The following is a 68,604-nucleotide window of genomic DNA, read 5'->3' on the forward strand; positions in this document are numbered from 1 at the left end:
TGTAGCGTGAAATGGCCACGCCGAAGGCAGCTAATGCCATGATTTAACATTTGTTGGCAACAAAACAAGCGACACACACACACGCGCACACTCTTTCTCTCTCACACACACACACTCACACGCACACGCTTGTGCTTAAATCCCGGATCAATTGTTTGTTTATTGCGCAACATTTTCAACAGGATTTTGCTTTTAATGCACAAACGTCGACATTTGTGCCAAGTTTTATTGTGCTGCCAGGCGCTGTTAACTTGGCTCTAACACATCTTTGGCCCCGCCCATGCGGCATGTGGCAGGCGCCCCTCGAAGCATGCCATCCAAGTTATTTTTTTTTTTTTTTGGTTTTGTTTTATCAAAAATCGATTGCAAGCTGCATTAAATAAATGATATACGCAATTTATAACTCATTTCGCAAATGCAATGTCGATTATTTCATCTGCCGCACACAAATATCTGTGACTCTCATTTCATTTGTGTCAAATAATTGGAAAGGTCTGGTCAATTGCATTAAATGCATTTTCCCGTTGACTTCGCTATCGACAGCGGCTCATCTGACAGCTGCGGCAAATGTCGGCTCTCGGTCTATATATAAATAATATAAATGTAAAGGTATCTGCTTCCATTCAGGCAGAAATCGTCATATTTAATTGCGGACGTTGGCTGACAGGTTGGTTTGCCAGCTTGGTCGATGCAGCAGGGAACTTTTAAAGAATGTTCAAGTTTTCTTGCTTATAATTCTCAAGTGGTTAAAGCTGAGCGTAAAGCATGAGTTGGTAGCAGAGTCCGCTGTTGATAGAAGCGGAAGTTTCTTGAATTAGCTTCACAGAAACCCACTCACTCTTAATGCTTACACCCTATTGTTTTTAGTCGTTAAAAGCAACACTTTCTTAGTAATTGTCAAATTCAAATGTAGCTCGATCAGTTATAATCAAAAAGGTGAGCACTCGCTTCTATCATAAACAGATACAGATTGAGAGATACAGATGAGTTTCTTACTTTGTCGATGGGGCCTTTGCGGGGTTAGAACTCGATGTGAACAGTTTGGGTAATATCTCAGTAAACACGTCAATTTATGTATTTAGCACAATTTTATTTAATTTAGTTAAATATCCTTGCATTTGTCTGAAGCTGGCGTCAATTACTCAATCCTTCACTTGCACTCTAGGTATGCTTCAACGTACCATTGTAATGCCGGGCAATTTCCTCTAGTTTCTACCAAAACCAATATGCTTACTAATGAAATTAGTAAATTCCTGTGACTTGCTGCTAGTTGTTGATTTAAGCAAAATTGATTTGCAAGTTCCTTGCTTCATTTTTAATGAAAATCCATTTTGCACTCACAATTTCTGCTTACATTTTTGCACAAGTTCCATTAGCAAAGTTTACATTTTATTCAATTTCTGAAGAGTGAAACAAATTGCAAATTAAATGATTTGGTATCTATAAAAAAATGGCAAATATTTAGCAAACGTTATTACTATGAGCAATTTGTTGAATTTATTTTCCAATTGTAATTTCAACAGATTTCGAATATTTTTTTAATGTATGTCTGAAAACAAACAACAACAAAAGTATTTCATCAGCATTGCGAGTAAATAAAACAATATTTACTCAGTGTATGCTCGGAGATATATTTCTTTTGCGCCTAATGAAATAAATGTTCAGCTGCAAACGCATTTTCAATTTGCATCTGAAATTGTGAGGCATAAATCTGGCGGCTGTCCTCAATAAAAATAAACAATTTTTTTTTTTCACACAATTTTCAACTGGGCAACTGGGCGATATATGTTCATTCTCTGACAGCGTGGCACGAACTAAACATATCACAAAATAAAAGAAGACAAAAAATAAAACGAGACTCTCGCCACATTTCATTTGGAAAATGAGAAAGAAAAGCGTAATTTAGTTTTTGCATACAATCAAAATAAAATTGAAATAATAGAAAAAGTGTCGCAAAAAAAAAAAACGATTGGAAAAGTGCGCGCAATTGAATTATTGATAAAGCCAATTAAATTATAAGTTAATTAAGTCGTCTATTATAAAAAATTAATATAAATAAAATAAAAGGCGAAAACATGTTTGGCTGCATTTATCAGCTATGGGACTGGTAAGTTGTTAAATCCTGAAAATGTATTAAAAACAAAACTAAATGCGCGGAAAGTGCAGAATTTCGAAAAATAAGATTTCGCAGATATGTTAGGGATATTTAAGAGCTGAGATATTTTGATATTTTGACAAACAGAACAACAAACACGGAAATCATAATTTTTGGTGATAGCTTTTTTCACACGGAACTAAATTTTGTAGAGGTCCGTTATAGATATGATTTTCCCACTCGAATCCCAATTATGCCGCGTTTGGTTAAGATAAAGATATCTTGAACAACCTTAAAGTTTATCAGGACAGAACCTACTGTTCGTCGAGTTTTTTTTCTATAGCAGCTATATGATATAGCTATCCGATCAGTTCGATTCCCACACTTTCATCTCCTGCAGCAGAATGACAAAACTGAGCAATGTTTTTGATGATATTAGCTTTAAAACTGGGAGACTATAAAATACAGTTTTCTATGATTATAATGACTGTGCTGTGATGTATATATACAGATGTTGATCAGGAATATATATTTATATAGCTCACTTCCATTGTGTTGGTTTTGCTCTAAGAAAATTGTGTATTCTAATAAGGTGCACAGCATTTAATTCCAATTAATTATCTTTATGTATTAAATAAAAAAAAAAATAAAATACGCTTCATAGAGTCCACTCTCCTTCTTTTTATGTGCAACATGCACTTGCATAAAAATCAATGTACATTTTTTTTTAACCCACATTCAATGGGCTCAGTCGGAGCCGAAGCCGAGGCTGGGCTGCCTTTAGTGGGGCACAGCAACTGCACTCAATCAATTACCAGCAATTACGCGCTGAGCTCGCGTCGCACAGTTCCGGCCGCTGGCGCGGATTTGGCGCGGCTCTCTGGTTCATTTGGGGCGAAAGCCACGTTGAAGCGTCGAGCTTAAGCTGCTGTCCACGCAATTGAATTAATGCCGGCGACCTTTGCTAATTGCTGCATCACGTAATTTACAATCTGTGTCTGATCTTTACCCCTCTCTCTCTCTCTCTCTCTCTCTCTCTCTCTCTCTTTCGTTTGCAGGCTGGAGGCGCCACCGCTCTTCACGGCCGGCACCATGGACGCCAAGAAGCTGCAACAGTTGCAGGCGGCAACGGCGGCCCAGCAGCAGAAGAAACTGCCGCTGGCCTATCAAACAAATCTGATTGATTATCGCACGGCAACACATTCGCCTGCCGGCTATCATCTGGCGCCGCAGGCGCTCTATCAGCAATCCCCGACGGCCACCTCGTCCAGCGGCGGCGGCGGCCCGCTCTCGCCCATCGAGATGCAGCCGCAGTCGAAGCACGGCCTGCTCAAGCATACGCACGGTGGCAACTCGAGCAGCTCGCACAGCTCACCCTATCATCAGTCGTACTCGAGCGGCGGAGGAGGAGGCGGTGGGGAGCAGCTGTATCAGTCGCCCACGGAGCGCACATATCTGGCAGCTGCTGGACGACTGCAGGCAAGCAATGCGACCGCGGGTCAACATCCCATTTCGGCGCTGCAGGCGCAATACCAACAGCTGCAGCAGGCCAAGATGCAGGCACAGCTGGCCACGCAGAGCGAGGCGGCGCAGCAGCAGCAGCGCACATTCGCCATGCGCCAGGCCATGAATCCGCCCACGGGCCACTACCACATGAGCCAATCCTCCAGCATGGTCTCCAACCTGACCCTCCAACAGCAGCAGCAGCAGCAGCGGGCGCCACCTTCCACGCTGAATCTGGCCAATCAATATCAGGCTGCCTCGGGCCCTTTGAAGCTGCAGCAGCAGCAGCAGCAGCTGCCCAAGCACTACCAGGAGCAGCTCTATGCCCAGCAGCAGCAACAGTTGCAGCTGCAGCTGCAACAGAAACAACAGCTGCAGCAACAATTGCATCAGCAGCAGCAACAGCAACGTCACAAGCCGGAGCAGCAGACGCCTGGCAGCGAGCACGGGCCCGTCTATATACAACAGAATCATCCTGGGCATGTGGTGAATCAGGCCTGTCAGACACAAATCTCGAGCGTGACCAGGCCGAAGCCGACGCCCAGCTCAGAGGAGTCCTCATCGGCGTCGACGCGCAGTCCCACGCATGCGCCGCTCGATCGCAAGAAGAGCATCGGCTCGATGCAGGCCCTCAAGTCGCCCATTACGAAGCGTCCACCCACGACGCCCGTCACGCTCTCCGGCTGGCTGCACAAGCAGGGCTCCGATGGTCTGAAGGTGTGGCGCAAGCGTTGGTTCGTCCTGGCCGAATATTGTCTCTACTATTACAAGGGCCCGGAGGAGGAGAAGCTGCTGGGCTCGGTGCTGTTGCCGTCGTATCGCGTCGCCGCCTGCCTGCCGGAGGACAAGATCTATCGCAAGTTCGCCTTCAAGTGCGAGCATCAGAATATGCGCACCTATTGGCTGGCCGCTGACAGCGCCGACGCCATGATGCAGTGGGTCCGCGCTTTGGCAGCGGCCAGTCTGATGCAGGCGCCCAGCAGCGGCGAATCGGAGCCGAGCGTCAACTCCTCGCTGAATCACAGCGGCGAGAACTCCGACTCGGGCATACACACGCTCCAATCGCAGCCGGGCAAGGGGCAGGTCACCCCCGCCTCCGATAATCCAGGAGCGGGCGGAGGTGCTCAGCCTTTGTATGCCAATGCGCCGCCCAAGCCGCGACGCATCAACGACGGCGGCTACTCCTCGCCCTCGCCCGAGCATAACGAGCAGCAGCCATTGCCACCTAGTCGCCGCATCCACTCGCCCGGCACACAGCAGCAGCAGCAGCTCTATCAGCAAAGATCTCAGCAGCCGCAGCCGCAGGCGCAGCAGCATCATGCCATCTATGATACGCGCACGGGCCATGTGTCGACGGCGCTGCAGCTGCAGCAGGCGCAGCAGCAGTACTCGCTGGATCATCTGGAGGCTCAGTTCCAGCAGCAGCATCTGGACATGGAGGAGCAGATCGCCCGCCTGCAGCAGCAGCGCGCGGTCGAGGAGATCTACGGCGAGCGGGATCTCTACATGGCCAAGCTCATGCAGCGTCCCTATCCGACCCAGCAGCAGCATCAGCAGCAGCAGCTCCAGCTGCAGGCGGAGCGACGCACGCCGGACGCCTACGGCCGATCCAAGCAGCAGCGCATGTTTGCCGCTGCCGCCGCCGCCGCTGCTGCCGCGGACTACGAGGACATCTACAATATGTCACAGCTGGCGGGCGCCGGCGGCGGCGCACTCAGCGCCCACGAAGCTCTGCTCCAGGAGGCGGCCAGCTATAGGCGGCCCCTCAGTCCGCCCAGCTATGATGGCAGCAAGCATGTGCCCGCCATGCCTCAACGCTATACGCCCAACCACTTGGAGGTAGGTACCCCCTGAATCGCACTGCGTCCAGCTTGAGCTGGGCCAACTTTGCCCAATAGAAGCCAAAAAGTTGCACCTTGGCCAAATGTGGACCACACTCCTGGTTAGGGTCGAGGGTTTGGCCTACTTTAAAGTTTAACTCAACGCGCAGACAGGCTTTTACTTTGCCGACACTTGCGGCCAATAGAAGAGCACAATGCATTTAACAGCAAGTTCTTTGTTGAATAGAAATTGTCAGATTTCACTTTCTCTTTAACTAGGACCTAGGCGGCAAATCGTTTTCATATCGAACCTAGCTCGGAACTCCAAATTCATTTCTTACAATTAGAACCTCTCAATTTTATTTCCTTTAACAAGTAATTGTGTGTCAGTTGGGTGTGCCCGACTTGAGCCGATTCGAGTATCTCAGAATAGGCAGGAGATATTTAAAAAGTGAAATATTCCTTCCATCTGTATTCTATCCAAGACCCTACATACCAAAGTGTCTCTAGCTCTTATAATCTTCGAGTTATGCTTCAAAACCCAAGTCTCAAAATCGATATTTATCGATCTTATGAAAATGGGAGGAGATATCGAAATCGATATCGTAAAAATAACATTTTTTAAGCAAAGTGGAATCAGACTATAATTCAACGCTGCACTCTAAGCAGAGTATGTCGCAGTCGATAACAGCCGAGTTACTTAGTTTTCATTTCCCAGCGATTAATTTTTTTCATCATTTTAAATGCCACGTCACATCTTAAATTCTTCTTTAACCTGGTTAGCATCTTGCATTTGGCTTCCGTATATCTATTTTATTACCCGTCCTCCCTTGGCTATCATCAATTCCACCTTATGTTAAATGGAAAAAGTTTTTGACTTGCGATAACTTTCGACAAAATGATTGATAGACAGCGTAAAGCATTTGACACACACACACACACACACGATTTAATCGATTGCATTAGCGATTTCTAGAGATGAAAATAATTTTTTTGTAGGTTGGCTTACCTAACATGTTGTTAAGTTAGGTTAGGTTTGCTAAAGTTGGGTTAACTTCGATTTGAGGTTAGATTAGGCTCGGATTGTTGTCTTACATAGACTTTTATTCAGACAGATCTTAAGGAAGCAGAGATAAATCCAGCAAACATTTGGAAAGAATTAATACTTTCTCCTCATTGTCTTTGTTAAGTTTGCTAAAGTTGGGTTAAGGTCGATTAGTTTGAGGTTAGGTTACGTTAGACTCGGATTGCTGTCTTACATAGACTCTCTCTCTTAAGGAAGCAGAGATTAACTCAGCATAGAAATACTCTAGAAAACACTGCGCTTAAAAAGTTTTTACCGCACCTTATGTAGACTAACATGTATCAAGTGTGTTGGCGGAAACTAATTAAGGTTTGTCAAATAATTTCCACCACTTGAATCTTTACGAAAAGCAAAAACTTCTATGAAAACTTGCATATATGAGTAGTGAATACTTTCAGTAGTTGCGTTCCGTCTTGTTTGAACTTCTGATGGAATTAAAAATTATAATTTGCTTTATAAATTTATGAGATTTGACAAACAAGGTAAAGTTGCTCGCGTGCAGCTTGTTGGCTTATAGAATACGCTGTAAAAGGGTCTCGAAAGATAAATGTTTGTGATGAACAGGGGCGGGTATTTTCAGGCCTAAGATATTATCAAAAGTACTTTCAACGAACTCAGGAACTATGAGAGTTAGAGAAATAAAACAGTTAAGCCAAAAAAACAAAAATAACTAGAACTCTATGTAGGAATTATATTATTATCTCGGGGCCTAAAACAGTTAGAGATATGGGATTTGGTATCTGCAGTTAACTTTCATCGAATATGAATCATAACTAACTTCACGCCTTAGTTGAACCAAGAAACGAGTTACAACTATGTGTAGAAACAATAGTATTATCTCGAGGACTATAGGAGTTACAGTTATGAAACTTGGAATGTGGGTTCTGTCATAACAAATGCAGCTAATTTTCATTAAATATGAATCATAACTAGCTTCGCGCCTCAGTTAAATGGAGAAACTGAATTACAAATGCATGTAGAAATATTATTTTATGGCTTCTTTTTTGCGAGAACATAAGGACTCCGGCTGTGCCTTGAGTTGAGGGGCAGCGCCTGCAGCTTGTCTGAACTCAGTTGCAGTTCCCAAAGAGTTGGTGGTAAGTGCGCGAAGCCCGTTTTGGCGCGCCCACTAATTAGAGCTTAGTATGTCAGTGGGTAGCTAAATTGCAGACGTTTTGTGCGGCAATTGCCACAGCTGCCACACGTTGCACGCCCAAAGTGCAACTTTATGGGCTGCTCGCCCTTTTGGACGCGGCTGCAGCTGCTTTTGTGGGTCAGCCAGGAAACGAGTCGCGTGCATGATTTATGCCAGAGGCTCTCGTTTCGCATGCAAAATCCACTTTATATACGAAACCAAACTAACTGCCATTTGAACTCCCTCTCTCCTCCTCATCCCTTCGCAGCCCGCGGCCGCCGATCAGCTAATCAATAACATGGACTTGCGTGCACGGTCCGCGGCGGCGATTGTGCGTCCGCATTCTGCCGACTTTCTGGAGTACGAGGCGCGTGCCGAGGCAGCGGCCGCTGCCGCCGCCGCAGCCGTGGCGCACAGCAAACAGGAGGCGGGCGGACGTGCACCGCGACCCAAATCCAGTTTGGACATTAATCGCACGCCGGACAGTTTCTACTACTCGGAGGCGAGTTATGCGGAGAAGATGCGCAAGAGCGCGTTGTATCTGCAGAGCGGAGGCGCACAGCCGCAGCAGGCGGGCAGCTATCGCATTGCTGAATTTGGCAGCGGCATGCACACGATTGGCTATGAGAATCCCTATGAGCGCGCCCATCAGCGCCAGGAGCTGCTCGCCGAGGCGCAGGCGGCGCAGGGCAGCGCCGCGTGCAGCATGCCGCGGATGAGTCGCTCGGCCAGCCAGGGAGCCGGCGGCGGTGCCGCGGCACGTTCCGTCTCCTCGCATGCACAGCAACAACAGCAGGATGTGGACTTGCCGCCACTTAATGTGCATCCGGGCTCCATATTCCCGCCCTCGATGTCCACGCAGGAGATCATCAGCAAGAACGAGCAGTTCCTGCGCTCGGCCAGCGCCCGGCTGCCCAAGCGCAACGGCGGCCTGGACGACGATTATTCGACGGCCAACAATTCGCTGGCCACATCGCCGACGGCGGGCGCCGGGCCATCGCCGCCAAATCCGCTTGATGGCGAACGCAAGCGCGAGGAGTCCATGAAGCGTCTGCTCGAATGGAAACAGCGCATGCTGCAGTCTCCGTTGACGCGCAAAGGCGTCCAGCAGGGCGCCAACAATATGTCGGCCATGTCCAAGCTGGGCAGCAATCCGAACATCCTGCTCGCCTCCACGGCCGTGGCCAGCGGTGCACGCTATGCCCCGCATGCGGGCAAAACCGGGCTAGTCGGCAATTCTGGAGCAGCCACAAATTCCAATCCTGCCGCAGCCGGCGGCGGCGCCTCAGCGGGCATTCAGCGCTCCAGATCGGAAACGCATGCGAATATGGGTCCCGGCGGTGTCTACAACAGCTACTCCTCGGATGATGAGGGTGAGTACAAGATTTGCTTTTCCTTTTTATTATGCACAATTTTACCCGCCCCCCATTTTTTGCTTTGCTTTAAGTCTATCTATACTCTGAATCTATCTCTGTCTCGCGCTCTCTCTCGCCCTCTCTCTCTGTATCTCTCTTTCTCTTGTTGCAAGTTTGCCTTTGTTCTGGCGTAGTTTCTACTTTTACTTTTGTTAGCTCTTTGGCTTTGCTCTCCTGTTGCAATTGAAGTGCCTTCCAGCTACCTTTTAGCTACACTCAAAAAAATTAGGTGCATACAATAATTTTAATAAAATTAGTACAATTTTTATAAATAAATTCAATTGCATACAAATTTAAAATAAAACGCTTGCAAATATTCCAAAAAAGTTTGTTCAAAATTCTTTAAAAAAAATATATATATATATATGTATATACAATTATATTGCATACAAAAATTACATTTATTTTTTTATCTCACAAAAAAGTATGCGCAAAAAAAATGTAAATATTAGAAACTTCTTCAATTATTCTAAAGTGATCCAAACGGAGTACATTTTTTTGATCTTTTCTTAAAAAACTAAGCATCGGCACGAGGAGCACTAAGTTTAGGGTTTAGGATTATTTTGTTAATTTTTGCTTTTCTTTACCCCTTTACTCGATATCTTTCGCCATTTAAATGGAATACTGGAAATTGTATGGTTCTTTTCTTTGAGTGTAGCTTCTGCAGCTGCCTTTGGCCTAAGCTGGTCGTGCTTATAGCTTTGTTTTGTATTTCCCCATACACCTGCTGCCCCCCCTCGCTCAGTGCTCTCTCGTAGCGCCTGCAGCCTTGTAAATATCTATGATTAAGCTGGCAACTGCTTTGTAGAGTAGTTTTGAGCTTTGTAACTTTAATAGTTATGCTATGCTATCTAGAAACTAAGTAGCTGCTGTTCTAGGTTTAAGCGTAACACTTTAAGCTATATGCGAACTCTTAACAACTCATCCCCCTAACAAATGCATGCCAATTAAAATCGATGCCAAACTAAACAAACAATACTGTAGTGTATTTATTTTTTAATTTTGTTGGCTGCATTTTTTTATGTTTTAATTAATTTGTGTTATGCAAAGGCAACCGAAAAACAAAGGGCAAAATGTGTAAACAATTGAAAAATAATTAAAACAAAATACCTTCCTGCCACACACACACACACACATATTTATTTATGGCCAATTAATTGAAACAAATATTGAATAAATCTGTTCCCTGAGCCCAAGCTTAAAAGCAGGCAACCTTTTTTTTTTTTTTGTTAAATTAATCAAAACGCCGCCGAGTTCTTTTTTGGCATTCTCTTTAGTTTGTTTAAACTTTCAATGTTGTTGTCAGACTGCAGTTGATTTCCTTGAGTAGTTTGGTTTTTTTTTTAAAACATTTTCATCAATCATGGCAATCATGGGTGCTTGGTGTTTCGTCTACTAAAAAGCCGCTGTAAATTTCGCACTAAAACCCAACTCAAAATAAAATAAATAAAAAACTCAAATCATGGGCTCAAAACTGAAACACAAAAAAAAAAACAAAAAATATTAAAAAAAAAATTTTATTTTATATAACTTTCTTTTCCATTTTTGTGGTTATTGAAAATTTGTTGTAAATGTTGTAAATGCTTGAACAAAAAAAAAACAAAGATAAAGAAAACGCACAAAGCGCAGCTGGGCCGGGGCTGGATGATAACATAAGTGTGACGGCAGGAAGGTCGACAGCAACAACAACAACAACAACAACAACTAGCACACAAAACACAACAACAACAACAACAACAACGACAGCTGCAACAATGACAACAATAACAATAGCACAGACAACAGCAACAACAACAACAATTAGTCTTAGCTCAAATTTAACAACAGCAGCAGCAGGAGGAGGAGGGAATGTGGGCAGCCCGAGCTTCCAGCTGAAGCCCATCTTGAAGGTGCACGAGGCCAGCCGCACGCCCATTATTCAGGTGCAGCCCAGCGTGGGGCAGCAGCCGCCTCTGCGACCCAAGCTGAAACTGCAGCTGCAGCCGGTGCCCATTTTGCCTAAAAAGCAGGCACCGAAATCCCCGCAGAATGTGAACTATGTGCCCGTGTACAGCAACAAGCTGGCCATAAACGATGCCGAGGAGACGCCCATGTTGATGCAACTGAAGCTGTACAAGGAGCAGCAAGAGCAGCAGCAGCAGCAGCAACAGTCGGAGGAGGACCTGACGCCCACAGCGGAGGCAAAGCCAGCACCAGGTGAGGCGACAGCACCTGAACAGGAGAAGGAGGAGGAACAGGAGCAGAAGGAGGAACAGGAGCAGGAGGAGGAACAGGAGCAGGAAGAGGAGGAGGATGAGAGCACCGCCTGCGAGGAGTACACAGACGATGACATAGATGAGGCGCTAGCACAGGACGACGACGACGACAACGAGGAGGAGGCGGATGTGAAGGAAACGCCTCTTCCTGCGCCTGTAGAAGTCAATTTGTATGAAAATAAAACCGTGTCGGTGACAGATCAGGCAATGGACGAGAGTCATTATCTGCCCATGACGCCCAAGAAGGTGGAGCTGGGCCAGCCGGGCACGCTCAGTCTGGTCGCCATGCACGCCGAGGAGGAGGAGGCAGCTACGCAGCAGCAGAAGGAGGAGGAGGAGAATCATTACGTTGAGATGACCAAGAATCTTCACGACGACGACAACAGAAGCAACTACGAGATCATGTGCATAGCCAGCCAGGTGACGAGCACGAGCCAGAGCAGCAGCAGAGTCCACACGGAACCCGTCTACATGGAGCTGGCTGGCGCAGTCGCAGCCGCTGCAACCGCTGGCGAGGAGGCGCACTGCTCCTCGGGCCGTTCCACGCTGAAGAAGAAGAGCAAAAAGTGTACGAAAAAACGCGCGGGCAAAGACATGCCGGACATACTGAAGCCCACGAAGAGCAGCCTGGCGGCCAGCGACAGCTCCGATGCGGACGACGAGAGCAGCAAACAGCAGCTGGAGGCGAAGAGATTGCGCTCCCGCACACGTTTCAGCTTGTCAGACACGTTCCGGCCGGCGTCGTATTATCTGGGCGCCTCGACGCCGCTGAACAACTATGCGGAGAGCTCAGACAGCGAGATATTGCCGCCGCCGCCCATACCCGACTCGCCGCCGCCCATGGAACAGCTAAAAACGGAGGAAATCTTCTCCTCGGAGCACTACGATACGGTGCGCCGGCGCGACAGATCCTATGAGCAGCTGCCCAAGATGCATGCCAGCAACAGCTCGCTGAATTTGCCCAAAACCGAGCCGAGCACCGCGCTCAAGAGCAGCCGCCTCTCGCTGCCGGATCACTTTGCCAAGGTGCGCGGCACACCTGAACAGTTGCAGCAGCAGCAGCGTCGGGCTACGGCTCTGGTGCTGCTCCAGCAGCAACAGCAGCACGCGCGCACCCTCTCCGACTCCAACTACAGCTGGCCAACGGAAAAAAGCTGCTCCTCACGCACCTCCTCCGACCTGGAGCTCTATCGCAAGCTCCAGGTGCAGCCGAGCAGCGACTCGAGCGAATCGGTGGAGTTTCGCCAGCGCTCCGATTCGGAGCTGGAGCGTCAGCGTTCGCGTCGTCCGCTCTCGCAGGAGTCTATTAGCGAAATCGAGTCGATGAGCGAACACTTCGAGGAGACGCTCAGCAGCCATGAGCTGGACACGTATCTCAGTCATTTGCAGGGCAGCGATCTGTTGCCCAGCCGTGCAGCTGGCGCCGATCTACTGATCAAGCCGCCAAAGATCTTTCGCAATGCCGAGGGCGATGAGCAGCATTTCTATGGCAACATACACTTTCTATCCTCCACGGACTCCATACAGCAGCTGGTCAGCAGCAGCAGCGGCGTCGTCCCCGGCGCCTGCCTCACCCCGCTGCACAGTCGCAACAATAGCAATATATCGACGCAATCGGCGCCGTATTATTACTCGGAGCTGCCAGCACCGGCGGCGGCGGCGCAGCTGAACAATCAACGGGAGATACACGCACCTGGGCTGAATATAGCGCACATACATAATCCCATCGACAGGCGGCAGTTTGTGGATGTCGTCGATGCGCTGGTCGACAAGGATCAGGCGATCGATAGCAAGAATCTGTACAGCATGAAGGCGAACGTGGAGAAGCTCAGCTACAGCTGCAACAAGAATCTGAAGGCGGGCCAACAGCTCAAGCTGAACAACAACAACATGCAGCTGGTGGAGCAAGTGTCTCCAGATGGTCATGGTTCATTAAACCCAACTCATTCACATTTTACAAATACTAAAAACACAAATGTCGCTCCTAAACTGACTGGTGGTAGCCTGTATGAGGCCGAGTCCGAGGCGGAGGCGGATTCGGAGTCGGTTCTGGTTGTGGGCGTAGCTGAGCTTGAGCTGGAGCTGGAGCTAGAGCTAGAGAAGAGCAGCACCACGAATAACGCGAATCAACTCTCAGTTCTAGGTGGCGAGCTGCTCTGGGAGGAGGATGCACTGTGGCGCGAGAGCCTGCGTCGCGTCTCGCAGCGACACGCTCGTTCTCTGGACGATCTGGATCGCATTGCGGCAGCCGCGCCCATACCGACGCCAGCGCCCATGACCACGCCCAGCTGTCAGGCGCACAAAACAAAGCTCAGCCGCGAAGTGACCTACGTGAACGATAACCACAAGCCGCCGGCGCACCGTCTGCTGCAGGCAGCAACGCTCCATCCGGCCGATGAGCACGATGTCTATGTGCAGCTGCTGGCGCAGGGCTCGTCGACTGATGCGGATCTGTACGAGGTGCTGCGCGAGGAGACGGGCTCCAATTTATCGCACAAGTCCAACGAGCTGGATCGCGAGACCATACGCCAATGGGACGCCATGTCCAGCGGCCTGCTCAAGAGCAGCAATAATCCCGAGACCATGCCGACCAGAACAGCGCCAACCTCCAGTGGGCCAATGCTGCCGCTGACCAGCAATGTGCGCTCCATAATCCAGCAGCTAAATGGAGGCAGTGAAGCCAGCAACGATGCCAATGGGAATGCCATTGTGAATGCGGCTGCACAGAAGCACAATTGAGAATATTACGCATACGCAACGTGCGACACTTAGAATTAAATGATATGAGGCAATTATTGGCCAGGTTAGAGGCATAAGCCAGAGAGAGGCACAGAGATAGATACATATAGAGAGAGTAAGAGTTACTGAGAGAGGAAGAGAAGGAGAGAGAGAGCGAGAGAGAGAGAGAAAGAAAGAACGAGAGAAAGCGGAAGCTGGCAGTTAAAAGTCTTAAAAGCCGCAAAAGAGGCCTTTTTGTTTATTTATTTTCAATGGTTTTTTCATAGTTTGTTGCTTGTTTTTGTTTTACACTATTTTTTTCATTGTTATTTGTTATTGTTGTTGTCATAATTGTTGTGTTGTTTTGTTACATTAACAAAATGGTAAGCAATATTCTTTATAAACATTTATATATATATATATATATATGAACCAAAAGACACTTGAATCCCACATCTATGTAATTATTAATGCGCTTGTAAATATTCACAATCACACACATATTCATTCCTTATCACACACAAACACACACACACACTCGCATATGTACACACGCTGTATAGTCGAAACATGAACAAAAAACTGTAGCATACTTTTGCGCGCAGCCAAAAATTTTCAGCGAAAAGCTGCCCGTTGAACAGCTCCTGTAGACGCCTTCACTTTCTGACAACTAATACAATTAAGAAGAAGGAAAGAAAACAATAAAATGTATTTAGCTGAGCCGCTGTTTAACCCTGATTTAATGCTTTTCTCTAATTATTTCGCGCACGCATTATAATTACAAGTCCGCCTGCCAAGTCCTGCTCCAAATGCAATTAAATAATTGTCCAACTCATTTTACAGCCTCGATATCGGTGCGCAATGTCAACAACTTGCCCAAGGTCAATCTGACGGTCAAGCCAGAACCCTCGGATGCACTGCAGCAGCAGCAGCAGGACTCGGCATTCGCCCACTATGATCCCTACTATGGCAACGGAACGGAAACCAAATATGCCAAGGCCACACAGCTGACAGATCGCGCTCCATACGGACGCACAGTGGGCATGGCCACATCGACGCCACAACAACAACAGCAACAACAATTGCCGTTTGCCATGCGACGTGCCGGCAGTCGAGCTGAAATTGATATGCTCGAGCGTGAGACGAGCTCACAGATAAGGGTAAGTGTGGGCGGTCAGGGGGCATGTGATTGGGGGCTGCGGTTGACGAGGCATAAATGCAGGAGGCAATGTCCATAAATGAGAGTGTGTTTCTTTTTTTAAAAATCCCCAATTGACAGCTCAAGCCATGCGAGCGTGGAAGTTTAATTTATCACAGACATTAAAAGAAGAGTTATTTTTTGGGTCATTCCAGAGACAAGCGTGAAAAATGGGCGGTCAACTTTATAATGTCATTGTTATTTTTGCTTAAAGTTTTATTCGATTGTTTTTCAACTCGTTTTTAAGGTGGTTTTTTTCAATCAGCAAATCTGCCAGCGTTTGTATACGGAATATGGGTGAAACCCCGATTTTGTTGTGCTCATTTTTATTAATTTTTCATTTATATAACTTAAGCGATGAGCCCGCAGAATGGGAAATTCCAACCCTAGATGAGTCTGTGTTCTGGGCAAGTTTCGACTACATTTCACTTTTCACTCAAGGGACAATAAGAAAATCTATTTGATCTATCCACTCACATGGGTGGAAAACAAGTGGAAATCTAGAAAAGTGACTATAGGCTAGTGTGTTATAAGCTTAAATATATCTTGATTGATTTAAATATTAACCCTCTGCACTCAGCAAACATTAAGACAATCAATTTTATCGGTGACCCAAAATCCACTCGCATGCGTGGAAAACAAGTGAAAATCTAATAGATTGACTTTTATCTGGACACAGTCGGGCTAATGTGTTATAGGCTTACATATATATTGATTGATTGATTGATTTAAATACTAAACAAGAAGACAATTCATTTTATCAGTGACCAAAAATCCACTCGCATGGGTGGAAAACAAGTGAAAATCTAGATAAGTGACTATAGGCTAGTGTGTTATAGGCTTAAATATATCTTGATTGATTGATTGATTTAAATACAGAACCTGGATGTTTCGGCTGGCGATTTATTGAGTCGCACTCACGAGGAGCTGGTCCTGTTGCTAATCCAATTGCGCCGCCAGAGCAGCCAAACGGCACGGGCCATCGAGCAATGCTGCAGCGATATACACAATGTGCAGGTGGTTAACTATTTGTGAGCTCTACAAAATTGGGTGCTGGTTGTGGTGTTGGTTTCTGTGACTAAAAATCGATCTGTCTAACCGAAAAATGCTATCAATTCAAACTTTAACTCATGCAATGCAATTTAAATTTTATGCAGAATCGACTACGCGGCGCCGAGGGCCTCACCCGGGCGGAGAGCATTCAGCGCTTGGATTATCTGAAGCAGCATTTGCTGGACCTGGAGCGCCAGTATGAGAAGAGCAAGCCGCTGGTCAATCTGGTGGACAACATGGTGAAGCTGGGCTCGCTCTATCGCAACGATGCCAATGGCCGAGCCCAGCCGGCGACCCTGGATCGCCTCGAGTTCAATCAGCGCATGCAGGAGCGCCAAATGCTGCAGGAGGAGCAGAAGCAATGGGAACGCCTCAGTCCCAATCAGGCCGAGTTGCAGGTAACATATATCCTCAGCCGGATATCACAGCTCACAGTTAATTCTCATATACATTCGCTTTCAGGCCAAGGTGCGTGAGCTCTATCAGCTGGATCAGCTGCTGCAGGAGGAGTCGGGCATCTTGCAGAGCCTGCAGCGTGACAAGGAGGATTTGGAGCGTGCTTTGGGTGGTCTACGTGCGCGCATACATGACAACAATGCCACGCCTATGGCTTTGGAGGCGGCCAAGAAGCAACAGCACATACTGGAACGGGAGCTGTCCCGCGTGCATCAGCTGCTGGCCGAGAACTCAAAGGTAGCCCAGGTGCCTAGTAGAAGTTTTTTGCATTATATGTGTCAGATATTCATATACTATATATAAATATCTAGTCTTTGTCTGCTTGAGCTTCGCATGTCGCTTATGTAACTAATGAGAAAAATCACAAAAAAAAAAAACAATAATATTTAACTAACTGCTTTGTTTCGATATGCAAATCGATTCCCCTCAAGAGTTCAGCGATCATTTTACGGAAATCCTTATAAATCCGAAAAGCTCAAAAATATTTGAATAGATTTGGTGACTTAAATCCAATTCCAACATTTAGAAATTATTTGTCGAAACCAAAAAACAAAAAGGTTTATAAAAATATGGTTTGGCTTAGAACTTATTCAAGGTTCGTTTGAATGCGTTTCATTGTAGAACATAAAAATTCATTCATTCTGGCTCAAACTGAATTTCAGCCTTGATTTGGCTCTATGAAAAAATCAAAACTTAAGGTTCGTTCTAGGTAAAAAAGTTATATAGGATTCTGATTCGAACCGGTTCAGATCAGCTTTCGCTCAGTTTTAAGTAAAAAATAATAAACTTTTGGGTTCAAATAATATCATTCATGGTAAAGAAATTGGAGTCTCTAGTTTAAACCGGTTCAGTTTGAGAAGTCTAAATTTCGGAGTCAAACAATTGTATTTTATAGAAAAAACCAAACAATTCTGGTCCGAACCGGCGCTGTTTAGCCTTCTTTCGGTTCATAGGTTCAATATGTTTATTTCTGATTCGAATCGTTGGGATTTAGCTTTACTTCGGTTTTAATGTATAGCTAAAAGTAGAAATTTCCTATTCGGCTCATAGTTGAAAACATAAAAATTTATAGTAAAACCAAGAGTTTCTATTTGAAGAGTTTCCGGTTCGACTCGGTGGGTTTGAGCCTTGGTTCGGCTTATCTTAAATTAATTTTTAGCTAAAAGCAGGAGTTTCTGGTTCGGTTCAAAATTGAATTGCGGGCTTGAAGCGATATAGTTCATGGTAAAACGAACAGTTTCTAGTTGTAGTACCAGAGCTTAGATGAAGTTCAACCCAGTTCTTGTTTTAGTATTAAATGCAAAAGACTTCTACATGATGCCTCTCAATTGTATTTGCTGCGATTGCTGCATGTGCCATAGTCTCATCCTTGGAACTGCAAACTAAACCCTTGTCTTGTGATTCCACAGAAACTGGAGCAGACCGTGGCGGGCAATGCGCGTCTGGAGCAGGAGCTGCTCACGCTGCGGCAGAAGGTGCAGGCGACGCGTTCGAATGGCGCAGGCAACGATCCTAACCAGCTGAACGGCAACCAGACGGCGGCGGTGCTGCAGTCGGAGCTGGAGCGTGTCCAATCTCTGGTCGGGGACATGCAGCGGCAGCGGCACGAACTGAGCTCTGCGGTGCGCCAGCTGACGGAGAACTCGACGCGCCTGTACCAGGAAATTGGCAACAAGGAGCTGAGCCCGCCGAATGGCTCCAACGGCAGCTTGAAGAAGCGCAGCAACTCAACGAGCTGGACCGAAACCGATCTGGATGCCAATATGCATATGCACAATGGCAGTCAGCAGCATCTAAATGATTCGACACTGAATCTGTCTACGCCCCTCTACGTGGACACCAACACGAACAGCTCCGGCAAGCTGGCCGACTACAGTCGCTACAATGGTAGCAGCGATGCCCTCGAGCTGAGCGGCGTCGATAGCGATGGTTTTCTGGACAGCAATCCCTTTGCCAATCTGAGCAATCTCGAGAAGCAGGAGATCAAAACGGTGCGCATTGTTAAACGCGAATCGGAGCGCCGACATCGCGATCGCAGCGAACGCGGTCTTAGCAATTCTATACAGAATCTCGATCAGGTGCTCGAGGAGGAGCACTACGCTCAGCAGTTGCAGCAGCACCAGCAGCAGCAGCAACAGCTGCTCGAGGAGCAAATGGGCAATGGGCATCATAGCCGCTCCAAGTCGCTGCCACGCAACTACAGTGAACCGCCAAAGCCCAGGCACAGCCGTCATTTGAATGGCAAACAGAATGGACACCATTTTAATGGTGGCTCCGACTACGATCGGAACAGCAACTATGAGCATCAAGCGCCGCCGCCGCCAGCTCCTCAGAGCAATGGCCATCATCATCATCATCAGCAGCGGGAGCAGCAGCAACGGGAGCATCTGAATCCTTTGGCCAATGCCTACTTTGCCAAGCAGCTGCAGCAGCAAACGCATCCGGGCAGGGACAGCGCGAGGGTGGCTCTGCGCACCAAGACCGACTCGCTGCAGAGCCTCAACAAGAGCCTGACGGACATCAGTCCGGAGCCGGTCTTCCAGAGCGTCGCCGCGCGTCAGATCATCAACGAAATGTCCGCCGGCTCGGCTTCGGAGGATACCGAAAAGATTGTCGAGCGCGTGCCGCCGCCGCACAAACATCGACGCGCCGTGCCGCGCGAGAAGCGGAGGCATTACACGGCGCCCAACAATGTCAACCAGAAAGCCATGGAGAAGGTGCAGGCCGAGAACGACATGAATCGCAATGTAAGCCTCAATAGACTCTCTAGATTGTCCAGCTTAATCATATTTATTTGTTCCCCCACAGAACACCAACTGGCGAGCACGCGATGATCTGGACATGGAGGTGGCGCTGCGTCCGCGCATCAATGCGCCCGATGTGGTGCGCTCCGCGCTGGGCCAGGGCGAGAAGATCTCCGAGAATACCATTGACAATTTGCTATTGGCGCCCAACAAGATAGTCATACCCGAGCGTTACATACCAGAGACAGTGAGTACTAATTGATTGATCCAATTGATTGATCTCATTGATTGATCTAAACCAACAGACGCCCGAACTGTCGCCGGAGGAGAAGAAGCGTCGCCAGGAGAAGGTTGAATCCATCAAAAAAATGCTCGCCGAAGCGCCCATAAGCAGCAATGTAAGTAATCTCTATAAATATAAATATATCTATTGTTGATTGACTGACTGACTGACTGACTGACTGACTGATTGATAGATGATCAACGCACAGCTCAAGCCGGACCTGGCAAACCTGGCAAAGCCGGGCAGCACTTATAATATTATATACAAATATAGTATTTATAACATTTATCTGAACTCAATCTTTTGCTATCTATTTTCCCTCCAGGAGAACGAGACGCTGCCTGCCAGCAAGATCAACGCGGAGAAGAAGCAGCGCGAGCATTTACTGCAGCTAAATCAAATATTGGCCCAGCAAGTCATGCAAGTCAGCAAAATTGTTGCCGGTACGTAGATTCAAGAAGCATTCACAAAACAATTATTTAAGAACATTAAAGTTAAGTTCGATTCGATGTCCGAAGCAATTCAATTATAATATATATTCCGATGCCTGCCAGTTGAGTTTACGTTCCATGTTTATGTTATTTACTAATAAATAATGCTCTCCAAATTGTTCTTTTTCGTTTTCTGTTTTTTCATCACATCACACTCCCACACATATATATGTATTTCTATATGTATCTTAAGCGTTTATTCAGTGTATTCATCTATAAACCACAGCATTGATCCATTCAAAACTGTCTCTATGCTCTTCTAATCTAAATATATATATTCTCTCTCAATTCTTTCTAATTTTCTAGACGATTAATGAATACATATCATATGCATATGCATCTATAAAGTGTTACGCCTCTTATTCCATATCGAATCCAATATCATTCTCATCTCATTGCGAGCTCATCAGAAAAGGCGTACGAAATTCATATATTTCCACTGACAAACCCTTAAACACACTTCAGATACTCTTCCACAGTCAATACCATACTCCCACACATAGAACATGCCCCACATAAACCAATCATGCATTTAGCTATTGGGTGCATATATAATTATATGTACCTATAGGTATATATCATAACAAGTCTCAAATTCTATGAATTCTCATCATTCGTCGTGTTTTACAATTCATGTTAAATGTTTTACAGTTCATGTTAAAAATAATTCATAAATTTAAAAGGTTTTAGATCATAAAGTTTCAAATTCTATGAGTACTCATCGAAAATGCGCATAATTCGAGTTTTACAACTCATGTTAAATGTTTTACAGTTCATGTTAAAAATAATTCAAACATTTCAAAGTTTTTAGTTATATAACATAAAAAGTTTGAAATTCTATGAGTTCTCATCGAAAAATGCGCATAATTCGTGTTTAACAATTCATGTTAAATGTTTTACAGTTCATGTTAAAAATAATTTAAAAATTTAAGAGCTGTTTTTTTCTTTCTGTACAGCATAGCTTAAATATACTTTGTGTTTGTATATTTCTTATATTATTATGCATATTTTATAAATTTGATTTATTTTTTATTTATTTATTTTTATTTTTTCTTGCATACTTTTAGGCAATCCCACTAGTCACAACTAACTCAATTCTAGCTTGTCGTGTTGTTTATGTTTTTGTTTTTGTTTCTATTTAATTGTTCACACTTTTTTTTGTTATTTGTTTGAGTTGTTAAATGGGCCACGAACTGTTGTCCAGGTTCAAATGTGTGTCTTTTGTAAACCAAGTTACATATGCATAAACAACAACAACAACAACAACAACAATAACAACAACTACATACATACAACAAATACAACAAAATAAAAAGAAAAATACAGCACAGCAAGAACTCACGCGACGTTGAGATTATCGCATGCTAAGCTCACAAAAAAACAAAAAACAAAAACAAATCAGTTCAAGCAATCACAAAATACTAAACGACAACAACAACAACAACAACAATGCAATTGCAACAACAACAACAAGTACCAACAACAACAACAAAAAGCACAAATGTTAAACAACAATTAAACAAATGCGTAAGTCAAGGTTTGTACACATTTTGTTTTTATAATACCCAAACATATATAATATATGCATATATATATATATCTGCATAGTTTGCCGACTTTCTCTGAATTTCAAATTAAAATTTGCTTAGTTTATTAGCTTGGAATTGGCCTAACTAATCAGCACGCACGCGCTTGTAATATTCTCATCAAATAATATAACAAAATAAAAACACCTCCACACACACACACACACACAACAGCATTTAAATAGAGTTTTTAGCTATACACAACAAATATGGCACTTTAATAAATCTATCAAAATAAAACACAGCACAGTGCAAATCAATTGGAAACAGAATGAAGAAAATATTGAAAATTATGTTGAAAAAGAATTGAAACGATTTCAAAGATTTACTTTTGCATAGAGAAGTGCAAAGAAGCCGAAGATGAAATACCCTTGGAATGAATACATAAATATATAAAATGTCAAATAATAACTTGATTTCCGATCGATTATTCCTTTTGGATATCTTTGGGTATAGATAACAGGCGTTAATTAGATCTTTCCTTTTCATGATCTAATGATCAGGTGTTGATTAGAATCTTCCCATAAGATATAATTATCAGGTTAATTAGATGAGTTCAAAATATGACGTCTATGTCAAGTTCTCTATGCATTTTCTCTTCACAGTAGTTCGAATCTCTAGCTTTTTGCTCAGCCTGACGATGCTTCTGTATAAATTGAATTTTTCTAGGCTTTATTGTTTAGTTAAGAAGTCATTCAGGACAAACTCTTTGATATTTATAGAGGCAATAAATATCAATAAATTAGAATCAGTTAAAATAAATCAATAGAGTAAAGCAAATTCGGCTAAGCTTAGTTGTCTTCGGTTCAGGCTCTTTATCAAAATTAATGCACTTGCAAAAACTGTGTAAAATGTTAAAAAATATAAATAAAATACCAGCTAAAACAGTCCAACAAAGCTCAAGAGACGAGTAAGTATAAGCTCAACAGGCACAACAACAACAACAAGAACACACAAAAACCAAACTATACAAGCATATATATCTATATATCTACATGTATATATAATGTATATGAACTCCTTTTGTACGGTTTTCAGTATAAAGACAATTTTAAGTCCAACTTTTACAGCACGCTTGGGATGGTTTTTGGGCTCGACTTTAACTCGAATTGCATTTTCCCTATATAAATATTTATTCTCCTTCTGTTAACCCACAGAGAAAGCCATGTCGAAGACGGCCAAGGGTCAATCGGGCCAGGACAGCGACGAGGAGCGACGCTCGGAGTCGCCAAGCGAACCACTGCCGTTATTTCAACAGCGCGACAATTTTTACAGCTAAGCGCCAAAGGCCAACAACTAACCCAACTACCCGACCGGAAAGGGCGCGGATTCGTTAGAGTATAAATATAATAAATAAGCACAATAACAGCTGCATTTATCTTCGAAACTTCAAAACAAATACAAAATCAAACTAGAAACTTTGCTAACAAAAAAAAAAAAAAAACAACAACAACAACCAAAATTTTAATGAAAATCTAAAATCGAAATTGTATCAATTGTTAATTGACTGAAGTATAACAACAAATTTTAAAAAATATCAAAAACAAAGAAGAAGAAGAAGAATACATAAATTAACGAATTTTTAGGCAAGCAAAATGCAACAAGAACAAGAAGGTACGACTTATTTCGGCACGCCGAACATCAAATACCCTTGTAGGCAAGTTCAGATTGTGAAAAATCCGTATAATATTCAAATCCAAATGCGGCATAAGCTATAAGTTATAGTAGTTCGATTTGAAACGAGTTATATTGAAAATAAAAAAAAAAGCATTTTTTACGCACAAAATCTCAGTTTTCGATTGATTCTTCCCATAGAGCTATAGTAGCCCGATCTTAGTTCGATTTCAACTAATAAGAGAAATAATTTTGAAAACTCAAGAACTTAAATTGCGACCTTTTGTTCCTGCTAGCTGGCAGCTATATGATATAATACTTCGATCCGTTTGATTCCGGCACATGCAAAGTTTCATGAAGCCAACTTTTAGACAAAAGAGACTAGTTTACACTCTAACATGGCTATAGCCTAGCTCTTACTAATCATGAATATATATTTATATTATATATGGCATTCTCTACAAGGGTATAACGACTGTTGATGCTTACATACTCGCACGCATATATATACATATATACAGATATATATATATACTACATATTATATACTACATAAAGATGCAACATATCAGTTAAGCGTGTTAAATAATCATTATAAACGATGGCAATTACATCAAATGTTAAAGCAACGTTCTCTTAACAAATTATATGAAAAATCAAGTACAGTTTATTGACTGTCGTCGCTTCGTATAGTCCAACCCGATATCGGTCTATATAGATACATGCGAACTGGTAACTACGGCGCATCAATACTTGTTGTACACGTTCCTGTGCGGGCTCTCAAAATAATATTTAAAGAAAAACCACAATTTATATATATATATATATCAGAGGAGGTATGTTGGTAACTAAAAACAATAACTTTAAAGACTTTTGCAACAGACTTTTGTGCAGAGTAGCGCATTTTTTCCAAACTCCCCAAAGAACAAGAACAACAACAACAACAACAATATGTCGCCAATTATTGCATTTGATACAAACAAATTTTTTAATATCACAAAAAACAACAACAACAACAACAAAATCAAAAGCAACAACAACAACAACAAAGGGCACCAAATGGTAGTTAGGAACTAAATAGCAAAATCAGTCAGTCGCCCGCCCCCTCTCTCGATATATATAGGGGCGGGGTCAGCTCAAACAAAGCGCACTTTCAAAGCATTTCACAACTTGGCAATATTTCAAATGTACCTAGCACAAAACTATTTAAAACCTAATCGAAAATATAATATGCAAATTATTGAAAAGAGGAGCAGAGCAACAAAAACCTATTAAAGCAAATACAAAACATGCACATATTAAATAAATAATAAAACAAGTAAACTAATTCTGGTCGGATGTGCCCGACTGGTACATACCCTGAATCCAAGCATTTTAAGCTTCCTTCTATGCACATTGAACAGAAACATAGACACACTGCTTTTCTTGGTCCCTTTTTTTTTAAAAGCTTCGGTATTCATTGTCCGATCTCTAACAAATTTTCAACCAAACGAGTTAAACAAAGGCCAATTATTGCCACGAAAATGTTTTATTAATGTCTTTAGCTTTTATAGTCTCTGAGATGAACGTCTTCACAGACTCAGCTTATCCTCCTGTTTCAGAGCACATATACCCTAAGGGCTCAGAGTAGCCTGCCTCTGCCTGTTCCCTTCCTAAATTGGTTCAATGGGTTCAGGATATATTTACTCATGCACTAGCATTGCAGCAATGATAAAAGTGAATAAATTAAATAAAATAAATATATAAACAATTATTTAAATGTAGGTCAATTAGCCAGGCAATTAAACGGAGCAAGCTAAGAAGAAGTTAAGCATTTAAAAAAGTAAATAAAAATAAAAATATTGAATGTATTTAAAACACAAGAAAGTCAATGATATATTAAAGTCAATGCAATTCAATGTTAATGTCTGTCTGTATAACTTTTAAAGTTATTAAAAAAAAAAAGAAAAAATATCACACTAAATATATAAAATAAATATATTAAAATATATGCATATAGTAAACACACACAACGATAAACTGTTAAATATATACACATATATATTATATATATAAATATAAAATGAATAAAAATAACAAGCAAATTGTACAAAAATTGATTTTAAGTTGATCGCAAGTTTTTAAATTTAAATTGTTACAAGTTTTAAGTTTTATTTAATGCTAAGTATATTTTAAGTTTCTTTCATTTGCGCCAAGCTCTTGATATTCTTGCAACATATTTTGCAATAATTAATTATGATTATATGAATATTATTAAAATATTATTCAAGCATAAACAAACAACAAATAATTTGTACATTTCGCGGTGCTATATGTAAACATATGTGTAAATGTTGCTTACAAAAATTCCTTTTAACCTTAGTTCAAGCCAAGTCAATTCGATATGCTAGTTCTGGCTTATATTCGACTAGGAATTCAACGCGTATTTCACAAAAAAACAATTACAATTATTGCAAAACGTATTTATTGCATAAATACATATACATATACATATACACATACATATATATAATATAAAATATTGTTTGCAAACTGAAAACAACTGCGAAAAGACGAGATAAATGTTATCAATAAAGAATATAGTTGAAAATTCAAATCCCCCCCAGTTAATTTAATTCATTCACTTATCGCTCACGATTACAGCCCAAGGTTGCGGAACAGGAAGAGTAACTGGGCAGCGGTTACTTTGTGCGTATCTGGCGACAATTGCCAGCGCAATTCAAGATCAATGTGGGACTCTATTAAAAATAGAGACGCGCGATGACAAACGTGGCCCCCGGCATGAATCACAATGAAACGCACAAAAGGCTGGCCAACAACAAGACAGTGACAAGCCCATAGAGCAGCAAAAGAATGTTGCACACTATGGGATACCCTGCATGCAGATCGAACGTAACCTAAAACTTGATTGTATGCATTAAGTAAATATATATGAAGAGGGGTTTTCTGCAGCCAAAATTGCAAATAAATAGGAAGTAAATACCCTGTAAATATCTAAAGTACCAATTAAAGAAGGATGACCAGCTATGGGACACCCTGCATGCACATCGAACCAAAATTTAATTGTTTTTTTTTTTTAAAGAAAATACACAGAAAGGGAACTTATTTGCAGCACATGTGACAGCAGTGATCGACTATAAAATACCCTTTATATATATCTGAAGTCACGCAAAAATAAACAATATATAAATGTGCACATGGATAACACGTGCAGACAAATATATGTTCCTTTTCACGTTCTGTTTCCACTACCTAAAAAAAAAATTAGCATAAATTACATGAAAACCTTGCTGCTTTAGTCAGTAGCTTATCAAGCCTTGGCGTGGCTTCCTAGCCCTTGCTGTGATCAGCTTCTCCTTTTTCAAGTATTTGCTGGTAAGGCTAAATATCTTCTCGCTGCCATTATCAGCAGTTAGTCATGTTGAAAAGAATTCTCGAATAATTCCAACAGAAGTAGTTAGCTTTCTTGTATAGTATATAACCTCTGTATGTTACCTGTTACATACACTCTCTTGAAACAGGTTTGCCCTTTATTATCAGCTAATGCTTACAGGGTATAAAACCAGAGCAGACTGTGAAGCACATAACGCGCACAGCACTTTCGGCATGACAAACAGTCGCCACACGCGCTCACACACACACAAGAGTTGAGTGTGTGGGCGTATGGGCAAATTGGCCGACAGGTGGCGTGTCAGGCGGCGGGGGGAGTGGCAGGTTGAGCTGTATGTGAAATGTAGAGCATGCGATAACTTTCTAAAAAAAGCAACACAAAGAAATGTCTTATCAAATTCTTACATCCGATTAGCATAATCGTGACCATGGAGCAGAAATCGACAAATGCGAACAAATTATAAAATGGCCTTTATAAATTAGGAAATCGAGAAGAGATTTATAATTATAGAGGCAGCAATTAGAGTGGACCAGTAGAAGCGACGTCATACGTTAAAAGCTTATTATAGGGTATGTTTATAGGGAGCAACAATTGACAAATTATAAATTAAAAAATCGAGAAGAGATTAATATTTATAGGCTACAAATATAAGAGACAAATTGTTCGCGTTAATAGCCAGCAATTAGAGTGGACCAAAACGCGACGTCAGCGCGCGCTTTGCTCTCGGCTAATTGTCATACGTTTACAGCTTATTATAGGGTATATACTAACAGAATTACAATACGTAGAAGTCGAAAAAAAAACCTGAAACAAGATTAAACCTGATTGGCTTAAGTCCACAGTTGTTGTTGTTGTTGATGATGCGCATAAAAACCGCTCAAAACTCTGAGTGTACGCGACTCGGATTGATATATAAGTATATAAAATATAAAATATAAAAAACCCAAGCCACGGGCAATAATTGTGCGGAATTAAGTGAGTCGCGATGCCTAGCCTCAACTTCAGTTCACAGGTGTGCGTTCAGGTGTGAAGTTCAGTTCAGATAATGTCAGTCACATTCGTAAGTTCTGCATTTGCATCTTTTCATATAGTCGAGGCAAACATTTCCCGAATCCCAATCTCCATGCACACATTTATCTTCCGCACAGTTGACGCTCTTGGCCCTGTGGAGCCTGCTGCCCGCCGTGGAGAATGCGTATGTATGGGTCTTGCTCTAAGCCATATGGCTGTGCCAGGCTGAATGTGTGCTCTTTCTCCACCTGCAGCGTTTATATCAGCCAGGATTTATTGCCAGCCCTGAGGCGCCAGCCTCGTCATGACCGGGATTATTCGGCTGAGCCTTTGCTCTGCGGCCGGCGCAGCAGGCATCGCGCTGCACCCGACCATTGGCCTGGCCATGGACACGGGCATGGATATGGACATGGCTATGGGCACGGGTATGGGCACGGGTATGGGCATGTGCCAGGTTTTGGCTTTGGTTTTGCGCCCTATCCGATGCCATTTGGTTTTGGCTTTGCTCCACCCGGCAATGGCTATCAACAGCCCGGACCGCCCTATAAGACTCCATTGGCGCCTTTCAAAGGTAGCTTCAAGTGTTTGGGCATGAAATTTGCCATATATTAACTGGATTGTGTGTCTTGCAGATAACCAACAGGCTTCCACTGAGCCCAGCCCGAGCAGCGAAGCGTCTCCCAGCACCACGCCCAGCACCACGCCCAGCACCACTCCAAGCACCACGCCCAGCACCACCACTGAGGATCCCACTTTGGCCATTGATATACGCAGTGGTCTTTAGATAACTGCCTAGTCTTAAGCCTAAAGTTAATGTATGCACTTGGAGAAAAAAGAAGTGATGTATGACTCGAATAGAATACAATTATTTTTGATCCTATTTTATTATTCTATTTAGCCTAAAACCCAGATTGATACTGATATGGATATTATTCAAAATATAGATTTTTAATTAAACGAGCGAAATTCTTCAGTAATAATGCTCGATATAAAAGATATAAAAGTTCTGGCAGGTCGTAATAATAATAAGAATGAACCATTAGAATAATAAATATAAACAAATAAAGTAAATACATTTTTAGTAGCTTGCAATTCTCAAACAGTTCAAGCTGCGCGAAGGGTAAGACAATTCCGCTGTAGATCTCAAACTGGAAGGCGTAGTAATAGTATTAAATACAAATTAAATGCCAGCTTGCAGCTTACAATTCGCAACCAGTTAAAGCTGCGAGTAGTCAACAATTCTAGAGTAGATCGCAAAGTCTGCTGTTGCCCAGCTTTATTTTAATATATATACAAAACAAGCATATACATTTGATTAAAGCAAAAGATTCTTCTTCCCATTTTCTCTGAGTGTATATAGTGCATAGAAGTAAGCCCCATTCCAGCCGGCTTATCTGTGCATTAGGCGAGGCCAACGAACTCCTTTCTTTTTGCCTGCCGTTTGCCTTACGCACTTTAATGGCAGGATGGGCAGCGGAAGTGTTATCCGAAACGGGTTTATCCATTTGCTTATTCTAGAACATAAACAAACACGACTCTAGTGACAGACAAAACAAAACAGAATAAAACAAAATGAAAACAAAAACAAGCAGAAAGAAAGTCGCGAGATCTGGAATTGAGCACAGTCGTAACCCAAACCCGAGCCCGAGCCCAAAACCAAAACAAGAAGAACAACACGAAGAAAGAATCTTTGCATCGCACGCACTTTGGCCAGGAACAAAGAGGCGCACCCGAAGAACCGGACCCCCATCTCCCAACTATAAAAGCGGCGCTCGCCCCGACTACGACTGTCATTTGACGCCAAACGGGCGTCGCATCAACTTGTCGGAGATCCCGGTTCCAATTCGTATAGTTTATAGCATTAAGAAATGGGTAAGCCTCGCCCTGCATATTAAGTGAGTGCCGCGAATATAAAAAAAAAAAATATAAAAAAATAAATATATCGGTGAATGAACTCGTTTGGTTCAACGCATTATGGACACACGACCTTAGCACGCCCAAAAGAAAAGAAGGAATATACATATACATATAGATATATAGATATAAATAATAACCAGGCACGAGTGCATCCAAAGTTTTTATTTTGATTTTGATTTATGCATGCAGCTCGCGTGGATCTTGAAAAACAAGTCGCAACATCGCAACTACCTTTCGGGGAATCGGCTTAAAGTCGTTGGAACTTCCAGACTTATGCGAAAAAAAAATGATAAGGCTTAAGCTAATGAAATGCAGAAAATGTAGATACCTTACTGGATCTGCCTGATTGATCAGTTTTCCTTTGTCTCCTATATACACCTGAAAAAAAGTTATGTATTCCGAATGGAATGGAGGATAAGCTAAGTCGATCCAGTCAGAAACTGATAAGGTTTTCAACTAATGAAATTCAGAATATATAAATACTTTACACTTAACAGGAATACTATAAGAATTGACTATATTGATCAGTTTTCTTTTGTCCCCTATGGATACGGAATGTATGATGAGCTTAGTCGTTCCAGGCACAGCCATATTATATTGGTCATACCCATTAAAAATGGGTATAAGTGTATATTGTATTTGTGCAAAATCCAAATGTATGTAACAGGCAGAAGGAAGCTTCTCCGACCCCATAAAGTATATATATTCTTGATCAGCACCAATATCGGCCGAGTCGATCTATCCATGTCCGTCTGTCTGTCCGTCCGTCTGTCCGCCCGTCCGTATGTATGAACGCAAGGATCTCAGAACCTATAAGAGCTAGAGACATGAAATGTAGGTGTAGGTGCTCCTAGTTCCCGCGCAGATCGAGTTTGTTTCCGATAATCGATATCGATATCGATATCCTGTTTTTTAGGCAATTTTGGTAAATAATAAGAGCTAGAGTCACCAAACTTGACATATAGCTTCTAAAATAGAATCTATATATGCATTTGATGTTGGAAGAAGAGGGTTCAGGGTATTCCCTAGTCGGGAGCTCCCGACTAGAACCTCTTACTTGTTTTTTATCTGAACAGTTGATCAAAGTAAACACAAATGAATTATAATTATTTTATAGCCAAATAATATGAAAGAATTTCTTCCAGGTTCTGCTAAAAATAAAAATAAACCCTCTTTAAATCCATTTCTTTTGTTTTTTTTGTGCACCCAGCGCATCATCATACCATGCTGCTGGTACTCCTGCTGCTGGGCGTGCCCAGCCTGATCCTGGGCAAGGATCAGCCGGCGCGCATTGTGTGCTACTTCAGCAACTGGGCCGTCTACAGGCCGGGCATTGGACGCTATGGACTGGAGGATGTGCCCGGAGATCTGTGCACGCATCTGGTGTACTCCTTTATAGGCGTGGACGAGAAGAGCTGGGATGTGCTGGTCATCGACCCGGAGCTGGACGTCGATCAGGAGGGCTTTCGCAAGTTTACGCAGCTGCGACAAACGCATCCCAAGCTGAAGCTGCAGATAGCCGTCGGCGGCTGGGCGGAGGGCGGCGCAAAGTACTCGAAAATGTCGGCGGTGCGCGAGCGCCGGCAGAGCTTCATCCGCAGCGTGGTGCAGTTCATGCGGGAGTACGACTTCGATGGCTTCGATCTGGACTGGGAGTACCCGGGCGCCACAGATCGCGGCGGCAGCTTTAGCGACAAGGACAAGTTCCTCTACTTCGTGCAGGAGCTGCGACGCGCCTTCGATCGCGAGGGCCGAGGCTGGGAGATCACGATGGCCGTGCCCGTGGCCAAGTTCCGGCTCCAGGAGGGCTATCACGTGCCCGAGCTGTGCGAGTGAGTAGCTGCCTCCTAGCGAGCTGAGCTGCCGACTAATTAACTCCACTTCTCTTAGACTCCTGGATGCCATTCACGCCATGACCTATGACCTCCGCGGCAACTGGGCAGGCTTCGCGGACGTCCACAGTCCGCTCTACAAGCGCAAGCACGATCAATACGCCTACGAGAGACTCAATGTGGTAAGTGATCCGAGCTATCCACAGCTCCTGCTCCAGCTAAATCCTCCCAACTATTCAAGCACGACGGCCTGGCCTTGTGGGAGGAGATGGGCTGTCCGGCTAATAAGCTGGTGGTGGGCATCCCGTTCTACGGACGCACCTTCACGCTGAGTAACTCGAACAAGAACTACAACATGGGCACGTACATCAACAAGGAGGCGGGCGGCGGTGCGCCCGGGCCGTATACGAATGCTAGCGGTTTTCTGGCCTACTATGAGATTTGCACCGAGGTGATGGACAAGTCGAAGGGCTGGACCGTCGAGTGGGATGAGGCGGGCATGGTGCCCTATACCTACAAGGATACACAGTGGGTGGGCTATGAGAACGAGGCCTCGGTCCAGATCAAAATGGACTTCATCAGGGCCAAGGGCTATGCTGGCGCCATGACCTGGGCCATTGACATGGACGACTTCCATGGCCTGTGCGGCCCCAAGAACGCCCTCATGCAGATACTCTACAACAACATGAGGGGCTATCGAGTGCCGGAGCCGACGCGCGAGACAACGCCGCGGGTAAGTGTGGGCCAGGCCCAGCCGAAGGATCGGGTGTGTGTCTAATGTGGATTCTCTCCCGCCCTGCAGCCCGAGTGGGCCAAGCCACCCTCGACTTCACCCAATTCCGATGAGGCGGTCAGCAATGTGCAGCCCACGACGACGACTCGTAAACCGAAGCCAAAACCCACCTCAACGGGAGTTCGCCCCACGTCAGCGCCAGCTCCAGCTGTGCCCAGCACCACCGAGAAACCCACCACAAAGGTGCCTCCCTCTGGAAAAGATCTCTTCAAATTACGTTTAATATTTTCGTTTTGTAGAAACCCAAGAAGCCCAAGACAACCACAACAACGACCACAACCACGACTGAAGCGCCCGAGTTAACCGAGGAGCCCGAACCGATTGTAGATCCCGAGGAGAATGCCACGACTGGGATTGAGTTTGATCCCAGCGAAATTGATTGCACCAATCGCGACTTTGTGCCGCATCCCAACTGCAGAAAGGTAAACAACGAAACGAGGGCTGCAAGACCAAAAGAAAGAGAGAGTCGGGCAATGCCGACTAGGTAATACCCTGACTTACGAACAAACTAGCTTTCTTCTACGCATACATGCACAAGATAAAACACACACACACACACACACACATAAGCTGAGCACATTCTGCAGATGCTGTGCGTGAAGAATGGAAGAATTCCTTACTTCCCCATCATTGAAAATTCTCCCTGAATTCTCTTCGGTAAGTGTAGTCCGATCGTTACGAAAATTTGCGGGGCATCAATATGACATCCAAATCTGTGCAAATACCAAAGGCCAGTACTATGTCTCCAAAAATTTCTGTCTTTTTCAACATTGGAAAGAAGGGAAACAAATTTTCCTTTTTCCAACATCGAAAGGGAAGAAAATTTCCCTTTTTTTCAACTTTGGAAATAAAGGAAGAACATTTTTCTTTTTTTTTCAACACTGAAAGAAGGGAATAAAATTTCCCTCTTTTTTAATATTGGAAAAGAAGGGAAGAAAATTTCCCTTTTTTCAACACTGAAAGAAGGGAATGAAAATTTTCCTCTTTTTCAATATTGTAGAGAAGGGCAGAAAATTTCTCCTTTTTCCAACATCGAAAGCTAAAAAAATTTCCCTCTTTTTCAATATTGGAAAAGAAGGGAAGAATGTAAATGTATTCATGTGTCTTATGTGTGCTATACGTGAGTCTATATACAAAATTTGTTTTATCTAGCTAAAAAACAAAAACGGTATGTCGTTAGTATAATGAAATTAGTATATCGAAATCGGCTTGCAGCTTTGCTAGAGATCAGCCAAAATGTTCCATAAAATTTCCCAACTATTAACTTTTCCTTCCAGTACTTCCGCTGCGTGCACGGCAAGCCCGTGGAGTTCGAGTGCAAGGAGGGCACGGCTTTTCACACTGTGCTCAACGTTTGCGATTGGATTGAGAACAGCGATCGGTACTATTGCACCCGCATAAAGAACAAGGATAATGGAAACGAGACCCGCTAGATCGGAATTTGCAGCATTTCTATAAACTATATAAACTATATAAAAGCCATTTGATTTGTTAGTTAAGGTAACTATTTTAAGCGCTCAGCGAGAGCGAGTGGTAGTTCTTAGGCTTCAAGTATTTATTATATGATAATATATATAAATCACATTTAAAGAAAGACAATTATATTACTTTTGCCCAGACGAAAGCAATAAAAATTGAAAGACAACATAAAATGTGCTTTAAATGAGCCGGAAAGAAATATATTTTAGAATCTTAAAATGAAACACATTTGGAGATTGGAAAAAACCAAAAAAAAAGAATATATTTTGTTTTAAGTAATACCTAAAGGTAATATCGTAATATTAAGCACCTGCATCGGATTATATAATTAACCGTTCGATAAAAATATAAACTTAAGAGTCTGTATCGAACCTTGGAATAAAAGCCCACATCCAACAGCTGTTTGTGCAATCAAGCATATTAATGAACGGTGATAAATGCTATGAGAAATTATATTTTCATATTTTACAACTGAATTCCCACGCTGAAAGAGGGGGAGAGAGAGGGTGAGAGAGGGAGAGAGAGAGAGACAGACAAATTGCATTATATTTAATCATTTGTGACAAGAAAAATAATCGCCGAGCTCTGAATAACGAATAGTACTCGAGATTTTTATGGGTGAATGTGCCAGATTTCCCTTTGCACACATATATTTCTTTTATATAGTTTTTTCTATTTATTTCTGCTCTTGAGCTAGCTGCTCTGAGTATTTTTTCGAATGAGCAAATCTCTGGCTATAATTAAACACTATTCCAAAATTTAGATACTTTGGAAGTGTGTCCTTAGCACAGAGAAAACTAAAGATTCTATAAATATACATTTAAAGAGCGTAAAATGATTTAAGGAACTAGCTCAAAAGTCACATAATAACTGGAACTGTTTCAGTTCCTTTGCTTAAATTTCCCTACTAGCATTTTCCCTTCACTTAAAAATTGCCCTAGTCACAGCTGGAACTTTTTCAGGTCCTTTGCTTAAATATCCCGACTTAAAATTTCCCTTCACTTGAAAATTACCGTAGTCACACCTGGAACTGATTCAAGTCCTTTGCTTAAATTTGCCTACTAACTATTTCCCTTCACTTGAAAATTGCCCTAGTCACAGCTGGAACTGTTTCAGTTCTTATGCTTAAATTTCCCCACTAACAATTTCCCTTCACTGGAAAATTGTCCTATTCACAGCTGGAACTGTTTCGGGTCCTTTTCTTAAATTTCCCCACTAGCAATTTTCCTTCACTTAAAAATTGCCCTATTTGTTGTTACAGTTTACTCCGACAAATTTCCCCAACGCTCTCTCTCTCTCTCTCTGAGCGCCTGCTAAAGAGATAGATTGTGCTTTTGACAAAATTTGCGCTACAAAAATATCAAAATGAAATAATTTTCGCGGTCACAAGGTAAATTCATGGTATATGCATGTTGAGTTACGAATTGGTTTTGGACCGGGAGAGATCGTCTCGTATACTCGTGTACGCAATATCACCATTATATTTCTAAACTTGCCTGCTTTTTACAAATGCCAGAAAATAGATATAGCTAAAACTTGTGCCGAACGTCGTCTCAAAAAACGAATCGCACACGCCGTGCACAGACGACGGGCCACAAATAAGCAAATTATTTAGCTGACAATCGTCGAAAGGGACACTAAGGATTACCCAGCCGACGATTGTCCGTTAAACTTTGCGAGCGGCTAGCTAACGCGAGAAAAAAAAACAAAAAATTAAAAAAAAAAAAAAAAAAAAATTGTGAAAAAAAAGAAAAACGAACAAGTGCAAAAGATTCTTAAGTGTGACAACATTTGTACGAGCCCAATTAGTTATATTTAAAAAAACACACATAAATAGTACATAGTATACCGTTAATATACACACACATATATATATATGATCTATACACGCAGAGAAATAATCTATAGCATACATAATTTCTACCCTTTCACGCAGTGCATTTAAACGAGCGCATATATTGTGGTTATATATATGCGATAAATACGAGCATAAGTGATTTTTTTGAATACATTTTTCCGAATTATCAATAATAATAACGGGATAAATACGAAAGCCAAATAAAGGAGGAATTTATGACGTGGCTACAGTGCTAATCAAACTGGGAAAACTCAAGGATAATTTGTTGATTTTATGATTATGGGGCGGCTAACAATTTGGTTCCTGCTGGGACTTACGTTAATCGCCGTTACCAACAATGGTGAGTTTCCACGATTATATAAGCAATAATAACGGTATTTTCTTGCGCACACAAGTCCCACTATTTCGCAGCGGCCATTATGCAATTTTCAAAAAAGAGAGAGCGAGAGAGCAAGAGAGAGTGAGAGAGATGAGTTGAAAATTAAATATGTATGTAATATGTATATTTAAAAATATTTGCCTGAGCTGTGTGTGTGTGTGTGTGTGTGCTTGTGTGCGTGCTTGTGCTTGTGTGCGTGTGCTTGTGCTTGTGTGTGCTTGTGCTTGTGTGTGTTTGTGCAAACGTCAGAGACGACACTTTTGAGCATTCAAATTTTGGCCTAGACTCGTTGGAAAATACACACACAGCTGCAGATCGCACTAATACAGGCACATTTCACTTTCTTCTTCTTTCACTTGTGTTATTTTATTTTATTTTTTCTTTTTTTTCAATTTTTGTTAGCCGAAACGCGGCAAACGTTCGGTCTTGCCTCGTTGTCATCGTTTGTAATATTTTTATATTTAGAATTTTTAAGTTATTTTATGTATTGAGCAAGTATCTGTGTCTATATGGCCGAGCCGAGCCGAGCCAGCCCGTACTTTTGTTTGCTTTGCAAAAAGAGAAGAAAAAAACAAAAAAAAAATAGACATGATCTATATAATACATATATATATATATATATATAAGTACGTGGGGATAGGTTGCAGGCAACATAAACACAATATGCAAGCAGCCATCGGACGGATTTGTATAAATAATTCTGGCATGGCAAATATCTCAAATAGTTTGCTATATTTGTATAGAAATACGCCTAACACTATGCGCAAATAAATCAGGGCAAATTATCCGCTGACAGCTGCAAAAAAAACGTACTTTGATAAAAATGGGCAGCACTTTGCATCGCTTCCATGTAGCAAGCTTTCCATGAGCAAGTAATTAGCAACGACCTTAAAAGCAGCTGTCACTCAAAACAGCTCGACCTTAGTTTGATAGAGAAATGGACGCAACACTCTCACTGCCAAATCGGACCCTATAGACCTACCTATATAGTATATATGCGCCCACGTCACAAACTGCCCGAACTGAGCATGGAAAAGTCAAGATATGGTGGGCGAGTGGCCAACAAAAATTAGAATACCCATTCAGATTTGCTGAAAAGCGACCAGCGACTAGCGAAATGTGTTTGAGTTTTTGGCTTTTAAAAATAAAATTCATAATTTGCCGAACATATTTTACAGTGTGCGTGCGTATGTGTGTGTGTACCATAAATAATGTCAAGTTTGAAAAGATAAAATAACCTCGGCGCTGACATCAAACACGGAGGCGGCCAGAAAACGCCAAGTACGTTATAAATTAAGTCCGATTCAGAGAAGAACCTACAAAAGTTAGCCAAAAATCCAGATGGAATATCTTTGACTTCAATCCAGAAAAAACTAACCTTGTGAGACTAAAAGATAGGGCATAATTTGAAAAAGATCGTCTAGATCGAAAATATACAATAATAATATAATTTTATATAAATTTCCTTTGTACTTCCTGAAACATCCTACAGGATGTCTTACCCTATAGGAAACATCCTACATAAGACATACTATATGAAATTCCATGAAAATTCTTCCTACACTAAACTTGATCTCAATTAAAGTCCATTTGACTTAACCTTCCTTCCTTCCTTCCTTTCAACTCGAACATGATCTTAAAATATAATACAATTTATTAAACTCTATTCTTGTCATAGATCTTGGTTAAAGCCTGTAACCGATCTTCATATTTAATTCCTACTTGCTTCAAATTTCTTTTGCAGTTGGGTTTGCCAATGCGGATGTCGGACCGAGCGAATCAGAATGTCGACCCTACATTGAAAAGGCTATACATGAACTGAAAACAGGTAAGTTACGCCTAGCAAAACCTATTCTAGAGATTATTCCGTTTTGGTAGATTCCACTTGCAAGTGTGGAAAATCGGCGGAATGCCCGTTGTATGCAACTTTTGTCTTTAGCTTCCACTCGGCTTCTAAATTATTTTCAAAGACCTTTCGAAAAATGCATTAGACACGTGTTTTATACCCAAAGGTTTCTTTTTTGGCTTCAAACTTGAAAACCCTGAGACTAAAGTGTGCTATCCGGAGGTTTCTAATTCGATTTCACTTATTCGAGCTAATTTTCAAAAATCATTTTCAAATAATGAACGTGGAGTTAGTAAGGGGAGTTTTGGGATTTCTACGGCCAGTAAATGGTTGGATATTTGATATTTGATTAATTATAAAGCAAAGAACTTGAACCGAACCGAGAAACGATTAGCCTCTATAGCATATGATTTTCCGTCCAGATGGTGTCAGAGATGGTTCCGGAGAACTGCAATCCGATCAGCCTAGTAGGGATGATGATGACGATGATGATGGTGGGCTTGATGAGAAAGAAACTGTTGAAATTACTGATGTGGATTCCACAGAGGACGCGAAAGGCGTCAACGACCTTGACGGCGATGGCATACCAGATGATCAGGACGACGACATAGACGGCGATGGCATACCGAATGATGAGGACGATGATATCGACGGCGATGGCATACCCAATGACAAGGATGACGACATCGATGGCGATGGCATACTCAATGAGGATGATGACGACATCGATGGCGATGGCATACCCAATGATGAGGACGATGACATCGATGGCGATGGCATTCCCAATGAGAAGGACGATGACATCGACGGAGACGGCATACCCAACGACGAGGACGATGACATCGATGGCGATGGCATACCCAATGATGAGGACGACGACATCGATGGCGATGGCGTACCCAATGACGAGGACTCTGACATCGACGGCGATGGCATTCCCAATGAGAAGGACAACGACATCGACGGCGATGGAATACCGAATCAGGGTAAGACCTTAGTCGCATGTGACATCTGTTATTCCCTTCATGGCATTCTCTTTGCGTGCAGAGGACAACGACTTGGATGGCGACGGTTTGCCAAACGAGAAAGACGAGGATTTGGATGGCGATGGATTGGTGAATCACGGTGAGTATCATCTAACGTAGCAGGCGAAATTATGCAAGGTTCTATTTATGCAGAGGACGAGGATATCGATGGGGATGGTACTTTGAATCACGGTATGGACTAAGCACCCCAGTTCTTCGACTCATTCTGCTCTACCCCACTCTAAATACCTAATTAATTATTTCTTTCATTTAATAATAACTTTATTCGTAACTTACATATGCCTTGCTCATTTTACTCACACGGAATATGTTGCTCATTGTAGAGGACAACGACTTGGATGGCGATGGCTTGCCAAATGACAAGGATGAAGATCTGGATGGCGATGGCAAAGTGAACCATGGTAAGTCCTCTGCGATCCTTTATGCATAGTTTCCTAGTTTAATAAACATCCTTTACAGAGGACGAAGATATCGATGGAGATGGTACCCTCAATCATGGTAAAAACAAACCAAAAACTATCTCCCATAATCGAACGTAACATATAATTGCTCCCGGAACAGAGGACAGCGACATAGATGGCGATGGCGTTCACAACGATGAGGATCACGACGTCGATGGCGATGGCCTGTCCAATTCCGAGGAGCCCCAGAGCATGGATATCGATGGGGATGGTGTGCCAAATAGCTTGGACGATGACATTGATGGCGACAACAAGGTAAACGAAAAGGACGAGGACATGGACGGCGATGGTATCTTGAATGTGCACGACAATGACATGGATGGCGATGGCATTCCCAATGTTCACGACGACAGCCATGAGCTCGCCGACGATGACGATGATGACGAGGAGGAGGAGGAGGTGAAAAAACGCAGCAAGCGTGAGGTTGATGCTGCCCCAGTTGTAGAGATTGAGTCACCGCCAAGTCCTGCTGAGGAGTTCCCAGCTGAAGAGGAGGCTTCCAAGGAGGAGGAGCTAGCTGCAGAGGCAGAGCCCGAAGCGGAAGAGGAGCCGGCAGAGGAGAAGGAAGAAGAGCCAGAGCCAGCTGTGTCCGCGGAACAGGTTCCTGTAGAGGAAGAGCCAGAAGCTGCGGCATCCGAGGAAGCCAAAGAAGCGGATGAGCCCCAGGCAGAGGAAACAGCAATCGCTGCAGATGAAGACGATGACGACACCAAGCCAGAAGACGAACTGCTCTGGGTAGGTTTTGGAAGCAGACCTTAGTGGATGGGTAACCTAACCTAATCTAATCAACTCTCTGCTTCTCTGTAGGAAGGCGTAATCCCACAGAACCGTCGCAGCCGGCAGCATATCACGGAGCTCCTGCTGCTGGACGAGGAGTTCAATGCACGGGAGAAGGCCACCGACAATGTGGCCGAGATTATCCTGCGCGACATCAAGAAGATCTATGAGAACGCCGTCAAGCCTTTGGAGACCTTGTACAAGTATCGAGACTTGAGCAATCGCCACTTTAGTGATCCGGAGATCTTCTCCAAGCCATTGATACTGTTCATGGGTCCCTGGTCCGGCGGCAAGTCGTCCATTCTCAACTATTTGACCGACAACGAATATACGCCCAACTCGCTGAGAACCGGTAAGGATTATGATTATTCCCTAAGGAATATCCAAGGAATATGCTTGAAATATGCGTGAAAAACGCGTGGAATATGGGTGGAATATGCGTGGAATATCCATGGAATATACAAATGTGAACTTCTAACTCGGTTTTTTTTTTCAGGCGCCGAACCCTCGCCGGCTTACTTTAATATTTTGATGTGGGGCAATGAGACGGAGGTCTTGGATGGCACCCAACTGGCCGCCGACTATACCTTTTCGGGTCTGCAGAAATTCGGTCAGGGTCTGGAGGAGCGTCTGCGCGGCCTAAAGCTGAAGAACAAGCTGCTCGAAAAGGTAACCAGATATAAATATATATATATATATATGTATAACATATAGGCCAGGCACATGTACTTGTTGCCCAAGTGCATTAACTTGTCGCCCAAATAGCTTTTGGCAGGGCAGCTCGTCGATTGGGAAATATGTTTTTTGATATGCTCAGGCTCTGGCAAATTGCCCAAGAGCACAATTTATAGTATTTGGTTATTAAATGTCGAAAATAGCTAAAGACAATGGCTAAATTAAAGCTAACACACACACACACACACACACACACACATACACACATGAATTTTTGAATTTTTCAGGTCAACATCGTCGAGATACCCGGCATACTCGAGGTACGCAAGCAGGTGTCGCGCGTCTTCCCCTTCAATGATGCCTGCCAGTGGTTTATCGATCGCGCCGACATCATCTTTCTGGTCTACGACCCAGCCAAGTTGGATGTTGGCCCCGAAACGGAGGCCATACTCGATCAGCTGAAGGGGCGCGAGTATCAGACGCGCATCATACTAAACAAGGCGGACACCGTCAAGCCCGAAGAACTGCTGCGCGTACAGGGCGCACTCATTTGGAACATCTCGCCGCTGATGTCGTCCGCCCAGCCGCCACTCATGTACACCACATCGCTGTGGACGAATCCGTACCAGGAGGGAGCACCGGCCCGCCTGCTGCTGGCACAGGAGCGCGCCTTCCTGCGCGATCTGCGCACTGCGATCGATAAGCGTATTGAACACAAGATAGCCAGCGCTCGTCGGTTTGCCGTGAGTATTCATAGCGGAGCCCTGCACCGAGAGAACAAATTGAACAAAAAATACAGCTCGAGCTAATTCGAGCTCGCTTCAAACTCGGTTGCGTTCGAACATGTTGCGACTCGCACAGATCGAACTTCGTTTGATGAATCACTTGTTTGAACTCGTTCGGTTTTGGGCTAAAGCGATTGAATATCCGAGTTGGATTCAAGTAAATTAATCGCTGCAGGGCTCTAACCCATTTATGCACATATAGAGAGATTACCTAGCTTCATTAATTGCAGGTGCGCGTGCGTAATCATGCCAAGATGGTGGACTGCTATTTGAACACTTACTACAATCACAAGACTCTGTTTGGCAACAAGAAGCGCATCTCGGATGATATTATTGATCATCCGCAGAACTATCATATCTATGAGGGTTTGTCCACGCTGACAAATATCTCGCGCTACGACTTGCCCGATCCGGAGGTTTACCGCGACTTTTTCCGTCTAAATCCGCTGTACGAGTTCAAGAAGCTCTCGGAGACATGCACCTATTTCCGGGGCTGTCCCATAACCAAGCTGGATCTGGCCATTGCCTACGAGCTGCCCGAATTGGCGGGCAAATACAAGAAAATGTCGGAAGCCGCATTGGCCAGCATTGAGGCACAGGCGCTAAAGGCCGGGGCGGCGGCGGCGGCAGAGGCGGAGGCGAGCCACGTGCAGGCCGAGCCGAAAAAGACGAGTTGAGGTATTGGCTCCGTCGAGGAGTAAACCTGCCATTTAGTTTGTTTTAATGAGAGTTAGAGAGAATGTGACATCGGCAACGGTAACTGTCTAAGAGACAATTAACTGCATCAGCAATGGAGAGTGAGAGCGTAAGAGAGAGAGAGAGACACACAAAATAATGCGAGCGTGAGCGAGAGAGAAAAACAATTGAGAGCAATATATTGTTAACGTACTTGTCATCCATTGACGCACACACACACAAAGCATTGACGAACAAGAAGAACAACAACAACAGCGTAAGACAAAAGAGAGCGATGATTTTTTTTATTGGAGAGTTTTGGAGAGTGTTATTTTTTTGTTATTTAACATAGCAATCTTTTATTTTCATCTGAGCTGGAATTTTATTTTAAATACTTATAATATAACCGAACTGAGAGCTTTATGAGAGAAACTAATGCACAAGTGAGAGCGTAAAAACCACACACACACAACCACACACATATATTCACCATATGGTGAATTTTGGCAGAGAGAGATAGCATTGAGTCTTTCTAGTAGAGTTAAATCAGCTGAGCGTAGGTAACTTAACGAACAGGCAGAGCAAAATTAAATACGATCTATTGACGATATCTAACATAAAACCCCATATTCACGTAAATTGGAAAATTTCCCTTGCAACCCAGTTTTTAACTAGTTGTTACAACAGCGCACAATTTTTTGAGAGTTTAGCAGTGTTTTTGAACAGGGTTTTTGAGCAACCAACACAAGTTAGTTTATTTTTCAGGCAACCCTATTTCGATGATGTAGTTGATAAGACTTTTTGGTAAAAAGTAAACAGTGAAGACGTTAAAACAATTTTTTCTAATTATGCATGAATGATAAATATAAAGGCATGTGAGATATATAAAATATGTCAAATTTGACAATATATACATATATATAATATGACAAGCTGACAACATATATAAAATAAACTGTGAGAGCGGGTAAAATACACAAATAAATCAAATAAAACAAAAACTTAAAATACCAAAAGAACTCTTTTTCAGAAATAATAAAAGCCCAAGCAACCGTTGCTATTGAGTATTTTTTGCATTTGGCATTTTTTAGTGTGTTTCGATCAGCAGGCGGCCCCGGGTTCCTTTTATCGCCGATAACAGTCCGATAAATAAAATTTAAAAAATACCAAATAACTCTTTTTCAAAAATAATAAAAACCCAAGCAACCATTGCTATTGAGCATTGTTTCGTTTGGCATTTTTTAGTGTGTTTCACTCAGTTGTTAAAACAGCTGGCTATTGAGTAACGTTTGCATTTGGCATATTTTAGTATTAAAGCAGCTGGCCCGGCGTTCAAATTATCGCCGGCAAACCGATAACAGTCCGATAAACACTTTTGCGTAAGAGTAACGAAAAAAAAAAATAAATAAATTGACTTACATATGTTTCACTAGTCCGAAAGCAGTTGAAGATGCACACAGATTTGGCATCACATTTACACACGCCGGCCTGCAATAAATTAATCGAGGAACTCAAAGCCTGTCACGAAAATGTAAGTGAAGCGCTTGCAACCAGTTTTGCGCCGTGTACTAACCGAATGCCTCACCCTCTCGCAGCACGCCTTTGCCAAGTTTATTGGCATTTGCAACACGATCGACGACCAGGTGGTCAAGTGCCTGAAATCCGAGCGTATTGCACGCTCCGCTGCGAATCGCGCCAAGGCCCGTGAACGTCAGGCCAGGTACAAGGAGAGGCTGCAGCAGGGCGAAGCCAACTAAAAAGATATGGCAACGCTCGAAGCAGCTTCCAGTGCGGAGGAGGATCCCTTTGCGCCGTACTACTTTCAGCAGGAGGAACAGCTGATTTGTGGGCAGCTGGTGAGCCCCATTACGGACTGCTATGATGCCATGATGAACTATCCCAGCATGGTGGATCGCTTCTTTACACGCTACTATTATATCAAAGCTGGAGCTGCCTACCAGGTGCTCTATCACTCCAATCGCATTTGCCTCGTTTGCCTGGCGCCCACGCATCCCGCCTACGGCGAGGGCATTGCCACGGTCAGCTACAATGTGGGCAGCGTCGATCGCAGCCAGAATGTGGTCAAGGGCAAGGCCAAGAAGGGCGGCATGATACTGCAGGCGGACACAACGCTGGCCGTGCTCACCACAGACGCAGGCAACACCTATAAAATACCCAGCTGCATACGCGGCAAACTCGTCGAGGTCAACACGGCGCTGCTGACGGACGCCAAGCAGCTGCAGCTGGCGCCAGAGGGTGCCGGGTACTTTGCCATCTTGCTGCCCAAGATCGAGAACTGCGACGATATCAAGGCCAGTTTGTTGACACAGCAGCAATACGAGGAGCAGCGGAAAAGGGGCGAAACATGACGGCGGGCGATGCACACACAATTATCTATAAGACGCTGTTTTGTATAGTGTAAAAAGAAACTGTCAAATAAGTCAATGCACTTTTCTCATTGTAATTGTGGCTTGATTCAAGATTTTAAGCACATTATCTCACAGGCGAATACTAAAAGCTTATATTTAAGGCAGCTAATACCAATATGATTTTTTTCCCCGCGCGAACAGCTTATAAGAGTGAACCAGTGTGAACGCAGCGATTCAAATGAACAAATGCATATATTCTGACGATCTGGCAAGGCCAAGCCAACACGTGTGTTGACAAACAGCTGAGAGTTTTTGGTTTTCGGCAGAATTCGTTTGCTGCAAATCAGAAATAAATTTTAAAATACAAAATGTCAGCGAACAAGAAAACAGAAGCAATGACATATGAGGAAGCCGACAGCTCCAGCGACGAAGAAGCTCAAAATAACGAAAGCAATGGCAAGCGGGAACATGAAGAAGAAGAAGACGATGATGAGGATATGAAAAGTGAGGACAGCGAAGAATCGTACACGGATATCTACAAGGGCACGGAGGTAGGCGCTGTCAGTCCAAAGCTTTGACAAATTACATAGATAACCCATTCGCATCCATTCGCAGGAGCTGCAAGTGGAGTTTGAAGGACGCGCTCCGATAGATCCCGACGCGGAGGGCATTTCGCAGCTGCTGCAGCGTCTCTTTCCGCGCGCCCAAATCAATTGCAATCAGTTGGCCCAATTGCTTATTGGTAACAATTCATCCATAATTCCTATGCACATCTTTATTAAAATCTATCCCTTACAGCTCAAAATTTTGTGGGCAGCGTTATTTGCCAGTGCCTGGACGATGGGCCCGAGAGCGAAACGGATGACAACATGGTCGAGGACGATACCATCTTTGGCATTACCTCCGTGCTGAATCTAACGGCCAAAAAGGAGCAGACCGTCATTGAACAGCTGCGCAAATATCTGCTGGAACGCGCCGAGAAGCATGCCACAAAGCAGGTGCACAAGCAGCTGTGCGAGCTGCTGGACAACGAACAGAGCCACGTCGGCTTCCTGATCAACGAGCGCTTCATCAACATACCCGCACAGATATCCGTGCCGTTGTTACAGAACCTGCAGCAGGAGATCGAGACGGCTAAGGCCAAGAAAATGAAATTCAATTTCGATACGCTGCTGCTGCTGGTCAAATTCCATCGGAATGCGGCCAAGAAGAGCACCTCCGACGAGGATCAGTATACCAATGCCGAGGAGGAGCTGCTGGTCGAGCGTTCCAAGTTCAGTTTTGAGTTCACCGTGGATGCCGAATGCGATGCGGGCCTGGCCGATGAGAGCCCGCGTGCCAAGAAGGGCGTCCTAAAGCCGTACAGAAAACTCTTGGCGCTGGATGCCAAACAGCTGCCGCAGCTAATTAACGACATACAGGCCTTTATAAATGGGGAATAGGATTTATAATCCACATTGAATATATAGTATATTATATATTTATGTAGGCCCAGTAAACGAACTAAGTTGACATATTTTTAGATTATATTTTTCTATAACTGCAAATAAAAAATAAATGTAATTAACATAACAATTTTTAGTTTGGCAAACATTTGTTTAAACACAATTGAGAGACAAATATATTTTACATTTAAATATTGTTGAGTTCGCCTTTGCTTTAGTTGGCAACGCTGCGCCCGAACAGCTGACCGGCTTTATTCAACAGCCATCAGCTGTTCTCGCCTCGCCCCGCCACGCAACGCTCTGTTAACAGCAGCCGTGAACGTGACTGGCAAGAGAATAGCCAAGCCAAAGCCAAGTGCCAAGTGTTTGCGTTTGCTCAGTGCAACGACGTGAGTAGAAGCCGGAGTGCAGTATTATTGTTGTTATTGTGGCTACAATTTCAATTATTGCATTCCGACAATTAATCATAGGTCGTGGACAGTTGTTTGTTATAAACAAAGGCGTCGCGTTGCGCGCTATATAAAGCCCGCTTGCTGCGCTGCAAAATCAAACACAATCATTTGTTCTGTCAACGCAAACGTTTTGGTTAATAACAAGCAACAATTTAAAAAAGAACGAACAAGAATATAAGCAAACATTATCGGCAGCTTATCGCCATTTCCAGTTCCAGTATTCCAGTGTATTCGCAATCTCAACGCACGCCCGTGTCGCCCAGTCAGTGACTCTCCACTTGCCGTTCGCCGCAGTCGTTGCCGCTCTCCACATCATCATCATCAACATGGGACTCGAGAAGTAAGTTAAATGAGATCTGCTTGCATTAGAGTTGCCAACTGTCGCTAAAAAAAAAACAAACTGCAGCCAATTAAAACTAGCTAAATTAACTTTTTGCGCACAAATTGGCAATAAACACAGGTTTACTGAGATGCCGAAAAAAAACAATGGAAATCTGTTTAGTGTCAGCTGTTTTCTCTGAAAAAGCCAAATGCAGCCATAAACTAGCTAAATTGGCAAAACTGCCGCCATTTGCAAGGACAGCTCCAACGAAGAGCGGCTGCAAAGCGCCGCTCTCTTCACGCTCTTTTGTTTGCTTTGTTCTTTTCAAATAACGGCGCTTGTCCGTCAAACGTGTTTTGAAAGGAAAGTTTAAACAATTTTTAATAAGCTTATCAAACTTATCGCAATCGCAGTTATTTAGCGCACTTGAGAAATTGAGATTATCTTCTTATCAGCAACACGCCCCACAAAGTCTTAACACATGCATACATACATGCATACACGCATGCGTACATACATACATGCATGCATACATATGTACATGCATGCATGTAGACATACATGCATGCATACATACATACATGCATGCATACATACATACATATATGCATACATACGTATATATGCTTACATACATACATATATACACACATGCATACATACATGCATGCATACACACATGCATACATACATAGGCACATGCATACATACATTGTTTAGCAAGGCGTGTAGCCCGCAATTGCCCTTCCCATTCGATTGACAAGTAATTGAAAAAAAAAAGGACCGACGTGATTAAATTGCATTTCAATGAAGTTTTAACTGCGTGCAGCAATTAAATGAATGGGAATATATGCATGCAATTCTACTTTTCGATTTCGATTCGATTTCAACCGTAAAAACAAGTACGTTTCGACACGTTTGCTTTCGGGTGTTCTCGAGTGCCGAGTGGAAACGTTTTCCGAGCTGTTTTCATTCCCAAACGAAACCAATTGTCAGCTGCTTTGCATAAATTAAAGTGAAATTGGAGGTACTTCAGAATTAGTTCCCCAATATAATCAAATAAATACTTAAATATAATTATTTTCATTTATTTTGCCAATACCAAATCCACTTCAATTCCACAAAGTTTTGTGTATGCAAGAGAGCTTTCGCTATATTTATATAAACACATTTATATTACAGGAAATATTACCCGACCTTATTCGAGGCAGGTTTTCTTAACTTTAATTCAATAACTTACATTTTCACCCATTTTCCGCTCGTGAAATATTTTCACAACTGAGTTTTAGGCTTATTTCACTAGCAACCACTTTTAAATCGATGTAAAGGGGAAATATTTATTAAATTACTGGAAGCATTGCTAATTATTCAAGAGAACTTTCACTTCACATTTTCACCCATTTTTCACTCGTGAAATATTTTCACAACTGAGTTTTAGGCTTATTTGATTTTCAACCACTTTTAAATCGATTAAAAAGTGAAATATTTTTTGTTAACCTTTTTATTTCTTTCCCTCTAGGCTATTGCCCTGCACCGTTAAGCTGTCCAGTATATTGGCCAAGTCCAGCTACGATGTGCTGTGCGTCATTGATCGCGCTGTGCCCGCCGAGCTGGCCGACACGTTCGAGGAGCATCGCGCCTTCGACAAGGCCTTCGACAGCGTCGTCTCGTGCTTCAAGTCGTCGCAACTGAATCTGCCCGTGATCTATGCGCCCGTCCAGGAGCTGACGGACTATGCCGACGTGCGCTGCTATCAGAAGGCGGCCGCCCAGTCCCTGCAGCGTGCCATTAAGGTGGGTTTGATTGACCTTTGTAAACACTCTAGTATATAAAGCTGATCCCAATCTTTGCTTTTGTATAGGCCGGCTTCCAAGCGCCGCTTCTGGTGGTGCCCAAGAGCAAACGCTTCTCTCAGGCGGAGCTGTGCACGGTCCTTGGCGCTCTGGAGGAGCTCTATGTGGTATGTCAACCCAGGTTCAACATATCTGGTTTTTACTGTACTTTCTCAATTCCTCGCCCAGCCCATTCAACTGCGCGAGGATGTCCCCGCGAAGAAGCAACGCATCAGCTCGCTGTCCGTACTGATTGATAGTCCCAATGCGGAGCGGATCATGCAGGAGGCGCTGGTTCTGGAATCTGGTCGCCTGATTGCCCGCGACATTGGCGGCGGAGATCCGGAACGCATGGCACCACCGCTCGTGGAGGCCTACATAAAACCGTTGTTCGCCAATCTGTCCGTCAAGGTGATCGACGACGTGAATGTCATTAACCGAGAGTATCCGCTGTTCGCTGCTGTCAATCGTGCTGCTCATTCCGTGGAGCGGCATCGTGGTCGGATCATCTACCTCGAGTACAAGCCGCCCGGTCCGGCGACCAAGACGCTGATGCTGGTCGGCAAGGGCGTGACCTATGACACGGGCGGCGCCGACATCAAGGCCGGCGGCGTCATGGCCGGCATGTCGCGGGACAAGTGCGGAGCCGCCGCCGTCGCCGGCTTCATGCAGGTGGTCAGCGAGCTGAAGCCGCAGAATGTGCACGTCATTGGCGCGCTCTGCCTGGTGCGCAATTCGGTGGGTGAGGAGTGCTATGTGTCCGACGAGCTGATCACCTCGCGTGCCGGCGTTCGTGTCCGGATTGGCAACACGGATGCCGAGGGTCGCATGTGCATGGCCGATGTGCTGTGCCGCATGAAGGAGCTGGCCGTTGAGGGAAATCTGCCCGATCCGCATATCTTTACCATTGCCACGCTGACGGGCCATGCCTTCATATCGGCCGGCGAGGGTCAGTCCATCATTGTGGACAACAGCGTGGCCGCCAAGGAGGATCATGCACGCAAACTGCAGGCCGCTGGCCAGGCCTACGGCGAACCTTTCGAGGTCTCCGTGCTGCGCCAGTGCGACTTCGACTTCAATGCCGCCAAGGCCATTGGCGAGGATGTCGTCCAGGCCAACAATGCGCCATCGGTGAGGACACCGCGCGGCCACCAAGTGCCCGCCGCCTTCATGATCCAGGCTACGGGCCTCGACAAGCATGGCGTCGACTCCCCGCTGCCGCTCAAGTATACCCATCTGGACATTGCCGGCAGCGCCGGGGAGTATCCCCTCATGCCCACAGCTGCGCCCATTGTGGCTCTGGTCAAGACCCATTTGATTGACTAGCTGCGATCCGGGCTCCAGGAATATATACAAGCGCCGTACTTATCCTTATCCTTATATAATCACTGTATGCATCACAGCTCAATGTGAATAAACGTCTTTGTATTAATATACTCAATTTAAAATACACTTGCAGAGGGTATTATAACTTTGTCAATCGGTGTGCGACAGCTCTCGCTCCTTTAAAGTATATACAAGTACATACATACATATTCCTCATGATGAGCCTTTTTCCGAAATTAGATAGCTTATCAAACAATTTTGTATATAAATGTAAAAGGGTATATATATTCGGCTTGTCGAAGATTTAATATGGTTTTGCAAATGTTAGAAGAGTAAAGCACATAAGCTCGCTTTTTAAAAGGGTTTTCCCTTAGAGCTTTAATAATATTGTTTTCCGTTAAAGCTGTATTATATAGTCCTTTCGTAAAGATAAAAAGATAAAAAGATAAAAAAATACGATAGTCGTCCTTTAGATCCATAATAATATAGACTTTCCATTAAAGCTTTAATAATATAGTCTTTCCTTAGAGCTATATAATATAGTCTCCCTTTAAAGCTATAATAATATAGTCTTCCCTTAGAGCTATAGAATATAGTCTTCCTTTAGAGCTATATGTTATAATATTGTAGTTCGATTTTCATATGGCAGTTATATTATATAGTGATCCGATCCAGCCGGTTCCAATATAATGCAACAGAAAGACGGACCTGGGCATATTTACAAGACTATATCCTTACAACTGAGAGACTAATTCGCATATCTATATCAACTCGACTGTTGATGCTGATCAGGAGTATATATACTCTATGGAGTGGCAGACGTCTTCTTCTATGCGTTACGAATTTCATGACAAAACTATAATACCCTCTGCAAGGGCATAAAAAGTGTTTAGCTTTTCGAGGCACAAGCTCTGCCATGCTCCTCACACATGATCCACACATTTCAATTGCGAACTGCACAACTCTTCTCACATATAGGCAAGGGTATTTAATCTTCGGTGTGCCTACTTTTGCATAATTGGCAAGCCGTTCTGAATTTTGATTTCTCGCTGATTTCGAGCTTCTTTTGATTTTGTTTGCTGTTGCGCATTTTCTGTGATTTCGCTTGGGCTGCGTCGGCAGCGAGAACCCGTTAGGCGCTGCAGTCGCTGCCGACGTCGCTTCGCCGTCGACGTCGTCTTCGCTGCGCTCGCGAGTGGCCAGCACTTGTCAGCTGTCGCGTTACGTCGCGTTTACCGTTATTGCCTGGCTATGGAAACTCGGTCAAGAGTGTCTCATTCATGCCGTGATTGCATAATATACCGTTGCTCCCAGTTGCTGCCAGTTGCTCCCAGTTGGCCCGTTGTCCGTTTATACCCTGTTGCAATGGTTAGAAAGGGGTATATCGGTTTTGTGCAAGCGTATGTAACAGACAGAAGGAATCCTAATATATATTTACTCTCGATCAGAACGAAGTAAGTAAGTAAGTAAAAAAGCTACAGACTTGAACTTGGAAATATAATATTATCCTATGCCTTATATATATCTTATACATATATATGGAAATACATTATTATCTTTTACCATATTCAGAGCGAGTCTTATCTATATCTTGCCCAAAATTAACAGGATATCGTTTAAAATCGATTTTGAGACTTGCTTCTCTTGAGCATAACTCGAGAACTAAAAGAGCTAGATGCACCAAATTTGGTATGCAGGTTCTCTCATATTAAGCAAAGCTTGGGAATGTTCCATTCTTTGGATATCTATTCCTATCTCCCAAATATTGAAGAAATCAAACAATTTTAAAGGTAAAGCCCTGCGCTCTGGTATGCATACTCCTTTGTATGCCATAGTTAACAGCTGACAATTTCACAAAGATCGCATCATAAAAACCGAAGTTAGTTGAGAATGCATTGTCCATATATGAAGTGGGGCAGGATAAGAAGAAGCACAGCCTAGCCAAGAATGTTAGCAACGGCAACTTGGCGTCGAGCCCAGGGTAACTGCCGGTATGGCACACCCGAACCGAGTACTTTTACTTGTTTATCTTTTTGTTTCTGGCTTATTTTGTTCTCGACTCGGTCTTGACGGGGCTCCTGGGTGCGCTTCTAGGTAATTTATTGACGCATGCCTCCACATTTGACAATGACAACAACCAGTTGCATTTGGCCCATGATCTTGCTCTTCCTCTTGCTATGGCTTTGGACTCTTGCATGCGGCTGGCTAACGGTATTCATTATTGATGAGCGGCAAAAGTCTGCTTCTTCTTGTGCCCCTCTCTTTTTTTTTTGTTGCCATTAGTGTGAATTTATTGGCAAGGCGGAGCGTTTTTTTTTGCCTGGAACCGTTCTGGCCGCTCCGTTAACGGGCCGAGAAGCCAAGACATGACCTGATTATGGCAGGACTGGTTTTTTGTTTTTCTGCTGGGGGCCAACAGCTGCAGCTGTTTGAGTAGGTGGATGAAGGGGGGAGGGGGGGGGGTTGGTAATAAGTTATGGGTGTTTATACACGTTCTTGAGATGGAATCTCGGGATGAGCTTCAATTGTATTCGAGATCTGATCAAACATATCTTTTTTCTATATGTAAGCTGTTTGTCCAGGCTAAATGATTGACTGACTGACTGAATGATTGACTGCTCGACAGACGTTTAACGTTTAAAATGGACCTTTTTTGCTTGCCAAAGATCGACCCGAAATTAATTTTATTTAAATCTAAAGTTATTTCTTAAATTCCATCCGTATTTTGGCGGAAATTAAGCTCGGAGATTTTGTGGCTTAAATTCCCAATTCAAACTCATTTCCAAGAAAATTATTTAAGACGCATTTACACACTTTTCGCACAATTCACATTTATATTCAAAACTCTACTCAAATACGTGCTTTGGGGATTTTTGGATTACTATTCAATTGGCCTCAAGCTCATTTTTTATACAAGTTCATTTTTTCAAATTTGAGACGTGTTTCACGCTTTTCGCTAAATTCACCTTTCTTTGCGATTCAAACGGGGCCAAAAATGAGCGGCAGAGTTTGTTTTCAACGATATTTATAAAAATTACGACTTAAGGCAGCTATTCACCTGGATCCGGTCAGATGTAAGCTTTCCACGAGCGGAAAATGCGTGAAAAGTCAATGTCCATCAATTAAAGCAAGAAAACTGTGCTTGATTCTTGGAAAAGACGTGTGTGAGCGCAGTTTGGGCAATGTATCCATCCCTTATTCACAAGAAATTTGATCAGCCTTAAAATAGTATAAACATATTTTAGCCTTTTCGGGCTCCCAATTCCCCCCCCATTCCCCCAATTGCCCCCTCCAAAAGTAACTCTTGTTTGTTTGCATAAAACGATTAAAGTCCGGCAACAAGTGAATATGTAAACGCATTTAATATGCCAATCCTGACGAATCAGTTGACTTGACGACAACAACACATGCAACAACAACAACAACAACAACAGCAACAACAACTGCAACAACTGCAACAACTATTAAAACAGCACCTTGTCAATTTTGTTGCTTGTCAGTGGCAGACGCTTGGGCTGACACAGCTGAGAGCTGGAAACTGGAGGCTGCTGCTGTTTGTGCGGTATGCAATGTTGATCCATAAATTCACAAAAAAACAGCGAAGCAGCAGCAGCAGCACCTGGTGGCGGGGGGCAACAGCTGCGGCGGCGGCATTAATAATAGCCAGCAACACACAAGCAACACCAAATGAGGGGGGGCTGTTTGCAAAGCTGCAGCAACAACAGCAACAACAGCAGCAACAACAGCAACAGCAGCAACAACAGCAACAACCACTTGAAGCAGCAACGACAGAAATGATCTTAAATGAATGCGGAAGTTTTTCTTGGGGTTTCGTAACCAGCTACACGGCAACAACAACAACAACAACAACAGTAGCAACAGCAACACGCTCCCAAAGAGGTCGCAATTCCAGTGGCAGGCAGCGGCAGCCGCAGCCAAGCTGGCAGCCAAACGCTGTACATGTATTAAACACACACATATACACATATATATATATACATTTATGTATGTGTTAGTCGCTTCGATTGCCGCGAGTCCATAATCATAGATGCAGCAGCAGCAGAAGTTGCGCTCGGAGATTGAGCTGCACGTGAAACGCTTTATAGCCATGGACATATTAAAATTAAGCCAATGATTGCAGCAAAAAACAAAATTGTTAGCCAATTTGTGCCTGGGCCAGCCAATTGGCCGGCTTTTGGGCCAGAAGCGTGTGAATTGGCAGCAGCAGCTGCCGCTCAATAAAGCTAACAAGTTATTTGATAGCCGAAATGGCTGGAAAGCTAAGCGCACAGTGTGCCCAATCAGCCGGAAGATGTTGGCCCCAGCTGGCCAGGAGAAGAAGAAGCAGATGAGGCGGGACAAGCAGAAGAACGGGCAGAGGCAGGCAGCAGGAAGTTCAAGGATGCAATTCGTATCCCTGGGAATGTGCCTTCATTCACAAAACGTGAAAGTTTCTCGAAGAGTGTGCGTGTGTGTGTGTGTGCGTGTGTGTGTGTGTGTGTGTGTGTGTGTGTGTGTGGGCCGTGCACAGCGAGACAATTTTCTGCATAAACTCATAAATATCAATGTGATCTAAGCGCAGCGCCAGGCGCCAGACCAGGACCAGGACCAGAACTAGGACCAGGCCAACAACAACAACAGCAACAACAACAACAACAACAACAACAACAATGGCAACAGCGGCAACACCTTGAACTTGGCGAGCACGTCGCACACACCTTGACAACTCATAAATTAACTGTAAATTATGAACTACAAAACGAGATAAGCGAAATGTGTGTGTGATTTTTTTTTTTTGCCACAACAATTTTCCTTGCAACCACACACGAGCAACATGCAACAACAACAACAACAACAACAACAACAGCAGGCGCCTCATAATCCATAATATTGTGTCATGTTCATGATCAGCGCGACATGGACTTGGCCTCTGCCGCAGTCGCTGCCGCTGCCGCAGCTGACGTCGCCGCCAATGTCGCGTGTGGCATATTTCGTTAGTTTTGGTTTTGGTTGCAAAATTATTTGGAAAAGCAAACGAAAGTAAAAGAAAGATACAAAATGTATCTATATCTGTCTGTGTGTGTGTGTGAGTGTGTGTGTGTATCTATATGCAGCTTCGGGCCACGGCGCAGCCTTAGCCTTAGCCTCTAATCAACTGGCAAGCGACAACAGAACATTTAACAACATTACGCCGAATATTTAATACCCTTAACGACAGCCAAATCTTATTCAATCTTATTTGATGAGAGCGAGAGAGAGAGAGAGGGAGATAGATAGACTGGGAGAAGAGAAGGGAGAGAGAGTGAGTGAGTCAGTTGAGCGAGAGAGAGAGAGGTAGAGAGCGAGAGAGAGAGAGAGGTAGAGAGCGAGAGAGAGATAAAGATGGAGATGGAGATAGAGATAAAGAGAGAGGGAGAGAGAGAGAGGGAAAAATAAATGAATCGAATAGAGCTTACTTAAAAGATATTTATATACATCTATATCTTAATTCTATTTATATTGTCTTGACAGAAAAGCTTCCTTTTAAGTAGAAAGGCAACCCTGGAAGAAGTTTTGGAAGATGCGATCTGTTAAAAATATTATCAAATTGTGCATGAAAAACCTTTTAAAAAGTTTAGTCAAGAGTCGGACTACGAGGCGGCAAGTTGCTGGTTGAAATTTAGCAGCAATGCTCAATAGAATAGAAAATTAAAAAATCGAACCCTCTGAAAGTGGCATTTAAACAAAATTGTTGTGATTGACTGATTGACTGATTGGTGATCAAAGACCAAAGCCTAAGCCGTGCTCAGATATCAATCAAGGCTCAGAATGAAGAGCTCCTATACAAACTTGGGTAGCGCTGTGGGCTGGTTCGATGTGAAGGGTTCGAACTCCCATTTAAAAAGAACTGTGCTGATTGACTGATTGATGATTAAGGCACAGTCTAAATAGTGCTCAGACTTGATTCAAAGCATTTTCTTTATACTCCCATAAATATCGGGAAAACAGGAAAGACCTGAAAGGATTTAAGTAGAAAGATCGAGATACATTTGTATCTATAACCATCCATTGCCATTAATATGCCAATATTTTCCCATAATTCTACGTCAAGGCTATATTCAGCAAGATTTTGCTAATCTATTTTCGAATGCGTTACACAGTTGCCGTCAAAATGATGTTACCCAGCAGCGCAAGGGTATGACAGGGAAAAAAAGAGGCTTGAGCCAAGCTGTGCGCAGTTGGATCGAGATTTTTATGTTTGCCTCTCCGAGTTAAAATGTGAAAAGCAGCAACAGCAACAACAACAACAACAACAACAACGAAAAGAGAGAGAGAAAGAAAAAATTATGAATTTTTACTTTCACCGCATGTGGCATTTTGTTCAGGTTTGTGTTTTCGTATTTCGCCCGAATCTGAACTTGAGTCGGCGGCAAATTGCGATTGTCAAGGCTGCCGTGTGGCGGCCAAAAGGTGAGTTCGAGGTGTGGTCCGGCCAGATAAGAGGCGGCAGAATGCGGGCAGCGCTAGGCGCACAGCTGAGCTGCGCTGCGTTCGCAGTCGGGCTGTAGATGGAGATGGAGATGAAGATGTCAGCGCAGATAAGCTGAACAAAATAAACACGATTGAGCGCACACACACACACACACACAGACGGGGGCGCGCATGCAACATTTCCGCATTGGCTGCGCGGCATCTCTTAAGCTGCGCTCTTTGCGGCAAACACGAGCAAGCGGGCCAAGCGGGGCAAGCGGGGAAACGGGCAAACGGAGAAACGGGCAAACGGGCAAAGCAGCTTTTTGGTTCGCATCAAACGGCGTTCGGGCTTAATGCGGCTTCGAGCCAGGTTCGGCTCGGTTCGTGTTCGTGTTCGGGTTCGGGCGCACGTCTATAAGCTTCGGGCTTTTCGATCATGGGCAGCAATACGTCACTAGGGTGAACGTACCTCGCAGATGTTAGTGGGTCACTATTTGTACGGTCAACGAACCTTTCGGCCCGTTTGTAAATATGAAACGACAAAAAAAAAAGAAAACCAATAAGCAGAGAGTGCGAGAGAGCGAAAAGCTGCGGCGAAATGGAGGATGCTGCTGCCAGTCGCCGCCAGTTGCTGCTGACTTGCTTTCTTTCTTGCTGTACGACTCTGTGTGTGTGTGTGTGTGTGTGTGTGTGTGTGAGTGTGTGTGTGAGTGTGTGTGTGTGTAACTTGTTGTTGTCTTGACTAACTTGACTGGTTGCAGTCGTAATTTACTTGTGCTATGCCTCTTGATCGTCAGCCGCAACGTCGTCTCTCGTTGATGCATCCTGCTTGGACACCTAACCGCAGCAGCCAACCCCCTGCCACCACTCCCCGCCCCTCCCTGTCTTCTTCACAACCTTCTGTTGCGCTCCGTTCTAGCCCAGTTTGTTTTTGTATTATTGTTTGCCATTTTGCTTGCCATGCACCCACTTTGCCCTCTCACCTACCCCCCCTTACCCCCCTCCCCCTACCCCTTCCTCACCCCGCCACAGCTGCAGCAGCTGCATTGGATTGCGCCTTGTGTTCTTATTATGTTGGCTGGAAACAGGTCTGTTGGCTCTTGGCTTGGTTTGGTTTGGTTTTCATGTGATTATCATGATCATCATTACCTACGCCAGCCACATTAATATCGTCATCTTCACACACACACACACACACACACACACACACACACACACACACACACACACACACACACACACACACACACACATGCGCTACGCGAGCTGTTCACATGCAAGCTTTGCTCTTCTGTATATACGTGTGTGTGTGAGCGTTTGTTTGTCTGTATAAGTAAGACCATAGAAATGCATTTCCGCATATTTTACAACACTAAAAAAAGTGACAAAAAAAACAAACACACAAAAATAAATATTTGTTTAGTCTTTTGTTCGATTCAAGCGTTGTTTCGTTGTGCCTTCTTTTCGTCACTGCGTTTGTTTGTTCTCCCGCCCCGCCCCGCCCACCTCTCAGGTACTTGCCCGCCCGCCCCTCATGTAATTTAAGCCATTATCATTAGCTCACTTGCCATGTGGCACTCGGCTCTTGGAAACACTGTTGCCGCCTTTATAATGAAGTAATTACGTTCGTTTCTTTTCTCATTTTTTTTTCTTTTTGCACTGATTTAGTCGGTCTATCTATAGCTTAGTTCCTTATACTATATATCGCGCTTGATAAGATGCCAGTAAACCCAGCATTTGCCTTTGTTTCATTTCGTTTCGTTTTTAATGCTAATTTCTATAATTTCCATCAGAAAGTCTTAAGAATGTGCAAATTCTTTAAATCGAACTATTTATGAGTTGAACAGCAAAGCTTGCGCTTAAGCTATTGTTTATTATTTATTTATTTATATTTTAGATTTTGGAGCATTTTGCATGGTTCGCTTGCCAAATTCCCCTTTATGCGATTATACATACATATGTATATGTAGATGGTTTTCTTATTGCACACATGGGGTTTTTACATATTTAGAAGCAGGTGCTGCGATTTATACCCAGGGTTCTACAGTTCCCATTTAATCATATGTTAATATATCAAAAGATTATATCAAATTAAGAATTCGCATTTATTTTGTGCGCTTTTGATGTAAAAATGTGCTAAGTGTTGGAAAATGTGTCGAATTCAAGCTAGTGTTGTATAATTTGTTTAAACACATAATTTGTTCACATTCTTTACGAACAAATTTGTATTATATTACTATTTATTATTATTAAAAGCCACATTTCGTACATTTTTAAGATTTTTTGAGCTTTAGACAAACATACTATAAAATATTAAAGTAGTTCCGCTGGGCACAACAATTACAATAACAACAACGCAAGGGTATGATAAAAAACTGCCCCCCATCTTGATCGCGAGCTGCTTGCGACAGTGGGGCATGGGGCATGGGGCATGACTCTGGCCACAATGTGTTTCTACGAATTTTGTTATCAACAAAAGTGCACGATCATGCCAATAAAAGCAATAGAGCCAAGCATGGTAGGTGGAGGAGGGGGGGAAGGGGAGGGGAGGGGAGCACCGGCATGGTAACAAACTTAATGCATCTGGCGTTAAAGTGTCAATGATCTCGTTAACAAAAGCTTAAACATTTCACGCAACGCGGGGTTCATTCAACTACACACAAACACACACATACAGAGAGAGAGAGAGAGAGAGAGAGAGAGAGAGAGCTGGCAGAGATATGGCCAACTGATCACATGTTGATACAGATAGCGGCTAGAAATGGCCCTGGGTAATGGTCAAATCATGCACGAATTTTTGCACAAAGAAGATAAATTAATATGGTCAGCATGTCATGAATTAGGTTTCTTCAAAGCAACAAACAAAACCAAAAAAAAAAAACCTATATAGAGAAAAAGAAATAAAAAAAAACAAGAGTTCTAAGTCGGCAGTGCACGACTAGAAGATACCTAGAAACCAGCGAGAAGTTCTTCTTCCCTTTCGATTCACACAATTTGTTCTTCATTAACTTCGGTGCTTATGGTCAGATCTTTTTGAGATTTTCAGGGATTGTATCTGGCAAACGAAAGTGTGTACATACCAAAGCGCAAGGCTGTATCTTTAAAAATATTATAAATTTGGGATTATGTGGGAATTGATGGAGGTATCCTAAAAATGTAATATTTTTAAGTTGTGTACTCCAAAAGACAATCTTCATACCAAGTGCCGTCTTAATAACCTAAATAGTTCTCGAGTTATGCTTAAATAATCAAAATTCCAGCATGATATTTATCTATATTATGAAAATAAGAGTAGATATATACAAAATAGGAAAGGAATATAAAGATTTGGCTAGAAAATCGCGGATCGGACTTTGAAGATCTTTTCTTCTGCCTGTTACATACATGCACGCAAGCACACAACACCCTTTCTGTCAATTTCCAATGGGTTATAGGGTATATATATATAAAAAAAAAACAAACCTATGAAAACTTACAAACTTTCACGCAAAACGTACATTCAACTCCAGAGGCAGAAGCAAAAATCCAGAGTCCAGAGCTGAGCAGACCCAGAGAATCGAGTGTCCAAAGACCGGGAGTGGCATGGACAGAGAGAGAGAGAGAGAGAGAGACAGAGAGAGAGAGAGAGAGAGGGAGAGAGATGGACACGTATGAATTCCCATAAATCAGCTGTGAGCCAAAGGGTCAAATACCTCTAGGCGAGCTAAAAATTACACGCGAACCGAGAACATGTGTTGAAAGGAGAAATTAAAACAAAATTAGTTTTACTTTACACGCTCTATCTGTATCTGTAGCTGCATCTGTATCTGTAGCTGTATCTGTAGCTGTATCTGTGTCTGTGTCTGTGTCTGTATCTGTATCTGTATCTGTATCTGTATCTGTATCTGTATCTGTATCTGTATCTGTATCTGTATCTGTATCTGTATCTGTATCTGTATCTGTATCTGTATCTGTATCTGTATCTGTAGCTGTAGCTGTAGCTGTAGCTGTAGCTGTATCTGTATCTGCATCTGTATCTGTATCTGTATCTGTATCTGTATCTGTATCTGTATCTGTATCTGTATCTGTATCTGTATCTGTATCTGTATCTGTATCTGTATCTGTAGCTGTAGCTGTATCTGTATCTGTATCTGTATCTGTATCTGTATCTGTATCTGTATCTGTATCTGTATCTGTATCTGTATCTGCATCTGTATCTGCATCTGCATCTGTATCTGTATCTGCATCTGCATCTGTATCTGCATCTGCATCTGTATCTGTATCTGTATCTGTATCTGTATCTGTATCTGTATCTGTATCTGTATCTGTATCTGTATCTGTATCTGTATCTGTATCTGTATCTGTATCTGTATCTGTGCAGGCCTACATTCTGTTAAGACAGTTTCGGATCGGTTGATCTATCATAAATATCTATTAGTTACAATTTATCTTATACTATGTGAGTATAATATTTGATATTTGATACAGATAATATAACATATATCCGACGATCTATAATAGATATCTTTAACATATTATCTTATAGTCATAATATTTTTTAATTTTTGACATAGTTATAAAAATTTCCCACGCAAAGATATTTTATAATCTAAATATTTTTGCATGTATGAAATATTAGACAATTTTTTTCGAATATAACATTTGACCCTAGTAATATGTTGAGTTAACATTCGCTACATTTCTGACATATCTGGTTAAGATCAATTTTCAACTTAAGTTAAAACAGAATTAATAATTAAAAAATTGCTTTACAACACTGGATGTTGTGGCTGTTGTCTTTTGGAAGCTTACGTTAATGTTTGCAGACAAATTCTAAGAAATACAAAAATTATAAATAATAAAACATTTGCTCAGTTCAACTTCTTCAAGAAGAAGAAGAAGAGTTTTCTTTAAATCTTAAGTTGACTTGCCGCAAATCAAATTGATTGCGATCAGCTGGGCTTTGTTCTAATTTCGTTGCCCACAAATCAGCTTACAGCAGATACAAAGATACTTAATACACGCATGACCATATTTGGTAATTCAATTTACACACACACGCACACACACGCGCGCGCAGATCTGCGGAGGATCAGTGGGAATTGAGAGTGTGGGAAGCAGAAGAAAAACCCTAAAACGGCAAAGCCCGACTTTTTTGTGTGGCCATAAAAATGCGTGAGTTACGTACGCGTCAGACAAGTCCGTCAGTCCGTCAGTCAGTCCGTCAGTCAGTCAGTCAGTCAATCAGTTAGTCATAAGCCGAAAAGCCCTGCCTGGAGTTTGGCCAAACAAATGCAAAGCAAATTAAACATTGGGGCCCAGCGCACCACCCCTCCCCCACCCCCCTTTAACCGCTCTTCCTGGTCTTTGCCAAAAATAAAAGAACCTCAGCGCTTGGCCATGCGGTTGATGATGACGACGCCGTTGGCTTCTTTTGCTTTTGGCCGCGTTTAATGCGCCACGGTGTTACCAAAGTGGCAACGACAGTTGCGGCCATTCACCTCCCAAAAAAAAAAAAAAATGAAAAAAAAAACCATATGTGAGTGGTCTGTCAGTGTGTGTGTGTGTGTGTGTGTGTGTCATACATAAGCATGCAGCGTGTAACAGGCACAATACCAACAAAGCTGTAACAAAGCTGTGTGCGCTAGTTGGAGGCCAGGCCTCAAGCACACAAACACACACACACGTACACACACACGTACACTCACGCACACAATCTCTACATGTTGAGTGCGTTTCGATTCTATGTGCGTACATATGTATGTATGCATGTATGTATGTAGTTTCTTTTTGTTTTGGCGGCTTTCTTAAGGCACACATACACACAAACTTACATGCATACATTTATACATACATGTGTGCATATGTATTTTATTTGGGTTTCATTGTCAGTGTAACCCTGCAACAAAAGCCCGCTGGGCGGGCAGCGGGCAGCAGACGTAAAGCTCACTCATAAAGAGGCACACACACGCGCGCACATACACACACACGCACACATACGCACAGAGCTTGTTGTAATGGCTTTGGAAACACGTTCCTCCTGCTTTTGGCCTGCTTCTTTGTAAGCCAACTCGTGCTCTGGGGCCAGGGCCAGAGCTGTGATTGACATTGGGCAGGGTCGACGTTGCCGTCGACGCCGCAGCCTGCGCCTGCGCCTGCGCCTGACATGCTAATGTGTAAAGCGCTCCAGTTGTTTTTTTTTTCGTTTTCTTAGCTTTCAGCTGCAAAACAAACAGCGCTCGAAAAGTGAGCGCGGACCGCCCAAGCGCAGCCGGCAAAAGTTCAAGCAAAACAAAATCAGCTGACCGCGCAAGAGCACGAGAGCAATTCAGAGAGCGAGCGCACGCAAAGAGAGCGCAACGCAAAAGAGAACCTGCAGCGAGCAGCATGCAATGCTGCAATAATGCGGAAGTATGGACAAGCGACGCGTCCGTCGCTGCCAGCGTCGACTTTGACGTCGCGACGTTCATGTAATGCATTTGAAGCGCAGCGCCATGTGACTTTGTGGGAGCGCGCGACTGAGCGCCAGACGCGAACTGGTTTGCTTTGCCAGCCAGTGGAAGCGCGTATGTGTGAGTGTGTGTGTGTGTGTGTGTGTGTTTGTGTGCGTGAGTGTTTGTCACTGTTTAGACAAACATTGTTTATAACTTGTTTATATAAATATTGTTAATTTCGTGTGAGTAGAAACTGGCCCCCACTCAAAGCTCCTGCCGGTGGCAGAGCCAGCGACAGCGGCTGTTTCTCTTTGGTGTTGGCTCTCACGACTCACGACTCGCCTTGTGCCATGAATATTACAAGTTTATATGAAGCAAAGAGGGGGAGGGGCGAAGGGGGCTTTGCAAGTTGCCTGAGCGGCTTAATGTGTGCTTGTGTGTGTGTGTGTGTGTGTCTGTGTGTGGGAAGAGAAATATGGGAAGAGAGCAAGAGCAAGAGAATCGAGCATCGTTAAAAGCGCAATTAACTGCTCAGTACCAATATCAAATCAGAATCAAAATCGTTTTAATGAATTGCACAAAATTGCCCAGATTGACGCGCATTTAAGTTGCGAACATTATTAGCCTCAATTGACATTTGGACACTGGGTTGACTTTATGTATTGTAGGCGAGAGCGAGCGCGAGTGCGAGCGCGACTGTGGGGATGTTGGAATAATAATGGGAACGAGATCAGGCTATGTTGCATGGGATATAATATAATATTGGGTTATTTGTCACCAAGGGGGTTTTTAATTAACAGCGCAGCTGACGTCACGCATAAAACCACGATTATATAACGTATTTGAGGTACTGTTAATGGAAAAGGGGAAATTGGAATTGGATAAAGTATTGCATATGGGAATGAGAATAACAACATTTTATTTATCGTCATCAATTTCCATTTATGCATTTCCAATTAGACTTGTAGGTGCTCTCAAACGTGCCGGGCACAAGCAACTCCGCACAGTTCCAGTCCCCAGTCCCCCATCGCCTGCCCCTGTCCCCGCTTCCAGTGCCAACTGCAACATTCACACGTGCAATATCCACAGGCCTCCAAGCAATTGCGATGCATGCATTAGATGCGCTCATACATGCTAGAGCGAGCGAGCGAGAGATAGAGGCGGAGGGAGAGAGAGCAACGAAGATGGAGAGACAGAAACCCAACATGGAGCTATACAAAGTTACACATGGGTGTATGCATGAAAAGAATCCAAACTGGTAATGAAAATAAAGTGCACGTCGCATGTGGTAATAATAACAATAAAATAAAATAACAAATTACACGCAACACTGCCGCCTGGGCTTGCTGTGGGCCCGACTCCCAGCGCTGGCCTGGCACTGGGCATGCATGGACATGCACGCGGCCCGATAATTACACAGACACGGCAACAAAAACAATTGTGCAGCCGCCGACGCTGACGCTGACGGCGACGCTGCTGTTGGGCCAGGAGTGGCCCCATTTCGCAGAGAGCGAGAGAGAGAGAGAGAGAGAGGGAGAGTGCAGTTGATGTCCAAAATATCAAAGGGTTACAGCCAAGGGCAAACACTGGCAGCTCAGCTTACAAGCTAGCCAAACGTTAAGCTCGCTCTTTGTGCGCTCTCTTTGCTGCCAGCTCGCACGCTCTCTTCGTTCTGAAGAGCCATAGCTAACACACACACACACACACACACACACACACGCATGCGCACACTCAAAGGTGCTATGAGCCGCAGCTTAGTTGTGCAGCTCAGACAATCTGGGTCACATTTTGCCATTGAACCGGTGACGTCACAGCAGGGCAACGACCGCAAAGCACGACCAGCAGTGGCAGCAGCAACCATTGGAAAGCGTGCAAGCAAACATTTTTACAACGACAACACGAAGCTAAAGCCAAAGCCGCAGCCTCTGTCTTGGCCTCAGTCGCAGTCGCCAGCCTCTGCCGCTGCTTCTGCCGCTGCTTCTGCCTCAGCTACAGCTTCAGTTGGAGTCTCAGCTACATTTCTGGTTTGGTCGCTGGCTGATTTGTTGCCCAGCAAAAGCTGTGTGTGCGACACTGCGCCCACTCCCCATCCCACCCCACACCTTGCCCGCCCCCAACAGTTCATTAGATGCCATGCGCTATCATGGCGGAACAAACATGATTTGGCAGCACTCTTCAGCCCTGACACTGAGATGGCCACATGACCAGCGTCTGCCCCGGCATAAGATAGAACAGAAAAGTTACAGCTATATACACATACATAAATATATATTTATAGACATATATATTTATATGTAATTGTTTGCCTGGAAGCGCATTTTGTGCGGCGCGCCAAACGGCCTGGGCAAAAGTTCTATTTATAATGTGCTGGCGATTAGATAAGCTTCTCTGTTTGCTTTGCCTAACTAGGGCTGCGCTGCTGGGCGTGCGCCTTAATCAAAGTTAGCGGCACTTCGTTCAAAGTGCCGAAATAGCTCAGTTGGGAGAGCGTTAGACTGAAGATCTAAAGGTCCCCGGTTCAATCCCGGGTTTCGGCAAGCAACAATTTTTTTATTTTCAATTTTTTTTTTAATTATTTAAATGTTTGTTGTAGCAGAAATTGATGAAATATTTATATTTTATATTAAATTCGAGCTGATATATCAGTAAGAAGAGGAATTTGTATACAGAAATTGCATAAACAAAATATAGAATCTGATTTAATATAATACTAATTTTCTTTTAGAATAAATAACACATAATAACCAAGAGTTTTGCTAGATATTTTTAATAAAATGTAATAAATAATTTCAATAAATGAATATATTTGAGTAATAAATTTTCTTTCCTTGCTTCCTCTTTGATTTGATAAGATGTCACCTTTTAATTGGCAACTTTGGCCTGGGTCCAGCCGTGTCCGGTGGCATTTGGCTGTCAATCAAGAAGGATGCGCACAAAATTGAGCTAAGCTGGCGGCGCAAATGGCAGCCGGAGGACATGAGGCAGAGGCACAAAGGCGCAGGCCACGGCAAAGGTGCGGATTAAGCCGCATAAAGGACACAGCTCAATCAAACAGCAGGCTAAACAAGGACACGGCCAGGGCCAAGGGCAAGGGAAAGGGAAATGCAAATCGCATTATTAACGCAGACCGGACTCGGAGCTGGACCTGGACCTGATTTGTCGGTCTGGCCATTGTCCAGCGGCGAGCAAAAGTGTGACGAATGCGTTGACAACAATTAACATTTGAAAAGGCCGCAAAAGGTGTGCGAGGGCGAGCTGAGGTGAGGCGCAGGTAAAGCGAGCGAGACACTTTCTGTTCAAGTGGACAACTGATTGAGCGGGGGCTGGGGGGCGGGGGCGGTGTCACGTGAGCCTCGCTGCCAGCTGCAGCATATGCAAAAAGGACCAAGGAGCTGCTGGCCAGGACAACAGCTGCCGCCGGCTGCGGCTGGGTACGCGTGCTAAGCGCAAACCACAAAAGCCATTGACTCGGCCCGGCAATAGAAAAATATATATTTGCTGCCCCTTGTTACGCCCCAGCATATCGCATATCCGTTTGGCATAAAAAAAAAAAACTCCCCACTCCCCGGCACACGCAGCACATGGCGCCCTCAGCTGACGACGTTGTCCTCATATCTTTTGCATACAAAAAAAACTGAGATCCTCGAGTTTTTTATTCTATTCCTTTTTTTTTTTCTATAATTTCATTGTGTTTTTTTTTTATATATTTGGTGGTTTTTTTTTTTTTTTGTTCTGGGCCTCGTTGAAAGTGAAAGATTGTTGAGGCACCCTCAAAATGCAGCATCTTGTGGCCAGGAAGTGAAAAGATCCTTCAGGATCTGCGGTCGGGGTGCCAATTGTCTGAAGCGCCTCTATTATGAGTTTGTGTTGATCGCATCGAGGAAATGATTTTTTGTTCTTTCACTTTTTTGTTTTTGAAATTTCGGCTCAAATATTTGGGCTGAGGCGCAGCCGTTTATACCTCGTAATTTGTGAGAGCGTGGGCATGCTGTTAGGCTTGCGATGAAATAGTTAAATATAATATATAAAATTATAATATAAGAGAATAAATAAAACATTTACAGCAAAGTTTTATATTTAATATTATTAATTTGAACCGTGCAATGCCTGGTAATTTCTGTTAGTTATTTAACAAACTCTTTAATTCTCACCTATTTCATAAAATGTTTGTCAAGTCTGTCACGAATTTCAAATTTCCTCTACAGGGCATTGCGTAGTGCAGCATGCTCCGCCCAACAGCAGGCCCTCATGTCTTTTATGCCCTCTGGAATATGTTATGCTAAACATCGTAAATCGTAAATGTGTGTTGAGGGTGCGTCCTGCAGCGTGTTTCACTCTCGTTTTCGATTGGGCAACCCTGCCGGGACCCTGGTTTCGCTCAACAGATGCGCTTAGAATTTAGAAATATGCAAACTTGTACTAGGGCCCCAGCTAACCGTGGAGCAGGTCGGGCAGCCCAAGCAGCCCGCCTCGAAGCACAATTACATTGTGCACATACGTACAGCTCACACACACACACACACACACACACACACACACACACATGCACACGGGGCGTGTGCTCCCGGTGGCTGTAAGGGTTGGCCCCACCTGCCGCCGCGTGGCATGTAAATTGCGATGTAGTCGCCGTAGCGATTCCTGTAAAAGGTATTAGGCTTCCATGGACGCCAGCCCGGCAACAATGTTGCCCAATTACAGCGGCGCTTACACTTGTGTGCTCCCCAAAGCCAAAAGGTTTCGGCCAGGAATGTGCCTGCCACATTCATTTATCCGCCACAAAGTACATGCACCAATACCAAGGCAATGTAATAGCGGGCAGTGGGTGGCGCACAGTGGTACGAGTTGCATACGAAAACGAATGGGAATTTGAGAGTTTGAAATTATTGAATTAAATCTAGTCGGTTATCGATATCGGAAAGTTATCGATAGTTCCTATCATTTAAATAGTGGAGACGCTTCTGTTTCTGCTCAGTTCAATCTATCGAGTAATCCGAGAGTTATCGATCATTGTTATCGAATATATAAGGGTGAGCTGTAGCCTGGCATAATTTGGAGATTTCATTGTAAATTAACTCCAATTCGAGCGCACTGGCCTGACGCATGTGCCACAGAGTGGATATTATACACGAAAGTTATCGATAATTGTTATCGATAAAATGTATGTATAAGCTTGCGCAGCTAAGTTTAATCCAGTTAGAAACTAGAAAACTATCGACAACTTCAATCGATTAAATAGTGTTGAGCTGGAATATTGAAGTTGGTTATCGATTACTAATTATCGTTTAAATATTTTTGAGCTAGCTCACCAGGAATTAACATCGATTTAAATCCAATCTAAGCTGAGTTTCATCGAGTAAGAAAGTTATCGATAATTTCTATCGATTTAAAAGTAGTGTACTGTAGTTACACAATCTGTACCCACTGTGCTTATGCTTGTGCAGCTGAGTGTGGTTAAACTCGCCCTCTCTTTTCTTCTCACTTTCTCACTTCCTTTCTCTCTCTCCCTCTCTCTCTCTCTCTGCAGCTGCGCAGCTTTGCCAGCATGACATGTCCTGCTGGCCACGTCCTGTCGCTTGCTGTTCGCCTGCTAACAGAATCTACAATATTTCTTTTTCTC

At 43.5% G+C, this 68,604-nt stretch overlaps 8 protein-coding genes and 1 non-coding gene across 20 annotated transcripts; all 9 read left to right on the top strand.

The window, feature by feature from the left end:
• The first annotated feature begins 2,073 nt into the window (after positions 1 to 2,073).
• LOC115764052 lies at positions 2,074 to 24,437 on the top strand. Of its 5 annotated transcripts, XM_030706894.1 has the most exons (13): positions 2,074 to 2,107; positions 3,154 to 5,437; positions 7,906 to 9,010; positions 10,682 to 13,368; positions 13,408 to 14,017; positions 14,863 to 15,185; positions 16,381 to 16,674; positions 16,745 to 16,969; positions 18,142 to 19,479; positions 19,541 to 19,723; positions 19,782 to 19,874; positions 20,085 to 20,202; positions 21,318 to 21,734. In XM_030706894.1, exons 1-13 carry the CDS (start codon positions 2,076 to 2,078, stop codon positions 21,338 to 21,340), a joined length of 9,315 nt encoding a protein of 3,104 aa, XP_030562754.1. In that variant the 5' UTR covers positions 2,074 to 2,075; the 3' UTR covers positions 21,341 to 21,734. The 5 variants fall into 5 exon arrangements, with proteins under 5 accessions (XP_030562754.1, XP_030562755.1, XP_030562756.1 ...); XM_030706895.1 differs by lacking the exons at positions 10,682 to 13,368; positions 13,408 to 14,017; positions 21,318 to 21,734 and adding exons at positions 16,103 to 16,240; positions 22,994 to 24,437 and having other exon boundaries at positions 14,869 to 15,185; positions 16,739 to 16,969; XM_030706896.1 differs by lacking the exons at positions 10,682 to 13,368; positions 13,408 to 14,017 and adding an exon at positions 16,103 to 16,240 and having other exon boundaries at positions 14,869 to 15,185; positions 16,739 to 16,969.
• A 3,427-nt stretch (positions 24,438 to 27,864) lies between these two features.
• Positions 27,865 to 28,842, top strand: LOC115764125 (kininogen-1). Of its 3 annotated transcripts, XR_004018001.1 has the most exons (5): positions 27,865 to 27,901; positions 27,990 to 28,036; positions 28,107 to 28,423; positions 28,485 to 28,695; positions 28,751 to 28,771. XR_004018001.1 is itself a non-coding variant. In XM_030706994.1 (4 exons), exons 1-4 carry the CDS (start codon positions 27,887 to 27,889, stop codon positions 28,634 to 28,636), a joined length of 531 nt encoding a protein of 176 aa, XP_030562854.1. In that variant the 5' UTR covers positions 27,865 to 27,886; the 3' UTR covers positions 28,637 to 28,842. The 3 variants fall into 3 exon arrangements, 2 of the variants coding, with proteins under 2 accessions (XP_030562854.1, XP_030562855.1); XM_030706994.1 differs by having other exon boundaries at positions 28,485 to 28,842; XM_030706995.1 differs by lacking the exon at positions 27,865 to 27,901 and having other exon boundaries at positions 27,990 to 28,040; positions 28,485 to 28,842.
• Positions 28,843 to 29,705: 863 nt separating this feature from the next.
• LOC115764123 (endochitinase) lies at positions 29,706 to 34,019 on the top strand. The gene is made up of 7 exons (XM_030706993.1): positions 29,706 to 29,724; positions 30,980 to 31,601; positions 31,660 to 31,783; positions 31,843 to 32,334; positions 32,404 to 32,577; positions 32,634 to 32,816; positions 33,672 to 34,019. Exons 1-7 carry the CDS (start codon positions 29,721 to 29,723, stop codon positions 33,825 to 33,827), a joined length of 1,755 nt encoding a protein of 584 aa, XP_030562853.1. The 5' UTR covers positions 29,706 to 29,720; the 3' UTR covers positions 33,828 to 34,019.
• A 1,285-nt stretch (positions 34,020 to 35,304) lies between these two features.
• On the top strand, positions 35,305 to 42,668 carry LOC115764031 (sarcalumenin). Of its 4 annotated transcripts, none has more exons than XM_030706864.1 (14): positions 35,305 to 35,335; positions 35,810 to 36,071; positions 37,855 to 37,938; positions 38,379 to 38,450; positions 38,502 to 38,942; positions 39,004 to 39,081; positions 39,135 to 39,173; positions 39,326 to 39,403; positions 39,462 to 39,500; positions 39,564 to 40,198; positions 40,271 to 40,592; positions 40,737 to 40,909; positions 41,203 to 41,658; positions 41,931 to 42,668. In XM_030706864.1, the coding sequence occupies exons 2-14, from the start codon at positions 36,005 to 36,007 to the stop codon at positions 42,375 to 42,377; spliced, it is 2,931 nt and encodes a 976-aa protein (XP_030562724.1). In that variant the 5' UTR covers positions 35,305 to 35,335; positions 35,810 to 36,004; the 3' UTR covers positions 42,378 to 42,668. The 4 variants fall into 4 exon arrangements, with proteins under 4 accessions (XP_030562724.1, XP_030562723.1, XP_030562725.1 ...); XM_030706863.1 differs by lacking the exon at positions 35,305 to 35,335 and adding an exon at positions 35,395 to 35,666; XM_030706865.1 differs by lacking the exons at positions 35,305 to 35,335; positions 39,135 to 39,173 and adding an exon at positions 35,395 to 35,666.
• Positions 42,669 to 43,652: 984 nt separating this feature from the next.
• Positions 43,653 to 44,156, top strand: LOC115764058 (COX assembly mitochondrial protein 2 homolog). 2 transcript variants are annotated; one of them, XM_030706906.1, is made up of 3 exons: positions 43,653 to 43,754; positions 43,809 to 43,906; positions 43,971 to 44,156. In XM_030706906.1, the coding sequence occupies exons 2-3, from the start codon at positions 43,826 to 43,828 to the stop codon at positions 44,130 to 44,132; spliced, it is 243 nt and encodes an 80-aa protein (XP_030562766.1). In that variant the 5' UTR covers positions 43,653 to 43,754; positions 43,809 to 43,825; the 3' UTR covers positions 44,133 to 44,156. The 2 variants fall into 2 exon arrangements, with proteins under 2 accessions (XP_030562766.1, XP_030562765.1); XM_030706905.1 differs by having other exon boundaries at positions 43,654 to 43,906.
• Positions 44,117 to 44,757, top strand: LOC115764057 (protein Abitram). Its single transcript, XM_030706904.1, has one exon. It carries the CDS (start codon positions 44,139 to 44,141, stop codon positions 44,742 to 44,744), a length of 606 nt encoding a protein of 201 aa, XP_030562764.1. The 5' UTR covers positions 44,117 to 44,138; the 3' UTR covers positions 44,745 to 44,757.
• Positions 44,758 to 45,094: 337 nt separating this feature from the next.
• Positions 45,095 to 46,311, top strand: LOC115764056 (protein BCCIP homolog). The gene is made up of 3 exons (XM_030706903.1): positions 45,095 to 45,295; positions 45,360 to 45,486; positions 45,543 to 46,311. The coding sequence occupies exons 1-3, from the start codon at positions 45,113 to 45,115 to the stop codon at positions 46,184 to 46,186; spliced, it is 954 nt and encodes a 317-aa protein (XP_030562763.1). The 5' UTR covers positions 45,095 to 45,112; the 3' UTR covers positions 46,187 to 46,311.
• Positions 46,312 to 46,521: 210 nt separating this feature from the next.
• LOC115764039 (putative aminopeptidase W07G4.4) lies at positions 46,522 to 50,247 on the top strand. 2 transcript variants are annotated; one of them, XM_030706875.1, is made up of 5 exons: positions 46,522 to 46,578; positions 46,837 to 46,981; positions 48,483 to 48,756; positions 48,825 to 48,923; positions 48,985 to 50,247. In XM_030706875.1, exons 2-5 carry the CDS (start codon positions 46,968 to 46,970, stop codon positions 50,119 to 50,121), a joined length of 1,524 nt encoding a protein of 507 aa, XP_030562735.1. In that variant the 5' UTR covers positions 46,522 to 46,578; positions 46,837 to 46,967; the 3' UTR covers positions 50,122 to 50,247. The 2 variants fall into 2 exon arrangements, with proteins under 2 accessions (XP_030562735.1, XP_030562736.1); XM_030706876.1 differs by having other exon boundaries at positions 46,534 to 46,578; positions 46,854 to 46,981.
• A 15,204-nt stretch (positions 50,248 to 65,451) lies between these two features.
• Positions 65,452 to 65,524, top strand: Trnaf-gaa. Its single transcript has one exon. It is a non-coding gene; the product is annotated as a tRNA-Phe (tRNA).
• Positions 65,525 to 68,604: the final 3,080 nt, after the last annotated feature.

This window comes from Drosophila novamexicana, unplaced genomic scaffold (genome assembly GCF_003285875.2).
Source record: "Drosophila novamexicana strain 15010-1031.04,08,12 unplaced genomic scaffold, DnovRS2.1 tig00000817-arrow-arrow-pilon, whole genome shotgun sequence".
Taxonomy (NCBI): Eukaryota; Metazoa; Arthropoda; class Insecta; order Diptera; family Drosophilidae; genus Drosophila; species Drosophila novamexicana.

Bases quoted from the DNA above. Each gene is read 5' to 3' on its own strand.
- LOC115764057 (XM_030706904.1), top strand. From the start codon at position 44,139: ATGGCAACGCTCGAAGCAGCTTCCAGTGCGGAGGAGGATCCCTTTGCG.
- LOC115764125 (XM_030706994.1), top strand. The intron at 28,037-28,106 runs GTATGTATGGGT...CTCCACCTGCAG, and splicing joins CTGCCCGCCGTGGAGAATGC to CGTTTATATCAGCCAGGATT. The intron at 28,424-28,484 runs GTAGCTTCAAGT...TGTGTCTTGCAG, and splicing joins TCCATTGGCGCCTTTCAAAG to ATAACCAACAGGCTTCCACT.
- LOC115764039 (XM_030706875.1), top strand. The intron at 48,757-48,824 runs GTGGGTTTGATT...GCTTTTGTATAG, and splicing joins CCCTGCAGCGTGCCATTAAG to GCCGGCTTCCAAGCGCCGCT. The intron at 48,924-48,984 runs GTATGTCAACCC...TTCCTCGCCCAG, and splicing joins CTCTGGAGGAGCTCTATGTG to CCCATTCAACTGCGCGAGGA.
- LOC115764058 (XM_030706906.1), top strand. From the start codon at position 43,826: ATGCACACAGATTTGGCATCACATTTACACACGCCGGCCTGCAATAAA. The intron at 43,907-43,970 runs GTAAGTGAAGCG...ACCCTCTCGCAG, and splicing joins TCAAAGCCTGTCACGAAAAT to CACGCCTTTGCCAAGTTTAT.
- LOC115764052 (XM_030706894.1), top strand. From the start codon at position 2,076: ATGTTTGGCTGCATTTATCAGCTATGGGACTG. The intron at 2,108-3,153 runs GTAAGTTGTTAA...TTTCGTTTGCAG, and splicing joins ATTTATCAGCTATGGGACTG to GCTGGAGGCGCCACCGCTCT. The intron at 13,369-13,407 runs GTAGCTGAGCTT...CTAGAGCTAGAG, and splicing joins AGTCGGTTCTGGTTGTGGGC to AAGAGCAGCACCACGAATAA.
- LOC115764123 (XM_030706993.1), top strand. The intron at 31,602-31,659 runs GTGAGTAGCTGC...CACTTCTCTTAG, and splicing joins CACGTGCCCGAGCTGTGCGA to ACTCCTGGATGCCATTCACG. The intron at 32,578-32,633 runs GTGCCTCCCTCT...TTCGTTTTGTAG, and splicing joins CCGAGAAACCCACCACAAAG to AAACCCAAGAAGCCCAAGAC.
- LOC115764056 (XM_030706903.1), top strand. From the start codon at position 45,113: ATGTCAGCGAACAAGAAAACAGAAGCAATGACATATGAGGAAGCCGAC. The intron at 45,296-45,359 runs GTAGGCGCTGTC...ATCCATTCGCAG, and splicing joins ATATCTACAAGGGCACGGAG to GAGCTGCAAGTGGAGTTTGA. The intron at 45,487-45,542 runs GTAACAATTCAT...TATCCCTTACAG, and splicing joins GTTGGCCCAATTGCTTATTG to CTCAAAATTTTGTGGGCAGC.
- LOC115764031 (XM_030706864.1), top strand. From the start codon at position 36,005: ATGATTATGGGGCGGCTAACAATTTGGTTCCTGCTGGGACTTACGTTA. The intron at 36,072-37,854 runs GTGAGTTTCCAC...TTTCTTTTGCAG, and splicing joins AATCGCCGTTACCAACAATG to TTGGGTTTGCCAATGCGGAT. The intron at 38,451-38,501 runs GTGGGCTTGATG...TGGATTCCACAG, and splicing joins TGATGATGACGATGATGATG to AGGACGCGAAAGGCGTCAAC.